The 72,089-nt window shown below is 46.7% G+C and overlaps 3 protein-coding genes across 4 annotated transcripts in view; all 3 read left to right on the top strand.

The window, feature by feature from the left end:
- LOC116358977 (pancreatic secretory granule membrane major glycoprotein GP2-like) overlaps positions 1 to 1,512 on the top strand; it is a 9,571-nt gene extending 8,059 nt beyond the window's left edge. The window contains exons 8-9 of the mRNA XM_031811511.1: positions 711 to 786; positions 914 to 1,512. Of these exons, the coding sequence (XP_031667371.1) occupies positions 711 to 786; positions 914 to 933 (96 nt within the window). The 3' untranslated portion in view covers positions 934 to 1,512. The remainder of the gene's footprint in view (positions 1 to 710; positions 787 to 913) is intronic.
- A 29,867-nt stretch (positions 1,513 to 31,379) lies between these two features.
- Positions 31,380 to 43,488, top strand: LOC116358911 (guanine nucleotide-binding protein G(I)/G(S)/G(O) subunit gamma-5-like). Of its 2 annotated transcripts, none has more exons than XM_031811273.1 (3): positions 31,380 to 31,731; positions 35,946 to 36,072; positions 41,690 to 43,488. In XM_031811273.1, the coding sequence occupies exons 1-2, from the start codon at positions 31,642 to 31,644 to the stop codon at positions 36,069 to 36,071; spliced, it is 216 nt and encodes a 71-aa protein (XP_031667133.1). In that variant the 5' UTR covers positions 31,380 to 31,641; the 3' UTR covers position 36,072; positions 41,690 to 43,488. The 2 variants fall into 2 exon arrangements, with proteins under 2 accessions (XP_031667133.1, XP_031667132.1); XM_031811272.1 differs by having other exon boundaries at positions 31,396 to 31,731; positions 41,687 to 43,488.
- A 1,050-nt stretch (positions 43,489 to 44,538) lies between these two features.
- LOC116358955 (histone-arginine methyltransferase CARM1-like) lies at positions 44,539 to 66,565 on the top strand. The gene is made up of 15 exons (XM_031811416.1): positions 44,539 to 44,696; positions 45,547 to 45,672; positions 45,805 to 45,911; positions 46,835 to 46,939; positions 47,051 to 47,161; positions 49,164 to 49,341; positions 51,013 to 51,103; positions 51,343 to 51,424; positions 53,859 to 53,944; positions 55,037 to 55,126; positions 58,021 to 58,158; positions 58,942 to 59,031; positions 61,249 to 61,346; positions 62,116 to 62,199; positions 64,239 to 66,565. Exons 1-15 carry the CDS (start codon positions 44,555 to 44,557, stop codon positions 64,376 to 64,378), a joined length of 1,668 nt encoding a protein of 555 aa, XP_031667276.1. The 5' UTR covers positions 44,539 to 44,554; the 3' UTR covers positions 64,379 to 66,565.
- Positions 66,566 to 72,089: the final 5,524 nt, after the last annotated feature.

Here is a 72,089-nt window from a genome sequence, read left to right as displayed (position 1 = left end):
CTCTCTGGTCTCACTCAGTCTGTGGTCTCTCTCTGGTCTCACTCAGTTTGTGGTCTCTCTCTGGTCTCACTCAGTCTGTGGTCTCTCTCTGGTCTCACTCAGTCTGTGGTCTCTCTCTGGTCTCACTCAGTCTGTGGTCTCTCTCTGGTCTCACTCAGTTTGTGGTCTCTGTCTAGTCTCACTCAGTTTGTGTGTGGTGGTTTCTGACTCTCCTGAGTCTCTCTGTCTCAGTGTCTGGTCTCTCTGACTCCTTCTCGTCTCTCTGTCTCAGTGTCTGGTCTCTCTGACTCCTTCTCGTCTTTCTGTCTCAGTGTATGGTCTCTCTGACTCCGTCCCGTCTCTCTGTCTCAGTGGCTGGTCTCTCTGACTCCATCCCGTCTCTCTGTCTCAGTGTCTGGTCTCTCTGACTCCTTCTCGTCTCTCTGTCTCAGTGTCTGGTCTCTCTGACTCCATCTCGTCTCTCTGTCTCAGTGTCTGGTCTCTCTGACTCTCTCTGGTCTCTCTGTCTCAGTATCTGATCTCTCTGACTCCATCTCGTCTCTCTGTCTAAGTGTCTGGTCTCTCTGACTCTCTCTCGTCTCTCTGTCTCAGTATCTGATCTCTCTGACTCCATCTCGTCTCTCTGTCTCGGTGTCTGGTCTCTCTGACTCTCTCTCGTCTCTCTGTCTCAGTATCTGATCTCTCTGACTCCTTCTCGTCTCTCTCCTCAGATGTGCACCAAAAGGAAATACCGCTCTGTCACCCCCTCTGTCCCCCTCGAACCCCTCACCATCGGACCAATCACCTGTGAGTACGACCTCTTATCAATCAAACGCAATAATAGATGTCAATCAAACAAATGATGTTGATGTCAGTGATGGACACTCAGGTAACTATGTAACTAAATAACAGTGTATTTGTTTTTGACTTTCAGGGTCCCAAAATGAAGATTGAACTTGTCCTGCTTCCTGTATCCTAAACAATCCAGTTATCTAAATGATTAATGTAAAGTTCATAAACCTATCTCACCTATACATCATTTATGTCCTAAACCAAGCCATTTAATATCTTACATACATCCAGTTATAAATAATGATCTTTTAAGGATATTTTTATATTTTTCTTACGACTAGGATAATTGGGGAAAACATTTCTATTTGAACCAACACAAATTAATTGTTGAACCTTTAACTAAGGCTTGAGTCCAGAAAGTGTATGTGCTGGTCACAAATGTTTGTAACGTGAAAATACATGGACATCTAGTTGAGATTATATCAACACAAACATCTCCCTTTTCTAGTTTAAACTGCAGCTGTAAAATCATTTCATCCTATTGCTCTAAAATGCTTTGTATGTTCAGTAATTTAATAGTGTTAATAAAATATAAATGATAAATATATGTATAAATGTATTAATGTGTGAATAATGTACTGGGCATGTAGTGTACTATTGCTATAGCTTAGTTCTTTCTCTGTGGGATCAGTCAAGACAATGATGAACCAGTAGGTGTCAGTATTACCCCTGAAACACTGGTAGAAGTCTGCATCATCACGACACAACAACAGCAGATTTACAAAAACTTTTTTATTAATTCAATAATTAACGGGCAAGTCCACCAATTTTCGACCTCATTTTCATTATCTCCAGAAAAATACCATTGTCTGCATATGTCAAAACTGCAAATCTCAACGTTTTGTAGGAAATAATATATAAAGTTCTACCTGATGACATCAAAAGTTTAAACATTTGCAAAAAAAAATAATGGATTTTCAAATACTATGAGATCATCCCCTCTGGCTAGAAAGATCACTGGGTTTTTTAAAGTTCAGATCCTACAATTTTTTAAGGACCTTTCTTCTTCTCTTTTTAACCACCGATCATAGAAACCTGCAGTTTGCACATTTTTATTTTACCTTTATTTAACCAGGTAGGCTAGTTGAGAACAAGTTCTCATTTACAACTGCGACCTGGCCAAGATAAAGCATAGCAGTGTGAACAGACAACAACACAGAGTTACACATGGAGTAAACAATATTTATTTTTTATTTTTTTATTTCACCTTTATTTAACCAGGTAGGCTAGTTGAGAACACCTTTATTTAACCAGGTAGGCTAGTTGAGAACAAGTTCTCATTTGCAACTGCGACCTGGCCAAGATAAAGCATAGCAGTGTGAGCAGACAACAAAGAGTTACACATGGAGTAAACAATTAACAAGTCAATAACACAGTAGAAAACAAAGGGGGAGTCTATATACAATGTGTGCAAAAGGCATGAGGAGGTAGGCGAATAATTACAATTTTGCAGATTAACACTGGAGTGATGAATGATCAGATGGTCATGTACAGGTAGAGATACTGGTGTGCAAAAGAGCAGAAAAGTAAATAAATAAAAACAGTATGGGGATGAGGTAGGTGAAAAAGGGTGGGCTATTTACCAATAGACTATGTACAGCTGCAGCGATCGGTTAGCTGCTCAGATAGCAATTCGTTCCAGTCACAGGCAGCAGAGTACTGGAACGAAAGGCGGCCAAATGAGGTGTTGGCTTTAGGGATGATCAGTGAGATACACCTGCTGGAGCGCGTGCTACGGATGGGTGTTGCCATCATGACCAGTGAGCTGAGATAAGGCGGAGCTTTACCTAGCATACAGTGGGGCCTGAAATGATTGACATCCTTGATAAAGATGAGCAATAATGACTGTTTAAAATAAATCATTCAAATACTGAGCTATATTTAATGCTAAAAAGAAAAGGGAAATTATATTTTTTTATACTAATACAATTGCTCAGAGAAAGAGATTTTGTTTAACAAGTAATCTTTTTTTTCTCTCAAAATGGTAGTGGTTAAAACTATTGACACCCCTAAAGATGATTATAAATAATGTAGTCAAAAGTTTAGTATTTTGTCCCATTCTCCCAAGACATGTTCAACTCCCCTGTTATTGTAATGGTGAGAGGTTAGCATGTCTTGGGGGTATGATATATAATGCTAACCTCCCCTGTTATTGTAATGGTGGGAGGTTAGCATGTCTTGGGGGTATGATATATAATGCTAACCTTCCCTGTTATTGTAATGGTGAGAGGTTAGCATGTCTTGGGGGTATGATATATAATGCTAACCTCCCCTGTTATTGTAATGGTGGGAGGTTAGCATGTCTTGGGGGTATGATATATAATGCTAACCTCCCCTGTTATTGTAATGGTGAGAGGTTAGCATGTCTTGGGGGTATGATATATAATGCTAACCTTCCCTGTTATTGTAATGGTGAGAGGTTAGCATGTCTTGGGGGTATGATATATAATGCTAACCTTCCCTGTTATTGTAATGGTGAGAGGTTAGCATGTCTTGGGGGTATGATATATAATGCTAACCTCCCCTGTTATTGTAATGGTGGGAGGTTAGCATGTCTTGGGTATGATCTTTGACCCGATGAAACTTTCTCACTCATCATTATTGACGATTCATATACGATTATCCTTAACCATCCTTAACCATCCACATTAAATGTAGAAGGGTTTAGAAACATATTATATTCTTATTGAGAATAAAAGTGACTCCAAAATGACAACACATTATTTACCATTAATTTCGATTGGGCACAAAATATTCTGAAACACAACCAAAACGAACTGCAAATGCATCCAACAAGTTTGTAGAATCACAACCTTGATGTAATCATTGCGTACTAGGAATATGGGACCAAATACTAAACTTTTGACTACTTTATTGATAAGAATTCTTTAAGGGTGCCACTAATTACCTTTTTGAGAGAAAAAGTATTATTATATATATTTGTATCTGATCAATTGTATTAATATAAAATAGTTTATACAACAGCATTGTTGAATATTAGTTTCTTATTGGCTAGAGGGGCATTCTAGAATGTACATTAAAAAAAATTTAAAAAGATATCGGGACATCTTGTAATCAAACTCGGCTCCACGTCGTCCCGCTGCGTCATCCATTATTCCGAGGTAATATACAGAACGTCTGCGTTAATTAATCCCTTACATCATTTCCCCCCAAATATAGCATACAATATTTCACATCGGTTACACCTGGCCCAGCATTCAAGCAACAATCTTGCTAGTATGTAATTTACCTCGATAGTATTAACATAGTCCAATGTGTTTCCGTGGCTGTTATGGTTGACATGTTTTTTTCAGCAGGGCTCTTAATAAAACACAAGACTGCGCTGTTCAATGCGGCTAGCAGTATGGCCGGTCAGTTTGAGGCTAATTATATGATATAATATAGCTGGGGTTCGAGGCTACCGATGTTAGCTAGCCAGTATCTGACTTAGTTCATGCTAACCACTGCTGATCCTGGTGCTAGATTAATGTTAGCTGAATTTTATAGCCAGTGTAGAGAAATGCTATTTCTTATGTAGGAGACCAAACTATTGTTAAGGGGGGGCTACCACTCAGAGTTGAGCCTGTGGGGTCCCCTACAGGATAGCTCCCGCATTACACTAATGGCCAAAACCAGCGCACACACACATGATCTCCGTTGTAGCTGAACGTTGAATACCCGAAGAGGATTCTACGATGACGGACAGACAACTGAGCCAATGGCGGAAGACTACAGACTACACCCCAGCTGAACCAATCCAAAGATCCGATCTTCCAGAATCAACCTACATTCTTTTCTATATAATAGTGGTGTACTGATTGTAACGGCCTCTTCTTCGTCTGCGCTTCCGTACGAACCAGCGGGAGAGCCGTAATTACGCTGTTCTAGATATCTTCACTCTGAATAAACTGTAGCTTGTCATACAATTTACCACCTTGTCTGAATCGATCCTTGACCGACTCGTCCGTCTACATATCCAATTACTAACAGAAATGGTAGCAGAGGATGGTTTACTAACGATCCAGTCGAAGTGAGTTGATTTGGGTGTGGAGAAGGCGAGTTGGGGAAAGGACGATTCATTAAATAAATAAGAAAGACGGGTGAAGACTTTCGGGGGAGGGCAACAATTCTGCTCAACTCGGAAAACTGATTTCAAGGTGCACCATAAAAAAATAAGGTAAGCAAAAGCCTGTTAAATCAAACTTTGCATATTGTCGAATAGTCTGTCCAAATTTTTATCAGTTTTTCCGAGTAAGTATGAATTCTTGTGTAAATTTATAATTTGCTGACGAGTCGAAATAACAGTGTATGTGAACATATGTAGTAACGAACCGGCGACGGCCGGTGTGATTTAAATCATTGATGAGATATCAGTCCGGTCAGCACAGTCTGCTAGCTTTCAATGATGAGTGATCACTGTTTTGTCTTTGATAGTTCCGATAGGGGTCGGGAATAGAGATCAGTAGGGGATAGCTAATTACTATTCTTCAAATCTGGCGCCGAGGGGGATAAATTGTAATTTTATCCTGTGGCCCGGTACGGCTCAGTCTGATAGAGATTCACCGATAGGGGTCGGACATGTGTGATAGTTCCGATAGGGGTCGGGAATAGAGATCAGTAGGGGATAGCTAATTACTATTCTTCAAATCTGGCGCCGAGGGGGATAAATTGTAATTTTATCCTGTGGCCCGGTACGGCTCAGTCTGATAGAGATTCACCGATAGGGGTCGGACATGTGTGATAGTTCCGATAGGGGTCGGGAATAGAGATCAGTAGGGGATAGCTAATTACTATTCTTCAAATCTGGCACCGAGGGGATAAATTGTAATTTTATCCCGTGACCCGGTACGGCTCAGTCTGATAGAGATTCACCGATAGGGGTCGGACATGTGTAATAATTCTGATAGGGGTCAGCTCGATAGGGATCAGGAATAGAGATCAGTAGGGGATAGCTAATTACTATTCTTCAAATCTGGCGCCGAGGGGGATAAATTGTAATTTTATCCTGTGGCCCGGTACGGCTCAGTCTGATAGAAATTCACTGATAAGGATCGGCTTTCAGGGGTCAGAGATATAACGTTTTGTTTTGTCTTGTTTTGTCTATTTGTAACTGTTTATGTTATGTTATGTTAAAATGCAATGTGGTTGTAATTGTTTCCATTAAGATTGTTGGTGGTTAGATAGAGGGAGAGAGAGAGAATTATAATAAGGGATATTGGATAAATCCGAAACTTCTATATTGTATGTACCTATGTTAATAGGTACATGTATAAATGTATAATCAGGAATGAAATGACTGATGTATAATTGAAATAATATCTGAATATAATATTTAAATATTGAGACTAAATAGTCGAATAGATCCCTTGGTTGTGCGCTCCATAATGCTATACAAACCCATGCGGTTTTTCTCAACCTGAATATACGAAGGAGAAGCTCTGAGATAAGGCAGAGCACGAGCAATAGTGTCTCTTCGAATACATCGTGGGTACTAATCAACGTCGGGCGAAGTATATGCTAACTATATTCAGATAGAAGGAGAGAATTTCGATTAAAACTACGATTAAATTCCGATTGAATTAAATAAAATTACGTTTAAAGCAAATTCACAATGGCGAACCCCAATACTCCAAAGCTGAGGTTTAATGAGTTCCTAGAACAAAACATTGAATATAGATCAGGGGGACAGGAACAATGGAAGCCTATAAAGAAAGTTTGGGAGGGATTGAAGTTAAAATGGACACAAGCAGGTTATCTAGGGGGGTGGCCGCCAACAGGGGCCCAGCTGAAAACAATGGAATGTGAGTTGAGAGGGACGTAGCAGGAGGCCAGAGACAAGGAAGTTGAAAGAAATAAAAGCCATGTATTTAAGAACCAAGGGACCAAACAGAGAATGAACAGAAGGCGGGGCCATTGCGTCTCCCACTGGTCTGCTTACTGGCGTAAATGAAGATTTGCAAGAATCAAATCCTGTGCATGAAACACGCTTGATATTCAGTCGGGGACTAATATCGATATGAATGAGGTCGGGGACAAAGCGAGTGTGGTACATGAGGTGTTTCAGTTGGAGCTGGAACCGGTGAGAATGTTGAAAAAGTCGCAGGCTTGCTGATGAGAGTTATATCATAGAATATTGAGGGGGGTGCATGACTGTTGGAAAGAGTGTTAAACTCTATTAACGCAAATTTCTTTTTGCGGATTTATATTATGAGGTTTGAACTATACTAATGTTGTAGAATTACATAATCAACATCTGAACATACTTACGTTAAACATTAATTGAGCCACTGAGTAATAGATAAGCTGTACACTAGGTACGGGGCGAAGGGTGTGGTCGATGTAAGACGGGAGTGGTGTTTTAACCAAATTATTTAGTTATTTTAATTCATTTACACAAGTACTTCCCGGGTATTGATTTTGGTTTGATTGTTCAGATAACATCATTGAAATTAAACAGGAGGTCAAGGTATACTAACATTAGAATCTGTTTTCATTATGGAGAACTATGAAAGGCCCGCAGAGTGGATTGCAGGCTGAGGTTTTTATGTTAAAGGGACAGTGCACATTTATCACAGTTGTGTGTGTCTGTCTAATGGCTGGGTATTTAAGAAGTATTTTTGGGAGAAAATTTGCAGAAACACGAATAAGACATGAAACATCGAGACAAATTATTTGAGTTTGAGGGGATTATCATAATTATTAGGTTTTGTTTTTGTAGTAAATGTTTGGGTTAAGGGGATTTCCATGTTCCCAGAGACATGATATTTTAAAGAGGCACGCTCACATATGGAACCTTTATGAGTTTTTTATTTTATGAGTTTTAATTACACAAGTAATTTTTATTTTATTTTAAGGATAAAGGGTTCTTTAATATGTCTAATATGGTATGGAACACGAATGTGGGGGGATGGTGTAACCCGTGACCGGATTTCATGGCTCTCTCGGGTGGTCTGATCAGCCACAAGGGGGTGCCATTTGAATAATACATTTGTGGTCATGGGTAATACTGTTTAAAAAAAAATAATAATAATAAATAATAGAATAAAGATTTTTTTGAAATAAATTTAAGGTAACTTAATTATAGTGGAGTTTACTTAACCTATATAAAGACTTTAGAAATTGCCACCATAGACATGTTTTTCTAAAAATCCATGAGTTTAGATAAAGCCAAACAGTGGGACATTTAGTTAAAATGTGGAAACATGGGAAAAGGATGAGCCCTCCCCCGCACTGCAGAAACCTTGACGGTTGGAGAGCAGAGAGGAGAAGTTTTAGAAGGGAGCCAGGACGAGCAAAGATAACGGAGTGTGTAGATAACAGTCACTGAGTGGAGACAAAAGGGAGAATTGGACATGTGAAAAATTAAAGGGGCGCTCCTACATGATAATGTCAGAACAGACGGATAATATACTAATCTTACCTAAGTCATTATTTAGAGTAGGTAAAGTTGTTACCTGGGCAGAGCCAGGTATCAAAAGGGGGATAGGTAAATTGTGGTCTAGGATAGGATGGGGCCTATTGGATAAGAAACTAATATTTAAAAAAAATGTAGTTAACAAATGGGCATAGAAGTTAAAGATAGAATCAGATCAAACATGAGAAACTGTTTGTTAACCAAGCCTGTATGTCCAGCATTTTATGCATTATAGGTGAACTGCAGGTGAAGTCACTCAATCCAGTCCCAGAGGCTTGTTGGGGGGACCATACCAAGGTCTCCTGGTGACAGCTAGCTGAAAGAGCTACCCGGATTCATATCGCACGGTGGGGAGGGTAAGACACACTGACACTATCGAACAATAAACAGTGTTCGAGAGGAGAACTGGAATTAACAGAATTCCGGGGGCCATCTCTCGAATGAAGAAAATCCTCCCTGTCCTGTCACCCCTGTTTTTGTTCATAGAAGTAAAGATGTGTCTGGCTCTTGCTAAGTGATGTGTTCTCGGGGAAAGGGTGGGGCTTCACATGGAAGCTGTTTGTCTGAGCGGTCTTATCGTGGGTGACATCCCAAATAACACAGCTCCGGATGAATCAGTACCTGAAGCCTCAGCTGGTTTGACCACCCTGGCTCACGGGTTGACAGAAAACACTGGGGTGGATACTTCTCTGATTAATTGGGTTTGATAGTATGTTTAGAAAACGGGGAAAATATTATGATCACTGTATTATGGGCTACATTCACCTGTGTGACTGTTTTAGTTTTATGGGGCTGTTGTCTATGAGGCCTTATTTCCAGGACTCTGGAGAAATCGATGGAAATAGATGGTGATGTACCAGCGGATTCCAGGTTCTGACCCGTGGAATGCTGAATGTATGTCTACAGAACAAGTGGACGAAAATTATAAATGAAATTATATTAAATTGGGAGGGTGTCCGTATGGGGATTACAGGATAACCGACTTGGGACAGTTCTGGGATTGGAAGAGAGGGTATCCTTATAGCATAGGGGATCCCACAAAGGTGGATAGGTTTTTCATGATAAGGGAAAACCTGGGAGCACTGTTGAACTTTGTAAAGGTGATGAAATCTTGCTAACCATCAAAACTATTAAGCTCTCTGATGCAGGCACTTACACCCTCGGACTACAAAGGACCGGGACAGACACGATGGGTGTGTTTTCTATTAAGGTGCTGCCAAAACCAGAGGTCCCAGATGAACCAGGGCCAGACACACTCCTCTACCACCCCTGGACCGAACCTGCCACCACTGTGTTAAAAATCCCATTCAGGTAATTAATGTTAGACTATTCAGCTATTGATCAATTAGGCACTGAGACTGGTGTTATTGGTAGGGACAATTTGTGGTTTTCTTATGAGGTACAGTTAAGACCCTGAAAAGAAAGGACTACATGAGTTACATGAAACATTGGTCATGATGGACCTGTTCTGGCTACACACCCATTTGCTATAGGAGAAGGAGAGGGGCAGTTGTGTATTCTGAGAGGTTTATACCTGGTTGAGGCCAATTCAACTCTCTGTTCCTCTTTGAGCCTTGTGTTTCCTACAGTACCTCCTCATCGGGCCCCTTGGGGTGTTGAGGCATATGGGGGTAATTACAGTTGCATCACGGGTACAGGTAATGGCATTGATTATGGGAGATTGCCTGAAGCTGATTGCAGTAGTAACATAACCATTAATTCCACTTGGCCAGTTACAGGCCTAAACCAAACTAGTGGTCTGGCTGATGTGTGGTGGATCTGTGGACCCAAAAGAGTCCTGAGACTCATTCTTAGAGGAGACTGGCAAGGTACGTGTGCTCTGACCAGTTTGATAATTCCACTGACCATTGTTGATGTTACTGCTGAACAGTTGTTGGGTTCTGTATCCAGGGGACCTGAAAACATTCCATCCCATGGGAGACATAGAAGTAGTGCTCCATGGACAGAGGATGTAGTTGACATACACACTAACCTGTTAGGAGTGCCGGTGGGGGTTCCTCATGAGCTTCAGGCCTTGGGCAGGAATGATGGATTATAGGTCCAGCCATAGTGGATGCAAGACAGACTGCATGGATTCATTACATCTACTATGATCAACAGCGTTTTGTTAATTACCCCCGTGATGCACTCACTGGTATGTCTGAACAGTTTGAGGCCACATCTAGGGTTGCCAGACAGAATAGACTTGCTTTGGATATGCTTCTTGCCAGTCAGGGGGGCGTATGCAAGATGTTCGGTGAACAATGTTGCACGTATATTCCTAATAACACCAGTCCAGATAGTAGTATATCTAAGGCCCTTAGTGGGCTTGATGCACTATCTGCTGAGATGAGGACCATGGCGGGGGTGGAGGAGTCTGGCCTGTTCTCTTGAGTGGGAGCCTGATTTTGGTAAGTACACTAGAATGGTGGTTACTGGATTTCTGACCCTTATTTTTGTTATTTGACGTGTTGTGCTTCTTGCATCATACCGTGTTTTAAGAAGTCTGTTACAGATGTGGTGAAGGCTTCAGGCATGATGATGCCTTTGCTTGATGCTCCAGTTGGAGATGCTGATACTGAAGCATGCTTTCAGGGGAGGATGAGACTGACTGAGGATGACCCATGGTATGCTGTGGGCGAGGTAGTAGAATAAATCTTACACCACCACAGTTCCTTGTTATACATCTTTATGATGGGTTTTCTTTCCAGTATGTTTGTTCTCCCTGTTGTGAAGGTTTTGAGTCCCTGGGTGGCATGAAGCCCAACTGGTGCAGGATAGGAGTAGCAGAGAGGACCAGATGGTTTATAATAATGCTTTGCTATGCTTTACTCTGTTTTCCATGACCAAAGTTTTATCCGGTATCTTACATGTCAATAAACAATAAAGTGTTATCCTGTTTTTGCTAAGTGACACCCTTGTGGGTGTCAAAAGGGGGACTTAAATTTCACACCATTTTTTTTTTTTGTTCTGTTTTTGAATGAGCTGTTCTCTTTTGACATGAAGGTATTTTAAACTCTGTGACTGTTATATGATTCATTGCTGAATTTGTGTTCACACCCTGGGGGGTGTGAAAAAGAGGGATTATTGGTTCCTGTGTTTTACATTATAGCCATTACCATATATATGATTGAATATTATCTGCTGTTGGCTTGTGTTGATGTATGCAAGTGTTATGCAACATAGCTGACTTGAAACATTGTTAAAAGTGTCAGGGCCAGGGGACTTTCTCATGCTGGAAAAATACAGAAGGGAGGGCACATTCAGAGCGTGGGGTTGCGAGAACAAGCGTTTTTTTTTGTTGTTAGATAACAGGAGCCAGGTGCGTGATAACGGTATGGAGCATGAGAGCCTGGCTGCAACTTCTCTTATGACATTCCAGAATCGCATTGCAGTAGATATGCTACTGGCGGAGAAAGGTGGAGCTTGTACTATGTTTGGTGAACAGTGTTGCACTTTCATCCCTAATAACACGGCCTCCGATGGTAGCTTGACCATGGCCCTAGAAGATGAGGAGGAGAGTGCCTATTAGATTTACATTATATCTGCTGTTGCCTTATGGGGATGTATGTATGTGTTATGCAAGTGGATCATTCCGCCTGACTTGCCTAGTTTAAGTCACATCTCTTTGGAGATGTGAAGAGAGGGAATCACAACTTTTTCCTGCGGGAAAAAAGTTGGCTTATGTAGACAAGCATTTACTTTTATTTTGAGCTGTTGTTCTCCGCTCTGTAAAATGAGGGTTGTAAGTTCCTAGGTGGCTGGTAGCCAACTTAGTACATAGTGGGATTGAATGGAGAACATGATGTAATACATATATATCTATTTCTGTTTAAAACTGTGCCTTATTTCATAGTCCCATTGGGAGAAGTTTCTCTTTGTGTCTGGATCCAGTTAGGTTGTGTCACGTCTCTGGTGAGACGTGAAGAGAGGGTTTTGTAGAGAAATGCTATTTCTTATGTAGGAGACCAAACTATTGTTAAGGGGGGGCTACCACTCAGAGTTGAGCCTGTGGGGTCCCCTACAGGATAGCTCCCGCATTACACTAATGGCCAAAACCAGCGCACACACACATGATCTCCGTTGTAGCTGAACGTTGAATACCCGAAGAGGATTCTACGATGACGGACAGACAACTGAGCCAATGGCGGAAGACTACAGACTACACCCCAGCTGAACCAATCCAAAGATCCGATCTTCCAGAATCAACCTACATTCTTTTCTATATAATAGTGGTGTACTGATTGTAACGGCCTCTTCTTCGTCTGCGCTTCCGTACGAACCAGCGGGAGAGCCGTAATTACGCTGTTCTAGATATCTTCACTCTGAATAAACTGTAGCTTGTCATACAATTTACCACCTTGTCTGAATCGATCCTTGACCGACTCGTCCGTCTACATATCCAATTACTAACACCAGTGATGAGAAACAGATCTTTCCACTGTAAACTAGCTGATAAACTTTGACTCAGTAACAACAACTTTCAAAGACAAAAGTTAGCGTGTATATTTAGCAGCTGTAGGTGTTCATTTGACGTGTTGCTGCTTACTTTACACGCGTAGCATTAAAAATATCACGTTTCGACCACGTGTTTTATGACCCACCAAACGGCGATCCATTTGAATGGCCCAAGTTGAATTTCACCCTGATTGAATTTCACTTAACGTTATTCGTTGAATAATGCACTTTATCTGAAAGCTTCATTTGTCCTTCCATGCCTGTGTTTGCTTATGTGTTGCAGCCAATACGGAAATGTGCTCGTTTTTTTTTTGCAGCCAATACGGAAATGTGCTCGTTTTTTTTTGCAGCCAATACGGAAATGTGCAAACCGAGTAGTTTAGTATTAAATCGTTTATTTAAATAATGAATGAAGTTGCTTTAGTCAATTCATCGTGGCTGTAAGGCTTCGGAGACTGGCTTGAGCCATATTGCACAGTAGCCCAAATGTAGATGTTGTTTTTGCGCACCCTTTCACGAGCGCATAGGTTCTCGATTATTCGCTCTTGCCGGCTGGTCCTTTTTAGTGGTGAGTGTGGTTCTGGAAATGTAGGCTGCACACAGCAACGATAATACTTGCTGATACATGAGCATTAAAGATTACATGACACATTACTTACATGTTTAAAGAGGTGAACTAAGACCGGGATAATTAAAGGCTCTGTTCTGGGGGTGTATTCACTAGGAAGTAAACGGGGAGGGACCTACCTGAATTTGTCCAATAGAAACTCTATTATTCATTGCTGAATGTTTTCCATTGTGAAACGTTTTGCAGCTGTTTGCACTAATTATTATCACCCCAAGTAAATGACCTGCTTGAATTTCTCACATTAAACCAAATAATACAAGTGGACATTATGGAGAGTCTGTGTAGTCACTGGTGGAACCAGGGCAGGGAGGGATAAGGGATTGAAGGTACAGGCCTAAACTTCACATGGCTACTCACATTGTTAAATAGAGAGTAAGAATAACCAGACTGTATGTACTTTAAAGTGGAACTGACAGTGTTTTAACTACTTTGCAGATATGAAACAGACCATCCTAATACCAGTCAAAAATATGAGATTCCTAGTTTATGCTTCAAAACCAACTTTACATAAATAGGTTTTAAAAATAGGTTATATTTGAGTATAAATTTCATGAAGTACAGTAAGGCATTGTTGGCAGAATAGATGGATGCAGTTCAATGCATGATTTGTATAATTCGCCATTACATTTCTTGGTAGTCCATACAAATATTGCTATCAGGTAAATTTTTTATTTTATTTTATTTCACCTTTATTTAACCAGGTAGGCTAGTTGAGAACAAGTTCTCATTTGCAACTGCGACCTGGCCAAGATAAAGCATAGCAGTGTGAGCATACAACAAAGAGTTACACATGGAGTAAACAATTAACAAGTCAATAACACAGTAGAAAACGAAGGGGGGGTCTATATACAATGTGTGCAAAAGGCATGAGGAGGTAGGCAAATAATTACAATTTTGCAGATTAACACTGGAGTGATAAAAGATCAGATGGTCATGTACAGGTAGAGATATTGGTGTGCAGAAGAGCAGAAAAGTAAATAAATAAAAACAGTACGGGGATGAGGTAGGTGAAAAGGGTGGGCTATTTACCAATAGACTATGTACAGCTGCAGCGATCGGTTAGCTGCTCAGATAGCTGATGTTTGAAGTTGGTGAGGGAGATGAAAGTCTCCAACTTCAGCGATTTTTGCAATTCGTTCCAGTCACAGGCAGCAGAGTACTGGAACGAAAGGCGGCCAAATGAGGTGTTGGCTTTAGGGATGATCAGTGAGATACACCTGCTGGAGCGCGTGCTACGGATGGGTGTTGCCATCGTGACCAGTGAGCTGAGATAAGGCGGAGCTTTACCTAGCATAGACTTGTAGATGACCTGGAGCCAGTGGGTCTGGCGACTAATATGTAGCGAGGGCCAGCCGACTAGAGCATACAAGTCGCAGTGGTGGGTAGTATAAGGTGCTTTAGTGACAAAACGGATGGCACTGTGATAGACTGCATCCAGTTTGCTGAGTAGAGTGTTGGAAGCCATTTTGTAGATGACATCGCCGAAGTCGAGGATCGGTAGGATAGTCAGTTTTACTAGGGTAAGCTTGGCGGCTTGAGTGAAGGAGGCTTTGTTGCGGAATAGAAAGCCGACTCTTGATTTGATTTTCGATTGGAGATGGAGATGTTTGATATGAGTCTGGAAGGAGAGTTTGCAGTCTAGCCAGACACCTAGGTACTTATAGACGTCCACATATTCTAGGTCGGAACCATCCAGGGTGGCCTGGTACATTGGGGAAGCACAGTGTTGTGAAGATTCTTACACAGGGACACTCCAAGTCAATCTTAACTGAATCATTGTTTATTGTCAGCGTGCTGGAGAGGTTCCAAACAACTCAATGCACAACAGTACACATGTCAATCAGGAGCTCTGCCTGGGGCAGTCCCAGCTGGTGTCTTATATACGGCTATACACAGACAAGTTATATTTGCGTGGTTTAGCATAATTCGTTCATCATTAGCGTTTTGTTTCAGTCATGTGACCGAACAATACTGGTTCATAACATGTGACATGCCAACACCTCACGATGATTCTTTCTAAGTTCAGACCTTGAAACTGAGATATCTTCTCAAAACAACGTCTGCACGTACTGCCAAATTGAAGCTACTGGTAAGCAAGGATTTATACAGTCAGCCACTTGCATGAACACAGAAATGGGTTATTTGAACAGCACATGAACAGAATACAGACATTAGTTAAGAGAAAAGGACATAGAGAAAGAGAAAAGGACATACACATAGCCTAGTGGTTAGAGCATTGGACTAGTAACCGGAAGGTTTCAAGTTCAAACCCCTGAGCTGACAAGGTACAAATCTGTCGTTCTGCCCCCGAACAGGCTGTTAACCCACTGTTCCTAGGTCGTCATTGAAAATAAGAATTTGTTCTTAACTGACTTGCCTAGTTAAAGAAAGGTAAAATAAATACATTAACTGTTTCAATTACTCAATATTTTGAACAAAAACTAAGGCTGTGAATGTCAATACAATCAAAGTAAAAAGGGAAATGATCATAAATCAGTCATAACCCTTCTAATAGGCTGGTGGCAACGTGCCAAACCAGGCCCGTGGGACGAATAGGACACACAAGTCAGTATACATACATGAGTCATAACCCTTCTAATAGGCTGGTGGCAACGTGCCAAACCAGGCCCGTGGGACGAATAGGACACACAAGTCAGTATACATACATGAGTCATAACCCTTCTAATAGGCTGGTGGCAACGTGCCAAACCAGGCCCGTGGGACGAATAGGACACACAAGTCAGTATACATACATGAGTCATAACCCTTCTAATAGGCTGGTGGCAACGTGCCAAACCAGGCCCGTGGGACGAATAGGACACACAAGTCAGTATACATACATGAGTCAACAGTTGAGTCATCTACTTTATGAAATTACAGCCTGATGCATCAGTGAATTCAACTTCAATGGCGCTGCTTTCCTGTGTCCCATTTGCAGCGCACTAAACCTGCAACAAAACGCCACACAAAGGAGAAACATATAGGCCTGTTACAGCAACATTACAGCTGTAGCCTCGGCCTGTTACAGCAACATTACAGCTGTAGCCTCGGCCTGTTACAGCAACATTACAGCTGTAGCCTCGGCCTGTTACAGCAACATTACAGCTGTAGCCTCGGCCTGTTACAGCAACATTACAGCTGTAGCCTCGGCCTGTTACAGCAACATTACAGCTGTAGCCTCGGCCTGTTACAGCAACATTACAGCTGTAGCCTCGGCCTGTTACAGCAACATTACAGCTGTAGCCTCGGCCTGTTACAGCAACATTACAGCTGTATCCTCGGCTGGCTACTCAACTACAATACATGTTGTGTTCACCGTACCGCAACATTAGAGCTGTAGCCTCGGCCGGCTACTCAACTACAATACATGTTGTGTTCACCGTACCGCAACATTAGAGCTGTAGCCTCGGCTGGCTACTCAACTACAATACATGTTGTGTTCACCGTACCGCAACATTAGAGCTGTAGCCTCGGCTGGCTACTCAACTACAATACATGTTGTGTTCACCAACATGGTCGCTTGTGATTCTACCACCGTCAATAAAGAACATGAGGTGTGGCAAGCTGAAACCGCACATCTCCAAGACACCTCGGGGGGCCTCCGTCATAAAATGTCAAGATATCTTCAAGCACGACGAAGAAGAAGAGCCCATCAGATGTGTGGTGACAAAAGGAGTAGCTGGCATTGGGAAAACTGTGGCAGTCCAGAAATTCATCCTGGACTGGGCAGATGGGATAGAGAATCAACATCTAGACCTTTTCATTTTAATTCTCCTTTCTTTACGGGATCTAAATTTGATTAAACATCGTCAATGCAGCCTTCATGGACTTCTTCAGGGGTTATACCCTGAACTTAAGGACATAGACATAAAGATGTATGATGACCATAAGATTTTGTTCATTATTGATGGCCTGGATGAGATCCAACTGCCACTGCAGTTTCAAAAAAACATTCCTATATCTGATGTGTTAGAGTCTGCTACCCTGGACGGTATACTTACAAACCTCATCACTGGCCGTCTTCTCCCTAATGCTCTCCTCTGGATAACCTCTCGTCCAGTAGCTGCCAATCGGATCCCTCCAGAGAGTCGTGATCGAGTGACCGAGATCAGAGGGTTCAGTGATTCACAAAAGGATGTGTACTTCACAAGGACAATCAGTGATCCATTGATGGCCAGCCGTATCATCTCGGGCCTTAAATCAACCCGGAGCCTCGACATCATGTGCCATGTACCGTTGTTCTGCTGGATAGCAGCAACTGTTTTTCAGCATATCCTGGGTAAAGTCGGCCTAAAGTCTAGCTCTTTACCTACAACCCTTACTGAATTGTACATCCATTACGTAGTGAACCAAACAATTGTCGGTTTTAAGATTCAACTCATAAAGGTGACAAAGAAAATACTTTGAAGCAAAACAAAGACGTCATTTTCAAATTGGGACAGCTAGCGTATCAGAACCTGTTCATTCACAAAGTGCAATACACAGAACAGGACATGAAGGACTGTGGTATTAGTGTCATGGATGCTGCTAAATACCCTGGCCTATGTACTGAAGTTGTACAATTAGAGCATGGACTGTATCCCAAGAAACTGTACTGTTTCATACACCTGAGTGTTCAGGAGTTCTTTGCTGCTCTGTACGCATATCATGAATTTGAAAACCGCAGGATTGACTCCGTGAAAAGCCTTCGTCAAAAAGAAGAATGGAAGCACTTCCATTGATCTGTTCTATTTTCTAAAAGGTGCCCTGGACAGGACATTAGATAGTAAAGACACCTGGACCTTTTCATACGTTTCCTTATTGGGGATCTCTCACGACTCCAGCCGAGACCTCCAACCGAGACCTCCAGCCGAGACCTCCAGCCGAGACCTCCAGCCGAGACCTCCAACCGAGACCTCCAGCCGAGACCTCCAGCCGAGACCTCCTCCAAGGACTTCTGGGAGAGACACCCAGCAGTTCAGAACACAACAAAAAGTTGATTGGATACATCAACGATGTTGAAAAGAAAGTCCCTCTCCCCAGAGAGATGCATCAACCTGATCCACTGTCTGCTTGAGCTGAAGGACCACACCATACTGCAGAATGACAACCAGGTATCGTCTTCCGACACGCCACTAACTCCCTTTCAGTGCAGAATGACAACCAGGTATCGTCTTCAGACACGCCGCTAACTCCCTTTCAGTGCTCTCTGTTGGCATTTACCTTCATGTCAGAGAAGCCTGAAGAGTTTGACTTCAGGAATAAACAAACATCGGAGGACAGTTTCTACAGACTGTCTCCTGCTTTGCAGTCTTGCACTACTGCACTGTAAGTATCACTGTGTATCACTGCATTAAGTGTGTATATCAAACATGTTTTAAGTTTGCATTGTGATGTTCACATTTAAAAGATTAAAACAGCAACTTTGAACTCTTTCACAGGCTCAACTGTTTCAACTTTGAACTCTTTCACAGGCTCAACTGTTTCAACTTTGAACTCTTTCACAGGCTCAACTGTTTCAACTTTGAACTCTTTCACAGGCTCAACTGTTTCAACTTTGAACTCTTTCACAGGCTCAACTGTTTCAACTTTGAACTCTTTCACAGGCTCAACTGTTTCAACTTTGAACTCTTTCACAGGCTCAACTGTTTCAACTTTGAACTCTTTCACAGACTCAACTGTTTCAACTTTGAACTCTTTCACAGGCTCAACTGTTTCAACTTTGAACTCTTTCACAGGCTCAACTGTTTCAACTTTGAACTCACTCTTTCACAGGCTCAACTGTTTCAACTTTGAACTCACTCTTTCACAGGCTCAACTGTTTCAACTTTGAACTCACTCTTTCACAGGCTCAACTGTTTCAACTTTGAACTCACTCTTTCACAGGCTCAACTGTTTCAACTTTGAACTCACTCTTTCACAGGCTCAACTGTTTCAACTTTGAACTCACTCTTTCACAGGCTCAACTGTTTCAACTTTGAACTCACTCTTTCACAGGCTCAACTGTTTCAACTTTGAACTCACTCTTTCACAGGCTCAACTGTTTCAACTTTGAACTCACTCTTTCACAGGCTCAACTGTTTCAACTTTGAACTCACTCTTTCACAGGCTCAACTGTTTCAACTTTGAACTCACTCTTTCACAGGCTCAACTGTTTCAACTTTGAACTCACTCTTTCACAGGCTCAACTGTTTCAACTTTGAACTCACTCTCACAGGCTCAACTGTTTCAACTTTGAATTCTTTCACAGGCTCAACTGTTTCAACTTTGAACTCTTTCACAGGCTCAACTGTTTCAACTTTGAACTCTTTCACAGGCTCAACTGTTTCAACTTTGAACTCTTTCACAGGCTCAACTGTTTCAACTTTGAACTCTTTCACAGGCTCAACTGTTGTCACATGACACCACTGCAATGTGCAACTGTGGCCTCAGTTCTCCCATCTCCAAATTCCTGTATTACAGTCCTGGATCTGGGCCACAACAACATGGGCAATGGAGAGGTGAAACGCCTTTGTGATGGGCTGTGGAACGCCAACTGCAAGGTGAAAACTCTGAACCTCAGTCACAACCATGTTGGTGAGCAAGGTGTTAAGGAACTCTGCAAAGTGCTGATTCGTCCCACCTCTGAACCTCAGCCACAACAATGTTGGTGAGCAAGGTGTTAAGGAACTCTGCAAAGTGCTGATTCGTCCCACCTCTGAACCTCAGCCACAACAATGTTGGTGAGCAAGGTGTTAAGGAACTCTGCAAAGTGCTGATTCGTCCCACCTCTGAACCTCAGCCACAACAATGTTGGTGAGCAAGGTGTTAAGGAACTTTGCAAAGTGCTGATTCGTCCCACCTTGATGCTTCTGACCTTGGACCTCAGCTGCAATGACCTTGGGGACGTGGGGTTGGAGTCCCTTGCTTTTACCCTCCACGAGCGTTGCACACTGCAGGAACTGAGGTATGTACAGCAGTGTCAAATTAGACAATGACACATTAAGGGTTTGCCTTAATCGCTGAACTCTGCTGACCTGTGGCTGCTATAGATGGTTCTTCAATGTTCCTAGTTTTAAAGGTGAAAATGTTTTTTATAATTATTTTCCCTATTCATTTACAGACTATCTGGCTGTTTGATCACATTGCCGGAGAGCGTGTCCTCTGTACTGGTCATAGCTTTGAGGTCCGACCCGTTCCAGATGAAAGATCTGGATCTGAGCTACAATCCCCTCGGAGACATTGAATTGGATTTCCCTTTTCAGCTGAAGCTGAAGTGAGTTAGATTGTGTAAAAGAATACCAATGTGCTTCTAAATCAAATATTCACGAGTAGATATAAACGTTGACAGATTAGAACAACAACAAGGATCTGTTAATGGATTATCTTTAGCTATGACCCTTGTTGCATCCTAGTGTCAATATAATTTGGGGTAAAATCTCGTTCTGCCCCTGAACAAGCAGTTAACCCACTGTTCTTAGGCTGTCATTGTAAATAAGAATTTGTTCTTAACTGACTTTACTAGTAAAATAAATAGAAAATATACTGCATTGCCTGAGTAGTGTGAGCAGTTCCAGGTTTTCATTCCTCCCTCTTTATGTTGTGTCTTTCAGCCTGGAGCACCGAGGAGAGAGCAGGAATAAACCAGGTCTGCAGAAATGTGAGTAAATATCCATCTATCATTCTCACCTTTGTGAACACAGTAATTCACAGTGGCCTCTGTAGAATATCTGACATCTAGCGGTACTATGTACCGATTCATGTGTCAAGTGTGACAGCAAAGCTTGTGTTGCAGGTTGTCATGTCAAATTCTTCCCAGTGTGAGAGAGTTCCCAGTCGTTCTGATTGTGTTTCTAGCCTACCTGGTTAAGTATAAATGTGAAATAAAACAAATTGACATGTTGTCAAATTGATCCCAGCGTGAAAATGTTCCCAGTTCAATAACTGCAGACTGTGAGAAATTATACAGCATGACGTCACGATCAGATCGATTGCGAACTATTTCACACTGTGAGAAATTATACAGCATGACGTCACGATCAGATCGATTGGGAACTATTTCACACTGTGAGAAATTGTACAGCATGACGTCACGATCAGATCGATTGGGAACTATTTCACACTGTGAGAAATTGTACAGCATGACGTCACGATCAGATCGATTGGGAACTATTTCACACTGTGAGAAATTGTACAGCATGACGTCACGATCAGATCGATTGGGAACTATTTCCCACTGGGAAAATGTTTACTTGACACAATATAATGAAACCTTCTAATTCTAATCTGAACACATTTCAGATGCATGTGAACTCACACTAGACCCCAGCACAGCGAACGGTTTCCTCGTTCTGTCTGAGGGGGACAGGAAGGTGACGTGCCAGAGGAAGGATCAGCAGTATCCCATCACCCAAGACAGGTTTGATAAATGCAACCAGGTGCTGTGCAAGGAGAGCCTCGACAAGCGGCATTACCTGGAGGTGGAGTGTCTACACAGCGGTCACATAGGCAGGGCATTACCTGGAGGTGGAGTGTCTACACAGCGGTCACATAGGCAGGGCATTACCTGGAGGTGGAGTGTCTACACAGCGGTCACATAGGCAGGGCATTACCTGGAGGTGGAGTGTCTACACAGTGTTCACATAGGCAGGGCATTACCTGGAGGTGGAGTGTCTACACAGCGGTCACATAGGCAGGGCATTACCTGGAGGTGGAGTGTCTACACAGCGGTCACATAGGCAGGGCATTACCTGGAGGTGGAGTGTCTACACAGCGGTCACATAGGCAGGGCATTACCTGGAGGTGGAGTGTCTACACAGAGTTCACATAGGCAGGGCATTACCTGGAGGTGGAGTGTCTACACAGAGTTCACATAAGCAGGGCATTACCTGGAGGTGGAGTGTCTACACAGCGGTCACATAGGCAGGGCATTACCTGGAGGTGGAGTGTCTACACAGCGGTCACATAGGCAGGGCATTACCTGGAGGTGGAGTGTCTACACAGAGTTCACATAAGCAGGGCATTACCTGGAGGTGGAGTGTCTACACAGAGTTCACATAAGCAGGGCATTACCTGGAGGTGGAGTGTCTACACAGTGTTCACATAGGCAGGGCATTACCTGGAGGTGGAGTGTCTACACAGCGGTCACATAGGCAGGGCATTACCTGGAGATGGAGTGTCTGCACAGTGTTCACATAGGCAGGGCATTACCTGGAGGTGGAGTGTCTACACAGCGGTCACATAGGCAGGGCATTACCTGGAGGTGGAGTGTCTACACAGTGTTCACATAGGCAGGGCATTACCTGGAGGTGGAGTGTCTACACAGCGGTCACATAGGCAGGGCATTACCTGGAGGTGCAGTGTCTACACAGCGGTCACATAGGCAGGGCATTACCTGGAGGTGGAGTGTCTACACAGAGTTCACATAGGCAGGGCATTACCTGGAGGTGGAGTGTCTACACAGCGGTCACATAGGCAGGGCATTACCTGGAGGTGGAGTGTCTACACAGAGTTCACATAGGCAGGGCATTACCTGGAGGTGGAGTGTCTACACAGAGTTCACATAAGCAGGGCATTACCTGGAGGTGGAGTGTCTACACAGCGGTCACATAGGCAGGGCATTACCTGGAGGTGGAGTGTCTACACAGCGGTCACATAGGCAGGGCATTACCTGGAGGTGGAGTGTCTACACAGAGTTCACATAAGCAGGGCATTACCTGGAGGTGGAGTGTCTACACAGAGTTCACATAAGCAGGGCATTACCTGGAGGTGGAGTGTCTACACAGTGTTCACATAGGCAGGGCATTACCTGGAGGTGGAGTGTCTACACAGCGGTCACATAGGCAGGGCATTACCTGGAGGTGGAGTGTCTGCACAGTGTTCACATAGGCAGGGCATTACCTGGAGGTGGAGTGTCTACACAGCGGTCACATAGGCAGGGCATTACCTGGAGGTGGAGTGTCTACACAGTGTTCACATAGGCAGGGCATTACCTGGAGGTGGAGTGTCTACACAGCGGTCACATAGGCAGGGCATTACCTGGAGGTGCAGTGTCTACACAGCGGTCACATAGGCAGGGCATTACCTGGAGGTGGAGTGTCTACACAGAGTTCACATAGGCAGGGCATTACCTGGAGGTGGAGTGTCTACACAGTGTTCACATAGGCAGGGCATTACCTGGAGGTGGAGTGTCTACACAGCGGTCACATAGGCAGGGCATTACCTGGAGGTGGAGTGTCTACACAGAGTTCACATAGGCAGGGCATTACCTGGAGGTGGAGTGTCTACACAGCGGTCACATAGGCAGGGCATTACCTGGAGGTGGAGTGTCTACACAGAGTTCACATAGGCAGGGCATTACCTGGAGGTGGAGTGTCTACACAGCGGTCACATAGGCAGGGCCTACAAGGGAATCGACAGGAAAGGAACCGGTGACAGCGTAACACTAGGATGCAATGCCAATTCTTGGACTTTGTACGCCTCGAAGTATAAGGGCCATACACAGCACAAAGACATGCTACACAGGTTACAGCTCCCCCAAATCAAAGCACATGTGCCCTACAGAGTAGGAGTGTTTCTGGATTGGCCGGCCGGCACGTTGTCCTTTTACATGATCAACCAATTGGGCGCACTGACCCATCTGTATACATTCCACACCACATTCACTGAGCCTCTTTATCTTGGGTTTGGACTGAACTCTCCGACCATCTCTTATAGTCACAGCCTACGACAGTGGACTGAACTCTCCGACCATCTCTTATAGTCACAGCCTACGACAGTGGACTGAACTCTCCGACCATCTCTTATAGTCGCAGACATGTTTTACTGTGTCACATGGTGGAGTGGGAGAGGGGTTTAACAGTGGACTGCTGTGTCACATGGTGGAGTGGGAGAGGGGTTTAGACAGTGGACTGCTGTGTCACATGGTGGAGTGGGAGGGGGGTTTAGACAGTGGACTGCTGTGTCACATGGTGGAGTGGGAGAGGGGTTTAGACAGTGGACTGCTGTGTCACATGGTGGAGTGGGAGAGGGGTTTAGACAGTGGACTGCTGTGTCACATGGTGGAGTGGGAGAGGGGTTTAGACAGTGGACTGCTGTGTCACATGGTGGAGTGGGAGAGGGGTTTAGACAGTGGACTGCTGTGTCACATGGTGGAGTGGGAGAGGGGTTTAGACAGTGGACTGCTGTGTCACATGGTGGAGTGGGAGAGGGGTTTAGACAGTGGACTGCTGTGTCACATGGTGGAGTGGGAGAGGGGTTTAGACAGTGGACTGCTGTGTCACGTGGTGGAGTGGGAGAGGGGTTTAGACAGTGGACTGCTGTGTCACGTGGTGGAGTGGGAGAGGGGTTTAGACAGTGGACTGCTGTGTCACATGGTGGAGTGGGAGAGGGGTTTAGACAGTGGACTGCTCTGTCACATGGTGGAGTGGGAGAGGGGTTTAGACAGTGGACTGCTGTGTCACATGGTAGATTGGGAGAGGGGTTTAGACAGTGGACTGCTGTGTCACATGGTGGAGTGGGAGAGGGGTTTAGACAGTGGACTGCTGTGTCACATGGTGGAGTGGGAGAGGGGTTTAGACAGTGGACTGCTGTGTCACATGGTGGAGTGGGAGAGGGGTTTAGACAGTGGACTGCTGTGTCACATGGTGGAGTGGGAGAGGGGTTTAGACAGTGGACTGCTGTGTCACATGGTGGAGTGGGAGAGGGGTTTAGACAGGGGACTGCTGTGTCACATGGTGGAGTGGGAGAGGGGTTTAGACAGGGGACTGCTGTGTCACATGGTGGAGTGGGAGAGGGGTTTAGACAGGGGACTGATGTGTCACATGGTGGAGTGGGAGAGGGGTTTAGACAGGGGACTGCTGTGTCACATGGTGGAGTGGGAGAGGGGTTTAGACAGTGGACGGCTGTGTCACATGGTGGAGTGGGAGAGGGGTTTAGACAGTGGACGGCTGTGTCACATGGTGGAGTGGGAGAGGGGTTTAGACAGTGGACGGCTGTGTCACATGGTGGAGTGGGAGAGGGGTTTAGACAGTGGACTGCTGTGTCACATGGTGGAGTGGGAGAGGGGTTTAGACAGTGGACTGCTGTGTCACATGGTGGAGTGGGAGAGGGGTTTAGACAGTGGACTGCTGTGTCACATGGTGGAGTGGGAGAGGGGTTTAGACAGTGGACTGCTGTGTCACATGGTGGAGTGGGAGAGGGGTTTAGACAGTGGACTGCTGTGTCACATGGTGGAGTGGGAGAGGGGTTTAGACAGTGGACTGCTGTGTCACATGGTGGAGTGGGAGAGGGGTTTAGACAGTGGACTGCTGTGCCACATGGTGGAGTGGGAGAGGGGTTTAGACAGTGGACTGCTGTGTCACATGGTGGAGTGGGAGATGGGTTTAGACAGTGGACTGCTGTGTCACATGGTGGAGTGGGAGAGGGGTTTAGACAGGGGACTGTTGTGTCACATGGTGGAGTGGGAGAGGGGTTTAGACAGTGGACTGCTGTGTCACATGGTGGAGTGGGAGAGGGGTTTAGACAGGGGACTGATGTGTCACATGGTGGAGTGGGAGAGGGGTTTAGACAGGGGACTGCTGTGTCACATGGTGGAGTGGGAGAGGGGTTTAGACAGTGGACGGCTGTGTCACATGGTGGAGTGGGAGAGGGGTTTAGACAGTGGACGGCTGTGTCACATGGTGGAGTGGGAGAGGGGTTTAGACAGTGGACGGCTGTGTCACATGGTGGAGTGGGAGAGGGGTTTAGACAGTGGACTGCTGTGTCACATGGTGGAGTGGGAGAGGGGTTTAGACAGTGGACTGCTGTGTCACATGGTGGAGTGGGAGAGGGGTTTAGACAGTGGACTGCTGTGTCACATGGTGGAGTGGGAGAGGGGTTTAGACAGTGGACTGCTGTGTCACATGGTGGAGTGGGAGATGGGTTTAGACAGTGGACTGCTGTGTCACATGGTGGAGTGGGAGAGGGGTTTAGACAGTGGACTGCTGTGTCACATGGTGGAGTGGGAGAGGGGTTTAGACAGTGGACTGCTGTGTCACATGGTGGAGTGGGAGAGGGGTTTAGACAGTGGACTGCTGTGTCACATGGTGGAGTGGGAGAGGGGTTTAGACAGTGGACTGCTGTGTCACATGGTGGAGTGGGAGAGGGGTTTAGACAGTGGACTGCTGTGTCACATGGTGGAGTGGGAGAGGGGTTTATACAGTGGACTGCTGTGTCACATGGTGGAGTGGGAGATGGGTTTAGACAGTGGACTGCTGTGTCACATGGTGGAGTGGGAGAGGGGTTTAGACAGGGGACTGTTGTGTCACATGGTGGAGTGGGAGAGGGGTTTAGACAGTGGACTGCTGTGTCACATGGTGGAGTGGGAGAGGGGTTTAGACAGGGGACTGCTGTGTCACATGGTGGAGTGGGAGAGGGGTTTAGACAGGGGACTGCTGTGTCACATGGTGGAGTGGGAGAGGGGTTTAGACAGGGGACTGCTGTGTCACATGGTGGAGTGGGAGAGGGTTTAGACAGTGGACTGCTGTGTCACATGGTGGAGTGGGAGAGGGGTTTAGACAGTGGACTGCTGTGTCACATGGTGGAGTGGGAGAGGGGTTTAGACAGTGGACTGCTGTGTCACATGGTGGAGTGGGAGAGGGGTTTAGACAGTGGTGTAAAGTACTTCAGTAAAAATACTTGAAAGTACTAAAGTAGTTTTTTGGGGGGTATCTGTACTTTACTATTTATAGTTTTGACTTGGACTACTTTTACTTCACTACATTCCTAAAGAAAATATTGTACTTTTTACTCCGTACATTTTCCCTGACACCGAAAAGTAGTCATTACACTTTGAATGCTTAGCAGGACAGGAAAATGGTCCAATTCACACACTTATCAAGAGAGCATCCCTACTGCCTCTGATTTGGTGGACTCACTAAACAGAGAACATCCCTACTGCCTCTGATCTGGTTGACTCACTAAACAGAGAACATCCCTACTGCCTCTGATCTGGTTGACTCACTAAACACAGAACATCCCTACTGCCTCTGATCTGGTGGACTCACTAAACAGAGAACATCCCTACTGCCTCTGATCTGGTTGACTCACTAAGCGCATGCTTGGTTGGTAAATGATGTCTGAACATGCCCCTGACTATGCTTGGTTGGTAAATGATGTCTGAACATGCCCCTGACTATGCTTGGTTGGTAAATGATGTCTGAACATGCCCCTGACTATGCTTGGTTGGTAAATGATGTCTGAACATGCCCCTGACTATGCTTGGTTGGTAAATGATGTCTGAACATGCCCCTGACTATGCTTGGTTGGTAAATGATGTCTGAACATGCCCCTGACTATGCTTGGTTGGTAAATGATGTCTGAACATGCCCCTGACTATGCTTGGTTGGTAAATGATGTCTGAACATGCCCCTGACTATGCTTGGTTGGTAAATGATGTCTGAACATGCCCCTGACTATGCTTGGTTGGTAAATGATGTCTGAACATGCCCCTGACTATGCTTGGTTGGTAAATGATGTCTGAACATGCCCCTGACTATGCTTGGTTGGTAAATGATTGACATGCCCCTGACTATGCTTGGGTAATGATGTCTGAACATGCCCCTGACTATGCTTGGTTGGTAAATGATGTCTGAACATGCCCCTGACTATGCTTGGTTGGTAAATGATGTCTGAACATGCCCCTGACTATGCTTGGTTGGTAAATGATGTCTGAACATGCCCCTGACTATGCTTGGTTGGTAAATGATGTCTGAACATGCCCCTGACTATGCTTGGTTGGTAAATGATGTCTGAACATGCCCCTGACTATGCTTGGTTGGTAAATGATGTCTGAACATGCCCCTGACTATGCTTGGTTGGTAAATGATGTCTGAACATGCCCCTGACTATGCTTGGTTGGTAAATGATGTCTGAACATGCCCCTGACTATGCTTGGTTGGTAAATGATGTCTGAACATGCCCCTGACTATGCTTGGTTGGTAAATGATGTCTGAACATGCCCCTGACTATGCTTGGTTGGTAAATGATGTCTGAACATGCCCCTGACTATGCTTGGTTGGTAAATGATGTCTGAACATGCCCCTGACTATGCTTGGTTGGTAAATGATGTCTGAACATGCCCCTGACTATGCTTGGTTGGTAAATGATGTCTGAACATGCCCCTGACTATGCTTGGTTGGTAAATGATGTCTGAACATGCCCCTGACTATGCTTGGTTGGTAAATGATGTCTGAACATGCCCCTGACTATGCTTGGTTGGTAAATGATGTCTGAACATGCCCCTGACTATGCTTGGTTGGTAAATGATGTCTGAACATGTCCCTGACTATGCTTGGTTGGTAATGATGTCTGAACATGCCCCTGACTATGCTTGGTTGGTAAATGATGTCTGAACATGCCCCTGACTATGCTTGGTTGGTAAATGATGTCTGAACATGCCCCTGACTATGCTTGGTTGGTAAATGATGTCTGAACATGCCCCTGACTATGCTTGGTTGGTAAATGATGTCTGAACATGCCCTGACTATGCTTGGTTGGTAAATGATGTCTGAACATGCCCCTGACTATGCTTGGTTGGTAAATGATGTCTGAACATGCCCCTGACTATGCTTGGTTGGTAAATGATGTCTGAACATGCCCCTGACTATGCTTGGTTGGTAAATGATGTCTGAACATGCCCCTGACTATGCTTGGTTGGTAAATGATGTCTGAACATGCCCCTGACTATGCTTGGTTGGTAAATGATGTCTGAACATGCCCCTGACTATGCTTGGTTGGTAAATGATGTCTGAACATGCCCCTGACTATGCTTGGTTGGTAAATGATGTCTGAACATGCCCCTGACTATGCTTGGTTGGTAAATGATGTCTGAACATGCCCCTGACTATGCTTGGTTGGTAAATGATGTCTGAACATGCCCCTGACTATGCTTGGTTGGTAAATGATGTCTGAACATGCCCCTGACTATGCTTGGTTGGTAAATGATGTCTGAACATGCCCCTGACTATGCGTCAGTTTAAATCAACTAGAAAATGCTGCAGCCTGGTTTGCTTTATAAGGAATTTGAAAAGATTTATACTTTAACTTTTGATACTTAAGTATATTTTAGAAATTACATTTACTTTTGTTACTCAAGTAATATTTTACTGGCTGACTTTAAATTATACTTGAGTCATTTTCTATTAAGGTATCTCTCTTCTACAACACTTGGGTTAAGACTGTATTCTCTTGTATCAATCGGAGCAGATCCCTTGGCTTTAATGTCATGGTAGGGGTCACAAGGGTTACTGCCAAAGTAAGCTACCTTGGTGGGAAGTTAGATAGTCACCCATCTGTACCACATCCATACTGTAATGCAATTGTTTTATGCATTAAAGAAAAAAACATCAGTGTCGCTGCACAGTCATTGCATGGGCCTCGTTCAGTCTCCAGATAGAAATGCCAGTAATAGAGCCGACGCGATTCATTGTTTTACATGCCATAGCGACATGTTTGTTCTACATAACATTATTTCTATCTGAATGTTCCAGAGCGTTGTGTCCTGCTGAACACTCCCCTTGTCTAGGCCGCGTGTGTTTATTGCACAGATCACGTCTACAATACAAAACAGATTCAAGTGTAGACTGCAAAGTTTAGCATAGCTAAATTAAGTCACACCCATTGATGCTCGTCATAGGTCCGTGGCCGTTTCTTTCGCATTGGGGACAACAGCTGTTGACGACTAGCAATAGCTAGGTTTCCATCCAATTGATGACGTATTTTTATGCGAATATTCTCAAATCCGCATTTTCCCAACAGACAGGTGTTTTCATTCAAATTGACTTGTTGCAGAAAAGACTGCGTGATGACGTAGTGCACTAAATACCGTTTGCTGTTAAATTCCCAATGTACCAAATAAAATAAAGATAAATCACTTATCAAAAAGCAATCACTTTTGCATTGGAACACACACAATAGTACTCATCAATCCACGGGCTTAATGAAGTCATCTGTTTATACACCCGACTTCGCCATAGGCCAGGCACAAGCGAGGTTCCAAATCGAATGCGATCAACTCTCAGCTGGTGTAAAACGGGCGAGATTAATCGAACCTACTCACTGTAGTGAAGCCTAACCTGCTACATTAGTTATCCTAACCTGCTACATTAGTTATCCTAACCTGCTACATTAGTTATCCTAACCTGCTACATTAGTTATCCTAACCTGCTACATTAGTTAGCCTAACCTGCTACATTAGTTATCCTAACCTGCTACATTAGTTATCCTAACCTGCTACATTAGTTATCCTAACCTGCTACATTAGTTATCCTAACCTGCTACATTAGTTATCCTAACCTGCTACATTAGTTATCCTAACCTGCTACATTAGTTATCCTAACCTGCTACATTAGTTATCCTAACCTGCTACATTAGTTATCCTAACCTGCTACATTAGTTATCCTAACCTGCTACATTAGTTATCCTAACCTGCTATGTAAACAAAGTATTTGTGTCGAGAAACGGCCAGTCTCATTATCATCGGAATTGACCAAAGACAAGCACCAATGGGCGTTTCCTGATGTCAAGAAACGATCACATGAAGAAACAACCCGAATTGCGTTCTGCAATTACACCATATTAGAGACTGCGTAGACTACAAAGTGGTTACCTGCACACAATAATATTATGGATAGTCATTAATAAAATTGTTCGTTTTAAAACGTTTACATGTTTTGCTAGAATAACGATTTCCCTAATAAACCAGTTTATATGGCCACATCTGAAATCAGGCTACTGATGGGCCTTTTGATAAATGCAGAAAATAGCCAATCAAAATAAACGCTCTACCACAGTGACCATACTATCTTTGCGAAGACTATTTGATTCTGAGTTAGGACATAATGACAAAGTTTGTATGTGAAAATTGTTTATAAAATAAATACTTTCAGTTTTTCCGAACTCATCTCATTCGCGCCTAGAGCGAAACTTGCGCTACCGGGTGCTACGGCGATTATGCTGTTTACGTGTCCTAATGTTTTGTTTTTTTACTCCGAAACCCAGGTGTTTTAATCAATTTATGCTTAATTCGATCATGACCTTACGCCGATTTACGATAAGAAGAGCAAGGTGTTTACATGACTATTGCCATACTCGGCCTTCACCCATAATCAGTTTTAACATCAAATAGTTAAGTGTGAATGTAAACGTGGTTGGTGATCGATTGACCGAAAACCAATTAGAATGTCGTTGAGGAAACATTGTGTCGAGTGGGCGGGGAGAGAACGACAGACGGACTGCTTTCACAAACTCTGACACTTTCTCTCACAGTCGCCCTAGTAAGGATTAACCTACTTTCACTCTTCTGACCCTCGACATGTCAAACAACAACGCCAGCAGCAACTTGGTCGTCGCTCAGAGAGTAGTGAAACAGCTGCGGTTGGAGGCCAGTGTCCGTAGGATCAAGGTAAACGGGATCGTAGCAGCAACACTAACACGGAAGAGCTGTTAACGACACTCCTGTCGCTGGGACAAGCGTAGCCGCTTGGAGTAGGCTAGTGGCGTGAAACAAAGTAGCAAAACACGAAGTTACAATGATGCAAATGTTGCTTTATGAAGTTGTCATGTTAGGTATAATACAGTTGTACATGTTGCTACCTTGTATCAATGTTGTCATGTTACAAATGTCTATTGAACAGTAGTCTACATCGTCGCCTCCTGTCAGTAGGCTAGTATTGTTGACAGCCAAAATAATAACGTCGATCAAATAGGAAAGTAATTCATAATTCAATCAACTTTTGCCTGCTATCGAGACAGTCTTAGGTCCATGGTCCTGCATCGGTGGCCTAGTGAAATAGATTGAAAGTCGGGTCTGAGTGTTGGCCTATCTTGGATGAGTCAGTTCACTGACATTCCCACGGGTTAGTAATATTCCGAAGCCATTTTTTCTTTCTCTAAGTAAACTTGCCATATAACTGCCTCTCTCTACTGTAGCTAGGCTACTTCTAGCTCCCGAAAACCCTTTTCCGCATGTAGGGTTTTCAGCCATTACATTCGCCCACATTTGGCTCTGTGTATGTAAACTACAATTCTGAAGCTGTGTTTTTAAGGTCAATAATCATCGCTTTCGGGAACCTATGCTAATATGCCCCTTGTCTTGTCTCAGAATATTTTAAATGATAACATATACAGTTACTGTAGCCATAGACAGTGGGTGGGGAGGGGCTATGTCTACAGTAGGTGTGTCTTTGTTTATTTGAAAGAGTATTTCTATCTGACATTAGACTAGGCGCATAGGTTGCGAAAGCCGTTTCAGGAAATCGATGATTGACGTTTATCTTATTGTAGCCATAGGGGGCGGCATTTCTCCCCGCTCTGCTGACCAGTATTTCCTCAGCCCATACACGAGTAGCCTAAAAGGCCTAGTGCACTAATTTGATGGGGGGGGGGGGGATATGAATGATCAGTTAAACGATTTATCAGGGGGTGCTGCAGCACCCTCAGGACCACTCCCCTTGGCTATGTGCATTTCACACTATGTTGAGGTTAAATCGGAGTAATTCTTGAATGGATGTCAACCCCAATACTTGTTCACGTCACCAATCAACTGCATTAGTTTAACGACTGACTACCACCAATGATTTCTGTAAACTAGTTATGCTACCAGTTTATACGAATGGGAGTTAGCATTTAGCAGTCACTTCTTCTAAACCTGAAAAGGAACAACTTCTAAATGTTATGCAGTGAAAACAGCCAAATATATCTAAATCAGATTTTAGTAACCACAGCGTGGGCCTCTTACAATACATCAATCATGACGGATTTGACAAATATCCACTTTATTTCAGATTTGTTGTCTGTGCACCAATCCAGCATCCTATCCCCCACTGCATTCCAATGACCTCTTTAGCACATCTATCACCATTACCTCCCCGATCTCTTTCCAGGAGTTCAATCCCGCCCCCACACCGTCAACCAATCATGTCAATGTGGAGCTAAGCGGAGCCCTTCGCATTGTTACAAAATGAGGCACGCGTTACGCACAGGTGTTTGGAGCAGCTAGATAGGCCGCCACCGGTGCTAATTAGCTATGTCTTCCGCAAACAAGCGCAGTAACATGGACATATGGCCATGTAGGAACACGAACCGTAACTCTATTATGGTCTCTAATCATTTACATGTTGTTTTGAAAATTTATTTATCGCTGAAATGAGTTGTTTTTATTTAACCTTTATTTAACCAGGCAAGTCAGTTAAGAACAAATGATTATTTACAATGCCAGCCTATTCAAGACGATGCTGGGCCAATTGCGCGCCGCCCTATGGGACTCCCAATGACGGCCAAATGTGATACAGCCTGGAATCGAACCAGGGACTGTAGTGACGGCTCTTGATGCGTTCCTTATGTTTCCAAAACGGTACCACAAGCGATGTGTTTTCGTGTTTATAGCAAGCATCAGGGCTCCTAACAAAGATCCCCTGGTCAGAAGACACTTATCGTCACACTTATCGTCAATAAGCACTGAAGTAGTTAGCATCTATGAATGGGGAAGGCTACTTCCTGTACAGGGCATGAAGTACCCTCTTCTTTGCATTGGAAATCCAGCTGTCGCCTAACGGTCGTTTAGTCACTAGAAAATGTATTCAAAACCTCTGTGTTGACATCTGTTACTATGGAAATGAGGCTGTGTAGTAACACCAGTGGTACAAGGTTTAAATGTCACATGCACAAGAACAGTGAAATGCCTTATTTGTAAACTCAAAACCCGACAACGCAATAATCAATAACAATGTATTGCTAGAGAAAAACCACGTGCAATAAGAAATATGAAGTACAGGATGTAGGTCAGCATTCTATATACAGGAAATATATTCCAATACCATATTTACATGTGCAGGGATACTGGAGGGGTGGAGGTAGATATGTATAGGGGTAAGGGGATACTGGAGGGTGGAGGTAGATATGTATAGGGGTAAGGGGACAGGGATACTGGATATAAGATACACAGAGTAGCTGTGAGTGTGTGTTGGAGTGACAGTGTGTAGGGCTCTGTGAGTGTGTGTTGGAGTGACAGTTTGTAGGGCTCTGTGAGTGTGTGTTGGAGTGACAGTGTGTAGGGCCCTGTGAGTGTGTGTTGGAGTGACAGTGTGTAGGGCCCTGTGTGTGTGTGTGTGTTGGAGTGACAGTGTGTGTTGGAGTGACAGTGTGTTTGCATAGAGACAGATGGGTCTTTATTGACCTTTTATTTCAAAGGTCAACTCTTATCTATGTATCAGTCGTATTGCTCTGGGATAGAAGCTGTTCAAGAGCCTGTTGGTGTCAGACTTGATGCACCGGTACCTGTTGCTGTGTGGAAAATAGTCTGGCTTGGGTGGTTGGTGTCTTGGCCTTCTTTTCCCACCACCTGATAGAGGTCCTGGATGGCAGGGAGCTCAGCCCCGGTGATGTACTGGGCCGTCAACACAACCCTCTGTAGCGCCATGCGATCCAGGGCGGTGCTGTTGCCATACCAAGCAGTGATGCAGCACACAACCCTCTGTAGCGCCATGCGATCCAGGGCGGTGCTGTTGCCATACCAAGCAGTGACGCAGCACACAACCCTCTGTAGCGCCATGCGATCCAGGGCGGTGCTGTTGCCATACCAAGCAGTGACGCAGCCAGTCAATATGCAGTACGGAGACCATGTTTCCTCCATGTCAGCTCTCCACTCTCTACACCTGTCATGTGTTAGTAGCATACAGGCCCGGGTTCCCAGATTAAACCTGCTCCTTGGTATGTGTCTGGGGGAACCGGTCCATAGAAACTATCCTGTAGCTTCACTCCAACCCTGTTCCTGGAGAGAAACTCTCCTGTAGGTTTTCACTCCAACCCTGTTCCTGGAGAGAAACCCTCCTGTAGCTTCACTCCAACCCTGTTCCTGGAGAGAAACTCTCCTGTAGCTTCACTCCAACCCTGTTCCTGGAGAGAAACCCTCCTGTAGCTTCACTCCAACCCTGTTCCTGGAGAGAAACCCTCCTGTAGCTTCACTCCAACCCTGTTCCTGGAGAGAAACTCTCATGAAGCTACAGGAGGGTTTCTCTCCAGGAACGGGGTTGGAGTGAAGTTACAGGAGGGTTTCTCCAGGAACGGGGTTGGAGTGAAGCTACAGGAGGGTTTCTCTCCAGGAACGGGGTTGGAGTGAAGCTACAGGAGGGTTTCTCTCCAGGAACGGGGTTGGAGGGAAGCTACAGGAGGGTTTCTCTCCAGGAACGGGGTTGGAGGGAAGCTACAGGAGGGTTTCTCTCCAGGAACAGGGTTGGAGGGAAGCTACAGGAGGGGTTTCTCTCCAGGAACAGGGTTGGAGGGAAGCTACAGGAGGGGTTTCTCTCCAGGAACAGGGTTGGAGGGAAGCTACAGGAGGGTTTCTCTCCAGGAACAGGGTTGGAGTGAACCTACAGGAGGGTTTCTCTCCAGGAACGGGGTTGGAGAGCCGTGGTATATAGTATCTAGGGGCAGTTTGCCGGACACAGATTCAGCCTGGTCCTCGACAAATAACAGCTTTTAATAGACATTCTCCATTGAGATCACTGTCTAGTTCAGGACTAGGTTTAATCTGTGTCTGGGAAGCCGCCCCATAATACATCAGTCCCAGTCATATCTTTTTGTATTCTGTAATGAATCATTATTATAATTAACCCCCAGGTGTCTCAGGCTGCAGTGGACCTGAAGAACTACTGTCTGCAGAACGCTCACCAGGACCCTCTCCTGATGGGGGTCCCCTCCAGTGACAACCCCTTCAGACCCCCCAAGTCCTGCAGCCTGTTCTGAGGTAGCCTAGAACACCTTTGTCCTCTCTCCTCCTCTTCCTCCTCTTCTCGGCAGGTCGCCTCGAGGTTAGAGCATTGGACCAGTAACCAAAAGGTCACTGGTACGGACACCGGAGCCGACAAGGTGAAAAATCTGCCTCTGTACCCTTGAGCAAGGCACTTAACCCGAATTACTCCAGGGGTGCTGTACAATGGTGACCCCACAGGAGGAGTTGGGATATGCAAGAAACACATTTACATTACACACTTGTGTAACAGGACAAATATAAGCCCCCCCCCCCCAAAAAAAAAAATATTATTACCTCTCTCTGCCAAGTCCTGCAGCCTGGTCTGAGGTAACCTAGTACACAGTCTCCTATCCTCTTCTCCTTCTCTCTGCCAAGTCCTGCAGCCTGGTCTGAGGTAACCTAGTACACAGTCTCCTATCCTCTTCTCCTTCTCTCTACCAAGTCCTGCAGCCTGGTCTGAGGTAACCTAGTACACAGTTTCCTATCCTCTTCTCCTCTCTACCAAGTCCTGCAGCCTGGTCTGAGGTAACCTAGTACACAGTCTCCTATCCTCTTCTCCTCTCTGCCAAGTCCTGCAGCCTGGTCTGAGGTAACCTAGTACACAGTTTCCTATCCTCTTCTCCTCTCTACCAAGTCCTGCAGCCTGGTCTGAGGTAACCTAGTACACAGTCTCCTATCCTCTTCTCCTCTCTACCAAGTCCTGCAGCCTGGTCTGAGGTAACCTAGTACACAGTCTCCTATCCTCTTCTCCTCTCTACCAAGTCCTGCAGCCTGGTCTGAGGTAACCTAGTACACAGTTTCCTATCCTCTTCTCCTCTCTACCAAGTCCTGCAGCCTGGTCTGAGGTAACCTAGTACACAGTCTCCTATCCTCTTCTCCTCTCTACCAAGTCCTGCAGCCTGGTCTGAGGTAACCTAGTACACAGTTTCCTATCCTCTTCTCCTCTCTACCAAGTCCTGCAGCCTGGTCTGAGGTAACCTAGTACACAGTCTCCTATCCTCTTCTCCTCTCTGCCAAGTCCTGCAGCCTGGTCTGAGGTAACCTAGTACACAGTTTCCTATCCTCTTCTCCTCTCTACCAAGTCCTGCAGCCTGGTCTGAGGTAACCTAGTACACAGTCTCCTATCCTCTTCTCCTCTCTACCAAGTCCTGCAGCCTGGTCTGAGGTAACCTAGTACACAGTCTCCTATCCTCTTCTCTCTACCAAGTCCTGCAGCCTGGTCTGAGGTAACCTAGTACACAGTCTCCTATCCTCTTCTCCTCTCTACCAAGTCCTGCAGCCTGGTCTGAGGTAACCTAGTACACAGTTTCCTATCCTCTTCTCCTCTCTACCAAGTCCTGCAGCCTGGTCTGAGGTAACCTAGTACACAGTCCTATCCTCTTCTCCTCCTTCTCTCTACCAAGTCCTGCAGCCTGGTCTGAGGTAACCTAGTACACAGTCTCCTATCCTCTTCTCCTCTCTACCAAGTCCTGCAGCCTGGTCTGAGGTAACCTAGTACACAGTCTCCTATCCTCTTCTCCTCTCTACCAAGTCCTGCAGCCTGGTCTGAGGTAACCTAGTACACAGTTTCCTATCCTCTTCTCCTCTCTACCAAGTCCTGCAGCCTGGTCTGAGGTAACCTAGTACACAGTCTCCTATCCTATTCTCCTTCTCTCTGCCAAGTCCTGCAGTCTGGTCTGAGGTAACCTAGTACACAGTCTCCTATCCTCTTCTCCTCTCTACCAAGTCCTGCAGCCTGGTCTGAGGTAACCTAGTACATAGTCTCCTATCCTCTTCTCCTCTCTACCAAGTCCTGCAGCCTGGTCTGAGGTAACCTAGTACACAGTCTCCTATCCTATTCTCCTCTCTACCAAGTCCTGCAGCCTGGTCTGAGGTAACCTAGTACACAGTCTCCTATCCTCTTCTCCTCTCTACCAAGTCCTGCAGCCTGGTCTGAGGTAACCTAGTACACAGTCTCCTATCCTCTTCTCCTCTCTACCAAGTCCTGCAGCCTGGTCTGAGGTAACCTAGTACACAGTCTCCTATCCTCTTCTCCTTCTCTCTGCCAAGTCCTGCAGTCTGGTCTGAGGTAACCTAGTACACAGTCTCCTATCCTCTTCTCCTTCTCTCTGCCAAGTCCTGCAGCCTGGTCTGAGGTAACCTAGTACACAGTCTCCTATCCTCTTCTCCTTCTCTCTGCCAAGTCCTGCAGTCTGGTCTGAGGTAACCTAGTACACAGTCTCCTATCCTCTTCTCCTTCTCTCTGCCAAGTCCTGCAGTCTGGTCTGAGGTAACCTAGTACACAGTCTCCTATCCTCTTCTCCTTCTCTCTGCCAAGTCCTGCAGTCTGGTCTGAGGTAACCTATTACACAGTCTCCTATCCTCTTCTCCTTCTCTCTGCCAAGTCCTGCAGTCTGGTCTGAGGTAACCTAGTACACAGTCTCCTATCCTCTTCTCCTCTCTACCAAGTCCTGCAGCCTGGTCTGAGGTAACCTAGTACACAGTCTCCTATCCTCTTCTCCTCTCTACCAAGTCCTGCAGCCTGGTCTGAGGTAACCTAGTACACAGTCTCCTATCCTATTCTCCTTCTCTCTGCCAAGTCCTGCAGTCTGGTCTGAGGTAACCTAGTACACAGTCCTATCCTCTTCTCCTCCTTCTCTCTGCCAAGTCCTGCAGTCTGGTCTGAGGTAACCCAGTACACAGTCTCCCATCCTCTTCTCCTTCTCTCTGCCAAGTCCTCCAGTCTGGTCTGAGGTAACCTAGTACACAGTCTCCTATCCTCTTCCTTCTCACCCCTCTAATTCCTGCCTGGTCTGAGGTAGTCTAGGATACCTTCATCCACTCTCCTCCTCTTCTCCTTCTCTCTCCAGAGTCTCTCTGCAGCCTGTTCTAAGGATATACACCTTCATCTCCTCTTATCCCTCCCTCTTTCTTCTCCACTCTCACCTGTTCCAGTCTCCTCCTCCTCCTCCTCTTTTCCACTCTCTCACCTGTTCCAGTCTCCTCCTCCTCCTCTCTTCTCCACTCTCACCTGTTCCAGTCTCCCCCTCCTCCTCTCTTTTCCACTCTCTCACCTGTTCCAGTCTCCTCCTCCTCCTCTCTTCTCCACTCTCTCACCTGTTCCAGTCTCCTCCTCCTCCTCTCTTCTCCACTCTCTCACCTGTTCCAGTCTCCTCCTCCTCCTCTCTTCTCCACTCTCTCACCTGTTCCAGTCTCCTCCTCCTCCTCTCTTCTCCACTCTCTCACCTGTTCCAGTCTCCTCCTCCTCCTCTCTTCTCCACTCTCTCACCTGTTCCAGTCTCCTCCTCCTCCTCTCTTCTCCACTCTCTCACCTGTTCCAGTCTCCTCCTCCTCCTCTCTTCTCCACTCTCTCACCTGTTCCAGTCTCCTCCTCCTCCTCTCTTCTCCACTCTCTCACCTGTTCCAGTCTCCTCCTCCTCCTCTCTTCTCCACTCTCTCACCTGTTCCAGTCTCCTCCTCCTCCTCTCTTCTCCACTCTCTCACCTGTTCCAGTCTCCTCCTCCTCCTCTCTTCTCCACTCTCTCACCTGTTCCAGTCTCCTCCTCCTCCTCTCTTCTTCACTCTCTCACCTGTTCCAGTCTCCTCCTCCTCCTCCTCTCTTCTCCACTCTCTCACCTGTTCCAGTCTCCTCCTCCTCCTCCTCTCTTCTCCACTCTCTCACCTGTTCCAGTCTCCTCCTCCTCCTCCTCTCTTCTCCACTCTCTCACCTGTTCCAGTCTCCTCCTCCTCCTCCTCTCTTCTCCACTCTCTCACCTGTTCCAGTCTCCTCCTCCTCCTCCTCTCTTCTCCACTCTCTCACCTGTTCCAGTCTCCTCCTCCTCCTCCTCTCTTCTCCACTCTCTCACCTGTTCCAGTCTCCTCCTCCTCCTCCTCTCTTCTCCACTCTCTCACCTGTTCCAGTCTCCTCCTCTCTTCTCCACTCTCTCACCTGTTCCAGTCTCCTCCTCTCTTCTCCACTCTCTCACCTGTTCCAGTCTCCTCCTCTCTTCTCCACTCTCTCACCTGTTCCAGTCTCCTCCTCCTCCTCCTCTCTTCTCCACTCTCTCACCTGTTCCAGTCTCCTCCTCCTCCTCCTCTCTTCTCCACTCTCTCACCTGTTCCAGTCTCCTCCTCCTCCTCTCTTCTCCACTCTCTCACCTGTTCCAGTCTCCTCCTCCTCCTCCTCTCTTCTCCACTCTCTCACCTGTTCCAGTCTCCTCCTCCTCCTCTCTTCTCCACTCTCTCACCTGTTCCAGTCTCCTCCTCCTCCTCCTCTCTGCTCCACTCTCTCACCTGTTCCAGTCTCCTCCTCCTCCTCCTCTCTTCTCCACTCTCTCACCTGTTCCAGTCTCCTCCTCCTCCTCCTCTCTTCTCCACTCTCTCACCTGTTCCAGTCTCCTCCTCCTCCTCCTCTCTTCTCCACTCTCTCACCTGTTCCAGTCTCCTCCTCCTCCTCCTCTCTTCTCCACTCTCTCACCTGTTCCAGTCTCCTCCTCCTCCTCTCTTCTCCACACTCTCACCTGTTCCAGTCTCCTCCTCCTCCTCTCTTCTCCACACTCTCACCTGTTCCAGTCTCCTCCTCCTCCTCTCTTCTCCACTCTCACCTGTTCCAGTCTCCTCCTCTCTTCTCCACTCTCACCTGTTCGTCTCCTCCTCCTCTCTTCTCCACTCTCTCACCTGTTCCAGTCTCCTCCTCCTCCTCTCTTCTCCACTCTCTCACCTGTTCCAGTCTCCTCCTCCACTCTTCTCCACTCCCTCACCTGTTGCAGTCTCCTCCTCCTCTCTTCTCCACTCTCTCACCTGTTCCAGTCTCCTCCTCCTCTCTTCTCCACTCTCACCTGTTCCAGTCTCCTCCTCCTCCTCTCTTCTCCACACTCTCACCTGTTCCAGTCTCCTCCTCCTCCTCTCTTCTCCACACTCTCACCTGTTCCAGTCTCCTCCTCTCTTCTCCACTCTCACCTGTTCCAGTCTCCTCCTCTCTTCTCCACTCTCACCTGTTCGTCTCCTCCTCCTCTCTTCTCCACTCTCTCACCTGTTCGTCTCCTCCTCCTCTCTTCTCCACTCTCTCACCTGTTCGTCTCCTCCTCCTCTCTTCTCCACTCTCTCACCTGTTCGTCTCCTCCTCCTCTCTTCTCCACTCTCTCACCTGTTCGTCTCCTCCTCCTCTCTTCTCCACTCTCTCACCTGTTCGTCTCCTCCTCCTCTCTTCTCCACTCTCTCACCTGTTCCAGTCTCCTCCTCCTCTCTTCTCCACTCTCTCACCTGTTCCAGTCGTCTCCTCCTCCTCTCTTCTCCACTCTCTCACCTGTTCCAGTCTCCTCCTCCTCCTCTCTTCTCCAGTCTCTCACCTGTTGCAGTCTCCTGTCTGGGTTTTGGAGGAGATAGATGCTGGTGAATTGGCAATATGTCAGATGCTCCTAATTATAATAATTATGTGTGTGGTTGATAGTATTTTGTTTATTTACCATCTCTCTCTCTCTCTTTGTCTCTCTCTCTCTGTGTCTGTCTGTCTCTCTCTCTCTGTCTTTGTCTCTCCCTTCCCCCCCACCTCCTCTGTCTGTGTCTCTCCCCCCCACCCCCTCTGTCTGTGTCTCTCCCCCCCACCCCCTCTGTCTCTCTCTCTCTGCAGCAGCAGTCAGTGTATGGAGGAGGACTTGTTGCTGTTTGTCCTATGAGGGACCCTTCCTCTTCTCTCTCTACTGCTGGTCCATTTGTGTGTTGCAGCTATCCCAATGTTAACCTCTAGCCTGATCCCAGATCTGGCATGCCAAGGCTCGACAATGACCAAAGATATTGGCAAGACCGCACAAACAGATCTGGGACCAGGCTAGACAGTCCATGTATTAAGATAAAGCCTAGTAGTGCCATTATACATGTATGTTCAGGATGTTGATGTGATATCCTATTTGTTATGATGATCATGATGATGACATTGTATTAGTGTTCCCCAGTTTTCCAGAAATTCCTGTTGTAAGATTCCTGGAATCGGGAGGGAATAAGCAGAAAACCCAGGAATCTTCTACTGGAATTTCTGGAAAAATCTGTCAAGTTTTAGAAAGTTACTGTAGTTCTCCAACCCTACATTGTATCTATGCACTGTACTTTCCACCAGTATGATATCAGCCTCTGACAGGCAGGCAGCCAGTGAATGTGCCTATGAGGTTGTCTCCCAAATAGCACCCTATTCCCTATATAGTGCACTACTTTAGACCAGAGCCCTATAGTGCAGTATATAGAGAATAGGGTGTTATTAAGGATGTAACTTGTGTCCGATGACATGTACAGCACAATAAGGAAGTGACCAACCGTTGAATGTTTTAACCAGGGTACGTATTGATATTTAGCCTACAGTTCTAGCCGATTGGCCTACATCCTGTCTTGTCACCTTCTATTGCTTGTGTTCCATGTGCAGTATACTTCCTGGTACAAACTACCACATGGTACAGGTTGACATTCTCAACCCAGGGATCCAGAACCATAGAATTAGAATCTAGAATTCATGCGGAACACTAACCACATCTCCCCAGTTGTACTCTATACAAGAGACTGGCAGTTACATGTTTCTTTTAAACTTTCGTCAACCTATTTTATTTAAGATTTTATGAAATAATCAGGCTTTTTATCGAAGGGTTCGTTCATTCGGTTGTGATGATACTGATGTGATCTTAAATGTTACATTGTTGTGCCCTCCTGTACCTTTTTTTAGGAAGACACTCCTGTCCTTGGCCTTTTTCCCTGGAAATACTCATGTCCTTCTCACGTTTTCCACTAGCCTACATTCAGTCACAGATAACACTATAGCATGGTTTTCCACTAGCCTACATTCAGTCACAGATAACACTATAGCATGGTTTTACACTAGCCTACATTGTCACAGATAACACTATAGCATGGTTTTCCACTAGCCTACATTCAGTCACAGATAACACTATAGCATGGTTTTACACTAGCCTACATTCAGTCACAGATAACACTATAGCATGGTTTTCCACTAGGCTACATTCAGTCACAGATAACACTATAGGAAATGGGAACGTATTTAACTAAGACAAACACTCATTTCCATATGCCACAGCTGGTGCTTCAGCTTGTTTCAGGTTACTGATTAGCCACATCACCATGACTGCCATTTTTATGATTCCATCAGCCTACATCGCAGTTTGTTTTTATCGTTGAACTGTGAGCGTGGAACTGTCTAGCCTCGCTACCGGCCTTGAATGAGGAGTTTTAATTTGATACCTGGTATACTGTCGATCCTCTGTGCCTGAGCTTTGTAGCTGTGTTATACTGTCCATCCTCTGTGCCTTAACTTTGAAACTGTGTTATACTCTCGATCCTCTGTGCCTTAACTTTGTAACTGTGTTATACTGTCGATCCTCTGTGCCTGAACTTTGTAACTGTTTCCAACCTAGTAAATCACATTTACCACTATGTTTGTGTGACTACTTTATGTATGTGGGTGGTTCTTTGGATAGATTGTTGATGCCTAAACATTTTTGAAAGGCATACTTCCAATGTGCCAACAAAGCAACAAAACCAACTTCAGTTTCTTAGCAGCAGGCCAGCATTCCGGAGTCGCCTCTTCACTGTTGACGTTGAGACTGGTGTTTTGTGGGTGCTATTTAATGAAGCTGCCAGTTGAGGACTTGTGAGGCGTCTGTTTCTCAAACTAGACAGTCTAATGTACTTGTCCTCTTGCTCAGTTGTGTACCGGGGCCTCCCACTCCTCTTTCTATTCTGGTTAGGGCCAGTTTGTGCTGTTCTGTGAAGGGAGTAGTACACAGCGTTGTATGAGATCTTCAGTTTCTTGACAATTTCTCATATGGAATAGCCTTCATTTCTCAGAACAAGAATAGACTGGGTTTCAGAAGAAAGTTATTTGTTTCTGGCCATTTTGAGCCTGTAATCGAACCCACAAATGCTGATGCTCCAGATACTCAACTAGTCTAAAGAAGGCCAGTTTTATTGCTTCTTTAGTCAGCACAACTGTTTTCAGCTGTGCTAACAAAATTGCAAAAGTGTTTTCTAATGATCAATTAGCCTTTTAAAATGATCAACTTGGATTAGCTAACACAACGTGCTATTGGAACACAGGAGTGATGGTTGCTGATAATGGGCCTCTGTACGCCTGTGTTGATATTCCATAAATCTGCCGTTTCCAGCTGCAATTGTCATTTACAACATGTAACAATGTCTACACTGTATTTCTGATCAATTCATGTTATTTTAATGGGGGAAAAAAAGCTTTTCTTTCAAGAACATTGCTAAGTGACCGCAAACCTTTTAATGGAGATATATATATATATATATATACACACACACATTATTGGACTACCCTATATCCACCAGGTTTGAGAAACAAGGACAGATAGCCTAGGTATTTCACAAGATGCAGCTTCTGTTATGCCCCGACTGACTGTGGGTGGCAGTAGCGAGCAGCACGGTAGTTTGCTTGATCGTGAAGTCTGAGCCGACGAAGCAAAGTCAAGTAGCAAAGATGGCGGTATCGGTGTTTCCCTGTGTGCGGTTGCGGTCCATCGGGGACGCGAACGGAGAGATCCAGCGACACTCCGAGCAACAGCCCTTGAGGTTGGAGGTTAAAAGCACCCCAGACACGGCTCTCCTAAATCTCTCCAATAGTAAGTAGCTGCTATAACCAGCTCCCGGGGTATTGATTATCCGCTAGTTAGCTAGCGCTTCCTGCCTTGTGGCAGCCCGAGAACCCTTCACGATGCTACGAAGAATCAATCAGTAAAGCGGCGGCTAACTGACTTTAGCATCTTGCTAACCAGGTAGCATTTCACTGTGATGGGCCGGTGCGTTGGGATAGCACAAGTTCACCCAAAATGTGGTTTTCCAAAGTGAACTAATGTTGATGTTGTAGAAATTGTGTGGTTATTACCAGAATATTGATACATTACGTATAAAATAGCATCTTTATTAACGTTATGAGATGGCTAGGTAACTAGCATGCTAAGTTTGAGGCTTGGTGTGCCTATACATCTTGGTGGCTTTGTCCTGTAGCTTCACATCATTCATTGTAGAGTAACGTCAGTTAGCCTGGAAACCCGACGTTGAATCTCATTGAATTTGATGTTGGGCGATAATTGAATCGTTGTTGATCAGGAAAGTTAACTCTCTCGACCTCTGCAAACCAGAATGTTGAATAAAAACATATATTTTAACTTACTTTACCCGTGCGGTTGGTCCATTACGTGTAGGAATGAGACAATACAAAAAAGTGTCATTAAATCAACTTTTCAAAGTACTAGTGTGTTAAAATGTCTCAACTGAAGCAAGATGAAAAGAGAAGCATGTGTGCTTGCCAAGCTCCTGCACCTGTTTACATGCTTCTGCGGATGCTTCAGGTGAAGCACTGATAGACATTTTAACTCCTTACCAGTGCTTTGAAAAGTTGGTTTAATTCTACTTTGGAAATATTGTGTGTGTGTGGCTTTATCTTACCTGTGTCTGGTGGTTTGTCAACAGGCGATGAGACATCAGTCTTCAAGTGTTCGTTGTCCAGGGAAACAGAATGCAGTCGTGTGGGGAAACAGTCATTCATCATCACACTGGGCTGCAACAGTGTCCTGCTACAGTTCTCCACACCTGCAGGTAGGCTGTGTGAATGTTTTACAAAAGTTGTGCAGTGATTGCCTCATCGGTGGTGATGTAAAGTCTGTTTCTAAGTGTGTGTGTGTGTGTGTGTGTGTGTGTGTGTGTGTGTGTGTTGGGGTGTGTATGTAGAGTTTACTTCCTTCTATAACATTCTGAAGAGTTGCCGGGGCCACAATGCAGAACACTCCGTCTTCAGTGACAGGACAGAAGAGTCCTCTGCCGTGCAATACTTTCAGGTGGGACACACACACCTACACACACACTGGCAAGGCATTTCCTGCAGTTCCATCTAATCCAACTGTCACACGGTGGTGTAGTGGAGGGGTAACTCAAGTAGACACAGTTTAAACACCTTTTGCTGAAAAATGCATTGAAAGAACAGGAAGCGCTGGTTTTTCCACCGTGACCAGCGAGCAGTTTACCCACCAATGTTTTTTATCACCACACACACACAGAGACACACAGAGACACACAGAGACACACAGAGACACACAGAGACACACAGAGACACACAGAGACACACAGAGAGACACACACAGAGACACACAGAGACACACAGAGAGACACACAGAGAGACACACAGAGAGACACACAGAGAGACACACAGAGAGACACACACACACAGACAGAGAGACACACACACAGAGAGACACACACACAGAGAGACACACACACACAGAGAGACACACACACACAGAGAGACACACACACACAGAGAGACACACACACGCACAGAGACACACACACGCACAGAGACACACACACACACGCACAGAGACACACACACACAGAGACACACACACACACAGAGACACACACACACACACAGAGACACACACACACACACACAGAGACACACACACACACACACAGAGACACACACACACACACACAGAGACACACACACACACACAGAGACACACACACACACACAGAGAGACACACACAGAGAGACACACACACACACACACAGAGACACACACACACACAGAGAGACACACACACACACACACATAGAGAGACACAGACACACAGAGAGACACACACACACACACAGCGTTATCAAGTCTAAAAGACATTGGAGAGAACTGCTGAACTTTGACTGATTGGCCTCTGAATGACCTTTGCCTTCTGCCCTTTGACCCTCCTCTCCCTCCAGTTCTATGGCTATCTCTCTCAGCAGCAGAACATGATGCAGGACTATGTTCGGACCGGAACCTACCAACGTGCCATCCTTCAGAACCACGGTGACTTTAAGGACAAGGTACCACACACAAACACAGACACACAGTGACTGATTTATGTGTGCTGCCAATCCAATGATCTGTGATCTCTCTCTCTCTCTCCCCCTCTTCCTCCCTCCCCTTCTCTCTAGGTGGTGTTAGATGTGGGCTGTGGTTCAGGTATTCTGTCGTTCTTTGCGGCGCAGGCCGGAGCCAGGAAGGTCTACGCTGTGGAGGCTAGCACCATGGCCCAGCACGCAGAGGTAACACACACTGACCACCACCTACCACACTGACCACCACCTACCACACTGACCACCACCTACCACACTGACCACCACCTACCACACTGACCACCACCTACCACACTGACCACCACCTACCACACTGACCACCACCTACCACACTGACCACCACCTGACCACCACCTACCACACTGACCACCACCTACCACACTGACCACCACCTACCACACTGACCACCACCTACCACACTGACCACCACCTACCACACTGACCACCACCTACCACACTGACCACCTACCACACTGACCACCTACCACACTGACCACCTGCCACACTGACCACCTGCCACACTGACCACCCGCCACACTGACCACCCGCCACACTGACCACCCGCCACACTGACCACCACCCACACTGACCACCTGCCACAATGACCACCTACCACAACGACCACCGCCCACACTGACCACCACCACACTGACCACCTACCACACTGACCACCACCACACTGACCACCACCACACTGACCACCTACCACACTGACCACCTACCACACTGACCACCTACCACACTGACCACCTGCCACACTGACCACCCGCCACACTGACCACCCGCCACACTGACCACCCGCCACACTGACCACCCCCCACACTGACCACCTGCCACACTGACCACCTACCACAATGACCACCTACCACAATGACCACCGCCCACACTGACCACCACCACACTGACCACCACCACACTGACCACCACCACACTGACCATCTACCACACGGACCACCACCACACTGACCACCTACCACACTGACCACCACCACACTGACCACCACCACACTGACCACCACCACACTGACCACCACCACACTGACCACCACCACACTGACCACCACCACACTGACCACCACCACACTGCCACCTACCACACTGACCACCTACCACACTGACCACCTACCACACTGACCACCTACCACACTGACCACCACCTACCACACTGACCACCACCTACCACACTGACCACCACCTACCACACTGACCACCACCTACCACACTGACCACCACCTACCACACTGACCACCACCTACCACACTGACCACCACCTACCACACTGACCACCACCTACCACACTGACCACCACCTACCACACTGACCACCACCTACCACACTGACCACCACCTACCACACTGACCACCACCTACCACACTGACCACCACCTACCACACTGACCACCACCTACCACACTGACCACCACCTACCACACTGACCACCACCTACCACACTGACCACCACCTACCACACTGACCACCACCTACCACACTGACCACCACCCACCACACTGACCACACCCACCACACTGACCACCTACCACACTGACCACCTACCACACTGACCACCTACCACACTGACCACCTACCACACTGACCACCACCTACCACACTGACCACCACCTACCACACTGACCACCACCTACCACACTGACCACCACCTACCACACTGACCACCACCTACCACACTGACCACCTACCACACTGACCACCTACCACACTGACCACCACCTACCACACTGACCACCACCTACCACACTGACCACCACCTACCACACTGACCACCACCCACCACACTGACCACCACCACACTGACCACCACCACCACACTGACCATCACCACACTGACCACCACCTACCACACTTACCACCACCTACCACACTTACCACCACCTACCACACTGACCATCACCACACTGACCACCACCACCACACTGACCACCACCACCACACTGACCACCACCACCACACTGACCACCACCACCACACTGACCACGACCACCACACTGACCACCACCACACTGACCACCACCACACTGACAGTATGAGTGTGGGTTAGTTTATTTTGCTGTGAAATATTATTGTGGTGATTCTTAGTGATGAAGTTGTTGTTAATTAGACTACACTACGCGTGGTCGAGGAGGCCTCTATCTCACATACACACTCTAATCCCGTGTGTGTGTGTGTGTGTGTAGGTGCTGGTAAACTCCAACGGAATGGGGGATCGTGTGGTGGTGATAGCAGGGAAGGTGGAGGAGATCTCTCTACCAGAGCAGGTGGACATCATCATCTCTGAACCCATGGGATACATGCTCTTCAACGAGAGAATGCTGGAGAGTTACCTACACGCCAAGAAGTTCCTCAAACCCAACGGTGAGGAGGGAGGGGGGGAGGGATGGGAGGGGGGGAGGGATGGAAGGAGGGAGGGGGGTGGAGGGATGGATGGAAGGAGGGAGGGGGGTGGAGGGATGGATGGAAGGAAGGAGGGAGGGAGGGGGGTGGAGGGAGGGATGGATGGAAGGAGAGGGAGGGAGGGAGGGAGTTAAAGAGAATGCTGGAGAGTTACCTACACGCCAAGAAGTTCCTCAAACCCAACGGTGAGGAGGGGTGGATGGAGGGAGAGAGAGAGATGGAGGGAGGGAGGGAGGGGTGGAGGGAGGGAGGGGTGGATGGATGGACGGACGGAGGGCGGGAGGAAGTTAGAGAGAATGCTGGGAGCTTCCTACATGCTGGGGAGCTTCCTACATGCCAAGAAGTTGTTAAAGCTGAGAGAGAGAGGGAGGAGGAGGTGATGGACGAGAGAGGTTGGGAGGGATAGCGGACGTGATGGATGAGGGAGGGATAGCGGACGTGATGGATGAGGGAGGGATAGAATACGTGATGGATGAGGGAGGGATAGAATACGTGATGGATGAGGGAGGGATAGAGGACGTGATGGATGGGAGGTGATCGATGAGGGAGGGGGTGATGGACGAGAGAGGTTGGGAGGGATAGCGGACGTGATGGATGAGGGAGGGATAACGGATGTGATGGATGAGGGAGGGATAGAATACGTGATGGATGAGGGAGGGATAGAGGGACGTGATGGATGGGAGGTGATCGATGAGGGAGGGAGTGATGGACGAGAGAGGTTGGGAGGGATAGCGGACGTGATGGATGAGGGAGGGATAACGGATGTGATGGATGAGGGAGGGATGGAATACGTGATGGATGAGGGAGGGATAGAGGACGTGATGGATGGGAGGTGATCGATGAGGGAGGGAGTGATGGACGAGAGAGGTTGGGAGGGATAGCGGACGTGATGGATGAGGGAGGGATAGAGGACGTGATGGATGAGGGAGGGAGGATGAGGGAGGAATGGAGGAAGTGGTGGATGACAGAGGGAGGGAGAGGAAGTGATGGAGGGGATGAGAGAGGGAGGGATACAGGAAGTGATGGAGGGGATGAGAGAAGGGATACAGGAAGTGATGGATGAGAGAAGGAGGGATACAGCCCGATGGAGAACAGGAGATATGGAAGTAAAGAAATGGCGGGATGAGGAAATGGAATGTAAACAGGTGTATAGAGGTGTTGCCGACAGCCCTAACCCTCTCTCCTCTCCTAGGTAACATGTTCCCCACTCTAGGTGACGTCCACCTGGCTCCCTTCACAGACCAACAGTAAACAGGTGTATAGAGGTGTTGCCGACAGCCCTAACCCTCTCTCCTCTCCTAGGTAACATGTTCCCCACTCTAGGTGACGTCCACCTGGCTCCCTTCACAGACCAACAGTAAACAGGTGTATAGAGGTGTTGCCGATAGCCCTAACCCTCTCTCCTCTCCTAGGTAACATGTTCCCCACTCTAGGTGACGTCCACCTGGCTCCCTTCACAGACCAACAGTAAACAGGTGTATAGAGGTGTTGCCGACAGCCCTAACCCTCTCTCCTCTCCTAGGTAACATGTTCCCCACTCTAGGTGACGTCCACCTGGCTCCCTTCACAGACCAACAGTAAACAGGTGTATAGAGGTGTTGCCGATAGCCCTAACCCTCTCTCCTCTCCTAGGTAACATGTTCCCCACTCTAGGTGACGTCCACCTGGCTCCCTTCACAGATGAGCAGTTATACATGGAACAGTTCACCAAGGCCAACTTCTGGTGAATATCCTTTCACTTTACTTTTTACCTTCATTCAAGCTATAGTCTAACTCTTACTTATGCAACTTCTGGTGAATCTCCTCTCACTTTACTTACTATATTATTAAAGCTGCGGGGGGGGGGGGGGGGGGGGGGGGGGGGGGGTTCACCAGACCTTAGTCACAACTATACAAAAATATTGAATTGTCACTACGTCAACTAACTAAAGCCACTTCCCACGGTCTCTCTCTGTTTGTCAGGTATCAGCCATCGTTCCATGGTGTTGATCTGTCATCGCTGAGAGAAGCTGCAGTAGACGAGTATTTCAGACAGCCCATTGTGGTGAGACTCTCCCCCCTCCCACCCCACCCCACCACCTGGTTCTCATCCTCAGTTCTCTCTCCTCTCCTCTCTCTCTATTCTAGTAGGTTCTCTCTCCCCTTCTCTCTCTCTCTCTTCTGTTAGGTTCTCCCTCCCTTCCTCTCTCTCTCTCTTCTGTTAGGTTCTCCCTCCCTTCCTCTCTCTCTCTCTCCTGTTAGGTTCTCCCTCCCTTCCTCTCTCTCTCTCTTCTGTTAGGTTCTCCCTCCCCTCCTCTCTCTCTCTTCTGTTAGGTTCTCCCTCCCTTCCTCTCTCTCTCTTCTGTTAGGTTCTCCCTCCCTCCTCTCGCTCTCTCTTCTGTTAGGTTCTCCCTCCCTTCCTCTCGCTCTCTCTTCTGTTAGGTTCTCCCTCCCTTCCTCTCGCTCTCCTCTTCTGTTAGGTTCTCCCTCCCTTCCTCTCGCTCTCTCTTCTGTTAGGTTCTCCCTCCCTTCCTCTCGCTCTCTCTTCTGTTAGGTTCTCCCTCCCTTCCTCTCGCTCTCTCTTCTGTTAGGTTCTCCCTCCCTTCCTCTCGCTCTCTCTTCTGTTAGGTTCTCCCTCCCTTCCTCTCGCTCTCTCTTCTGTTAGGTTCTCCCTCCCTTCCTCTTGCTCTCTCTTCTGTTAGGTTCTCCCTCCCTTCCTCTCGCTCTCTCTTCTGTTAGGTTCTCCCTCCCTTCCTCTCGCTCTCTCTTCTGTTGGGTTCTCCCTCCCCTCCTCTCTCTCTCTTCTATTAAAAACTATATACATACAGTTGAAGTCAGAAGTTTACATACACCTTAGCCAAATACATTTTCACAACACCTGACATTTAATCCTAGTAAAAATTCCCTGTCTTAGGTCAGTTAGGATCACCACTTTATTTTAAGAATGTGAAATGTTAGAATAATAGTAGAGAATTATTTATTTCAGCTTTTATTTCTTTCATCACATTCCCAGTGGGTCAGAAGTTTACATACACTCAATTAGTATTTGGTAGCATTGCCTTTAAATTGTTTAACTTGGGTCAAACATTTCGGCCCATTCCTCCTGACAAAAGCTGGTGTAACTGAGTCAGGTTTGTAGACCTCCTTGCTCGCACACACTTTTTCAGTTCTGCCCACAAATGTTCTGTAGGATTGAAATCAGGGCTTTGTGATGGCCACTCTAATACCTTGACTTGGTTGTCCTTAAGCCATTTTGCCACAACTTTGGAAGTATGCTTGGGGTCATTGTCCATTTGGAAGACCCATTTGCGACCAAGTTTTAACTTCCTGGCTGATCTCTTGAGATGTTGCTTCAATATATCCACGTAACTTCCATCCTCATGATGCCATCTATTTTGTGAAGTACACCAGTCTCTCCTGCAGCAAAGCACCCCCACTACATGATGCTGCCACCCCCATGCTTCATGTTGGGATGGTGTTCTTCGGCTTGCAAGCCTCCCCCTTTTTCCTCCAAACATAACGATGGTCATTATGGCCAAACAGTTATATTTTTGTTTCATCAGACCAGAGGACATTTCTCCAAAAAGTACGATCTTTGTCCCCATGTGCAGTTGCAAACCGTAGTCTGGCTTTTTTATGGCGGTTTTGGAGCAGTGACTCCTTCCTTGTTGAGCGGCCTTTCAGGTTATGTCGATATAGGACTCGTTTTACTGTGGATATAGATACTTTTGTACCTGTTTCCTCCAGCATCTTCACAGGGTCCTTTGCTGTTGTTCTGGGATTGATTTGCACTTTTCGCACCAAAGTACTTTCATCTCTAGGAGACAGAACGCGTCTCCTTCCTGAGCGGTATGATGGCCGCGTGGTCCCATAATGTTTATACCTGCGTACTATTGTTTGTACAGATGAACCTGGTACCTTCAGGTGTTTGGAAATTGTTCCCAAGGATGAACCAGACTTGTGGAGGTCTACATATTGTTTTCTGAGGTCTTGGCTGATTTCTTTTGATTTTCCCCTGATGTCAAGCAAAGAGGCACTGAGTTTGAAGGTAGGCCCTGAAATACATCCACAGGTACACCTCGAATTGACTCAAATGATGTCAATTAACCTATCAGAAGCTTCTAAAGACATGACATAATTTTCTGGAATTTTCCAAGCTGTTTAAAGGCACAGTCAACTTAGTGTTTGTAAAGTTCTGACCCACTGGAATTGTGATACAGTGAATTATAAGTGAAATAATCTGTCTGTAAACAATTGTTGGGAAAATTACTTGTCTCATGCACAAAGTATATGTCCTCATCGACTTCCCAAAACTATAGTTTATTAAACAAGAAATTTGCAGAGTGGTCGAAAAACTAGTTTTAATGACTCCAACCTAAGTGTATGTAAACTTCCGACTTCAACTGTATATCTCTATCAATCTAATACAGAAATGTAATGATCTGTCTCTCTCTGTCTCTCTGTCTGTCTCTCTGTCTCTGTCTGTCTCTCTCTCTCAGGACACCTTTGATATCCGTATCCTCATGTCCAAGTCTGTCAAATACACTGTCAACTTCCTGGACGCGAAAGAGGGGGATCTGCACAGGTGAGTCCATCGCCTCCTCTCTCCGTCTGGGGCAGGTATTTGGAGAGCTCTCCTCCTGGGGCCTGTCGTATTTAGAGAGCTCTCCTCCTGGGGCCTGTAGTATTTAGAGAGCTCTCCTCCTGGGGCCTGTAGTATGTAGAGAGCTCTCCTTCTGGGGCCTGTAGTATTTAGAGAGATCTCCTTCTGGGGCCTGTAGTATTTAGAGAGATCTCCTTCTGGGGCCTGTAGTATTTAGAGAGATCTCCTTCTGGGGCCTGTAGTATTTAGAGAGATCTCCTTCTGGGGCCTGTAGTATTTAGAGAGATCTCCTTCTGGGGCCTGTAGTATTTAGAGAGATCTCCTTCTGGGGCCTGTAGTATTTAGAGAGATCTCCTTCTGGGGCCTGTAGTATTTAGAGAGATCTCCTTCTGGGGCCTGTAGTATTTAGAGAGATCTCCTTCTGGGGCCTGTAGTATTTAGAGAGATCTCCTTCTTCAGAAAGAGACTTTGAGTAGGAATGCTGATCCAGGATCAATTTAGCCTATTTTTAGATGATAATGAATGGACAGGGGTGCTGATCCTAGATCAGCACTCTGAGACTGGTTATGAATCCAGGGCCTGATGTTGTGTTTAGTCTGAGGGTTGTGGTGACTGAGGTTACTGCTGAGAGTTTAGTCCACTTAAACTTCTCTCATCTCTCTCCCCTCTCTTCTCTCTCTCTCTTCTCTCTCTCCCCTCTCTTCTCTCTCTCCCTCCTCTCTTCTCTCTTCTCTCTCTCCCTTCTCTCTCTCCCCTCTCTTCTCTCTCTCCCTCCTCTCTTCTCTCTTCTCTCTCTCCCTCCTCTCTTCTCTCTTCTCTCTCTCCCTTCTCTCTCTCCCCTCTCTTCTCTCTCTCCCCTCTCTCTCTCTCTCTCCCCTCTCTTCTCTCTCTCCCTCCTCTCTTCTCTCTCTCCCCTTCTCTCTCTCCCTCCTCTCTTCTCTCTCTCCCTTCTCTCTTCTCTCTCTCCCTTCTCTCTCTCCCCTCTCTTCTCTCTCTCCCTTCTCTCTTCTCTCTCTTCTCTCTCTCCCTTCTCTCCCCTCTCTCCCCCCCTCTCTCTCCTCTCCTCTCTCTCAGGATGGAGATTCCCTTTAAGTTCCACATGATGACGTCAGGTCTGGTCCATGGTCTGGCCTTCTGGTTTGACGTGGCTTTCATCGGCTCAGCGTGAGTCCCCTGTGTGTGTTGTGTAAACTCTTGTCAGTCTTGATTGACCTGCTTTCCTTCATCTTTTGTGTGTGTGTGTCCATCTGTGTGTGTGTCCATCTGTGTGTGTGTCCATCTGTGTGTGTGTGTGTGTGTGTGTGTGTGTGTGTGTGTGTGTGTGTCCATCTGTGTGTGTGTGTGTGTGGATCCATCTGAATGTGTGTGGGTCCATCTGAATGTGTGTGGGTCCATCTACAGTGGGGGCAAAAAAGTATTTAGTCAGCCACCAATTGTGCAAGTTCTCCCACTTAAAAAGATGAGGCCTGTAATTTTCATCATAGGTACACTTCAACTATGACAGACAAAATGAGAGGAAAAAAATCCAGAAAAATCACATTGTAGGATTTTTTATGAATTGATTTGCAAATTATGGTGGAAAGTAAGTATTTGGTCACCTACAAACAAGCAAGATTCCTCTTATTTAAGAGGCTCCTCTGTCCTCCACTCGTTACCTGTATTAATGGCACCTGTTTGAACTTGTTATCAGTATAAAAGACACCTGTCCACAACCTCAAACAGTCACACTCCAAACTCCACTATGGCCAAGACCAAAGAGCTGTCAAAGGACACCAAAGGACACTCCCTTTTTTGCCCCACTGTAACTGTCTGTGTGTGTTTATCTAACTGTGTGTGGGTCCATCTAACTGTGTGTGGGTCCATCTAACTGTGTGTGGGTCCATCTAACTGTGTGTGTTTATCTAACTGTGTGTGTGTGGGTCCATCTAACTGTGTGTGGGTCCATCTAACTGTGTGTGGGTCCATCTAACTGTGTGTGTTTAACTGTGTGTGTGTGGGTCCATCTAACTGTGTGTGTGTGGGTCCATCTAACTGTGTGTGTGTGGGTCCATCTAACTGTGTGTGTGTGGGTCCATCTAACTGTGTGTGTGTGGGTCCATCTAACTGTGTGTGTTTATCTAACTGTGTGTGTGTGGGTCCATCTAACTGTGTGTGTGTGGGTCCATCTAACTGTGTGTGTTTATCTAACTGTGTGTGTTTATCTAACTGTGTGGGTCCATCTAACTGTGTGGGTCCATCTAACTGTGTGGGTCCATCTAACTGTGTGGGTCCATCTAACTGTGTGGGTCCATCTAACTGTGTGGGTCCATCTAACTGTGTGGGTCCATCTAACTGTGTGGGTCCATCTAACTGTGTGGGTCCATCTAACTGTGTGGGTCCATCTAACTGTGTGTGTGTGGGTCCATCTAACTGTGTGGGTCCATCTAACTGTGTGGGTCCATCTAACGGTGTGTGTGTGGGTCCATCTAACTGTGTGTGTGTGGGTCCATCTAACTGTGTGTGTGTGGGTCCATCTAACTGTGTGTGTGTGGGTCCATCTAACTGTGTGTGTGTGGGTCCATCTAACTGTGTGTGTGTGGGTCCATCTAACTGTGTGTGTGTGGGTCCATCTAACTGTGTGTGTGTGGGTCCATCTAACTGTGTGTGTGTGGGTCCATCTAACTGTGTGTGTGGGGGTCCATCTAACTGTGTGTGTGGGGGTCCATCTAACTGTGTGTGTTTATCTAACTGTGTGTGTTTATCTAACTGTGTGTGTTTATCTAACTGTGTGGGTCCATCTAACTGTGTGGGTCATCTAACTGTGTGTGTGGGTCCATCTAACTGTGTGTGTGGGTCCATCTAACTGTGTGTGTGTGGGTCCATCTAACTGTGTGTGTGTGGGTCCATCTAACTGTGTGTGTGTGGGTCCATCTAACTGTGTGTGTGTGGGTCCATCTAACTGTGTGTGTGGGTCCATCTAACTGTGTGTGTGTGGGTCCATCTAACTGTGTGTGTGTGGGTCCATCTAACTGTGTGTGTGTGGGTCCATCTAACTGTGTGTGTGGGGGTCCATCTAACTGTGTGTGTGGGGGTCCATCTAACTGTGTGTGTGGGGGTCCATCTAACTGTGTGTGTGGGGGTCCATCTAACTGTGTGTGTGGGGGTCCATCTAACTGTGTGTGTGGGGGTCCATCTAACTGTGTGTGTGGGGGTCCATCTAACTGTGTGTGTGGGGGTCCATCTAACTGTGTGTGTGGGGGTCCATCTAACTGTGTGTGTGGGGGTCCATCTAACTGTGTGTGTGGGGGTCCATCTAACTGTGTGTGTGGGGGTCCATCTAACTGTGTGTGTGTGGGTCCATCTAACTGTGTGTGTGTGGGTCCATCTAACTGTGTGTGTGTGGGTCCATCTGTGTGTTTATCTAACTGTGTGTGTGTGGGTCCATCTAACTGTGTGTGTGTGGGTCCATCTAACTGTGTGTGTGTGTGGGTCCATCTAACTGTGTGTGTGTGTGGGTCCATCTAACTGTGTGTGTGTGTGGGTCCATCTAACTGTGTGTGTGTGTGGGTCCATCTAACTGTGTGTGTGTGTGGGTCCATCTAACTGTGTGTGTGTGTGGGTCCATCTAACTGTGTGTGTGTGTGGGTCCATCTAACTGTGTGTGTGGGTCCATCTAACTGTGTGTGTGTGGGTCCATCTAACTGTGTGTGTGTGTGTGTGTGTGGGTCCATCTAACTGTGTGTGTGTGGGTCCATCTAACTGTGTGTGTGTGTGTGGGTCCATCTAACTGTGTGGGTCCATCTAACTGTGTGGGTCCATCTAACTGTGTGTGTGTGTGGGTCCATCTAACTGTGTGTGTGTGTGTGTGTGGGTCCATCTAACTGTGTGTGTGTGTGGGTCCATCTAACTGTGTGTGTGTGTGGGTCCATCTAACTGTGTGTGTGTGTGGGTCCATCTAACTGTGTGTGTGTGTGGGTCCATCTAACTGTGTGTGTGTGTGGGTCCATCTAACTGTGTGGGTCCATCTAACTGTGTGTGTGTGGGTCCATCTAACTGTGTGTTTATCTAACTGTGTCCAGGGTAACAGTGTGGCTCTCCACCTCTCCTACGGAGCCTCTGACCCACTGGTACCAGGTCCGCTGTCTGCTCCAGTCCCCTCTCTTCACCAAGGCAGGAGACACCCTGTCTGGCACTGCAACACTCATCGCTAACAAGAGGTGAGACACACACACACACCTCCGGGTAACTTTACCACACAAACACACACACACACCCCCGGGTAACTTTACCACTCACACACCTAAACAGGTCACACACACTCACACACCTAAACAGGTCACACACACACACACACACACCTAAACAGGTCTCACACACACACACACACCTAAACAGGTCTCACACACACACACACACCTAAACAGGTCTCACACACACACACACACACCTAAACAGGTCACACACACACACCTAAACAGGTCACACACACACACACAACCTAAACAGGTCACACACACACACACACACCTAAACAGGTCACACACACACACACACACACCTAAACAGGTCACACACACACACCTAAACAGGTCACACACACACACCTAAACAGGTCACACACACACACACCTAAACAGGTCACACACACACACACACCTAAACAGGTCACACACACACACACCTAAACAGGTCACACACACACACACCTAAACAGGTCACACACACACACACCTAAACAGGTCACACACACACACACCTAAACAGGTCACACACACACACACACACCTAAACAGGTCACACACACATACACACCTAAACAGGTCACACACACACACACCCCCGGGTAACTTTACCACTCACACACCTAAACAGGTCACACCCACCTGCACACCTAAACAGGTCACACCCACCTTCACACCTAAACAGGTGACTACCACACTGAACACACACACACCTGCCAAGGTACCCCCTTAAAGGATTCATCTGACCTGTGCTCCCAGACAGAGCTATGACATCAGTATGGTGGCCCAGGTGGACCAGACCGGAAGCAAGTCTAGCAACCTGCTGGATCTCAAGAACCCCTTCTTCAGGTCAGAGGCACTCTCTATCCCTCTTCTCTCCTCTCTCTCTCTCTACCCCTCTTCTCTCCTCTCTCTCTCTACTCCTCTCTCTCTCTACCCCTCTTCTCTCCTCTCTCTCTATCCCTCTTCTCTCCTCTCTCTCTCTCTATCCCTCTTCTCTCCTCTCTCTCTCTCTATCCCTCTTCTCTTCTCTCCTCTCTCTCTATCCCTCTTCTCTCTTCTCTCCTCTCTCTCTCTATCCCTCTTCTCTCCTCTCTCTCTCTATCCCTCTTCTCTCCTCTCTCTCTCTATCCCTCTTCTCTCCTCTCTCTCTCTATCCCTCTTCTCTCCTCTCTCTCTCTATCCCTCTTCTCTCCTCTCTCTCTCTATCCCTCTTCTCTCCTCTCTCTCTCTATCCCTCTTCTCTCCTCTCTCTCTCTCTATCCCTCTTCTCTCCTCTCTCTCTCTCTACCCCTCTTCTCTCCTCTCTCTCTCTCTACCCCTCTTCTCTCCTCTCTCTCTCTCTACCCCCTCTTCTCTCCTCTCTCTCTCTACCCCTCTTCTCTCTCCTCTCTCTCTCTACCCCTCTTCTCTCTCCTCTCTCTCTCTCTACCCCTCTTCTCTCCTCTCTCTCTCTCTACCCCTCTTCTCTCCTCTCTCTCTCCACCCCTCTTCTCTCCTCTCTCTCTCTCCACCCCTCTTCTCTCCTCTCTCTCTCCCTACCCCTCTTCTCTCCTCTCTCTCTCCCTACCCCTCTTCTCTCCTCTCTCTCTCTATCCCTCTTCTCTCCTCTCTCTCTCTATCCCTCTTCTCTCCTCTCTCTCTCTATCCCTCTTCTCTCCTCTCTCTCTCTACCCTCTTCTCTCCTCTCTCTCTCTACCCCTCTTCTCTCCTCTCTCTCTCTACCCCTCTTCTCTCCTCTCTCTCTCTACCCCTCTTCTCTCCTCTCTCTCTCTACCCCTCTTCTCTCCTCTCTCTCTCTACCCCTCTTCTCTCCTCTCTCTCTCTACCCCTCTTCTCTCCTCTCTCTCTCTCTCTACCCCTCTTCTCTCCTCTCTCTCTCTCTCTACCCCTCTTCTCTCCTCTCTCTCTCTCTACCCCTCTTCTCTCCTCTCTCTCTCTCTCTCTACCCCTCTTCTCTCCTCTCTCTCTCTCTCTCTACCCTCTTCTCTCCTCTCTCTCTCTCTCTCTACCCCTCTTCTCTCCTCTCTCTCTCTCTCTCTACCCTCTTCTCTCCTCTCTCTCTCTCTATCCCTCTTCTCTCTTCTCTCCTCTCTCTCTCTCTATCCCTCTTCTCTCTTCTCTCCTCTCTCTCTCTCTATCCCTCTTCTCTCTTCTCTCCTCTCTCTCTCTCTATCCCTCTTCTCTCTTCTCTCCTCTCTCTCTATCCCTCTTCTCTCTTCTCTCCTCTCTCTCTCTATCCCTCTTCTCTCCTCTCTCTCTCTACCCCTCTTCTCTCCTCTCTCTCTCTCTACCCCTCTTCTCTCCTCTCTCTCCCTACCCCTCTTCTCTCCTCTCTCTCCCTACCCTCTTCTCTCCTCTCTCTCCCTACCCCTCTTCTCTCCTCTCTCTCTCCCTACCCCTCTTCTCTCCTCTCTCTCTCCCTACCCCTCTTCTCTCCTCTCTCTCTCTATCCCTCTTCTCTCCTCTCTCTCTCTATCCCTCTTCTCTCCTCTCTCTCTCTATCCCTCTTCTCTCCTCTCTCTCTCTACCCCTCTTCTCTCCTCTCTCTCTCTACCCCTCTCTCTCTCTACCCCTCTTCTCTCCTCTCTCTCTCTACCCCTCTTCTCTCCTCTCTCTCTCTACCCTCTCCTCTCCTCTCTCTCTCTACCCCTCTCCTCTCTCTCTCTACCCCTCTTCTCTCCTCTCTCTCTCTACCCCTCTTCTCTCCTCTCTCTCTCTACCCCTCTTCTCTCCTCTCTCTCCTCTCTCTCTCTCTCTCTCTACCCCTCTTCTCTCCTCTCTCTCTTTCTGTCATTTCTTCAGGTCAGCACAGCATGGACATTCTACCATTTCCTTGTTTTCTCTTTCCTTTTACAATTCTTCTTCCTCCCTCTCTCTCTCCTTCCTTCTCTTTCCCTTTCTATCCCTTCTGTTGTTCCTAAAGCTGTAGTTTATCTGCTATCTATCTTCCTCTTTATCATGATCTCAAACCTCTTTCCCTGCTAGACACGTTAAAGTCCTCTGTATGTGACCTACTGTCCCTGAGCTTGCCTACCTCTGATTGGTTGATTGTGTGTTCCGCAGGTACACAGGCAGCACGTCAGCCCCGCCCCCAGGCTCTCACTACTCCTCCCCCTCAGAGAACATGTGGAGCAATGGAGGAGTCTACAACATGAACCAGGGTACGTACGCACACACACACACACGGCATTAATCAGGTACTACACACATATAGATCTATACACACACACGGCATTAATCAGGTACTACACACACCACACACATATAGATCTATACACACACACACACAGCATTAATCAGGTACTACACACACCACACACATATAGATCTATACACACACACACACGGCATTAATCAGGTACTACACACACCACACATATAGATCTATACACACACACACATGGCATTAATAAGGTACTACACACACGGCATTAATCAGGTACTACACACACCACACACATATAGATCTATACACACACACACACACGGCATTAATCAGGTACTCCACACATATAGATCTATACACACACACACACATGGCATTAATAAGGTACTATACACACACACACACACACACACAGCATTAATCAGGTACTACACACACCATACACATATAGATCTATACACACACACACACGGCATTAATCAGGTACCACACACATATAGATCTATACACACACACGGCATTAATCAGGTACTACACACACCACACACATATAGATCTATACACACACACGGCATTAATCAGGTACTACACACATATAGATCTATACAGACGCAGACACACACACACACACATGGCATTAATAAGGTACTACACACACACACACAGCATTAATCAGGTACTACACACATATAGATCTATACACACACAGACAGGTGAATACAGAAGTGTCTTTGCTGTTGTTAATGTGTCTCTCTGTCTATCAGGAGGGATGCCTGCCGTGTATGACCTCAGTACGGTCATCGGTGGCGGGGGCTCCACCGTGTCTCACAACAATCTCATCCCTCTTGGTACGCTGTGTGTGTGTGACTGACCAATCCCTACCCTCCTTTCTGTTCTGTATAGCCCTCAAATTCAAATCTGAATCTCCAAGCCAGTTTCACTGCTTTTTAAAAATGAATCCCTTCTAATCAGGGACTGATTTCCACCTGGGAGACCAGGTGGGTGTAATGAATAATCAGGTAGAAAACCCAGCAGTAGTCTAGACGTTCCAGAGACTGATTTCCACCTGGGAGACCAGGTGGGTGTAATGAATAATCAGGTAGAAACCCAGCAGTAGTCTAGACGTTACAACATACTGGAAATGTTCCCCACGTTTTCCAGAAATTCCAGTTAGAATATTCCTGGAAGTCCGTTATTCGTCCTACCAGGATTTGTGGAAAGGTTGTTAAAGTCAGTGGGATGTTGAAACCCTGACTGTGTGTAATGTCAGGTGGAAAGGTTGTTAAAGTCAGTGGGATGTTGAAACCCTGACTGTGTGTAATGTCAGGTGGAAAGGTTGTTAAAGTCAGTGGGATGTTGAAACCCTGACTGTGTGTAATGTCAGGTGGAAAGGTTGTTAAAGTCAGTGGGATGTTGAAACCCTGACTGTGTGTAATGTCAGGTGTGTGTATCTATATGTTGGCCTCCAGCTGTATCTGGAGCTGACCTTCTGTATACTCGCTGTGTTTTCTTGTTCCAAATCAAATGTGCCATTTTGTAAATTATCCCCTCTCTGTGTGTGTGTGTGTGCGCGCGCGCTTGCACGTGTGTGTGTGTGTGTGTGTGTGTGGACAGTGAACACAGGGGTAGTGAACCATACATCTTCTAGAGTTGGGTCTATCATGAGTACAGGCGTGGGCCAGGGTGAGTGAGTGTGTCGCCATGGTTACAGAGCTACAGCTGTTTACTGTTGCTAATGTTGTAGTCTTGTCCACAGTTCAGTTAGTGTATGGTCTCACATTTAGTTGTTTTAATGTTGTAGTCTTGTCCACAGGTCAGTTAGTGTATGGTCTCACATTTAGTTGTTTTAATGTTGTAGTCTTGTCCACAGGTCAGTTAGTGTATGGTCTCACATTTAGTTGTTTTAATGTTGTAGTCTTGTCCACAGGTCAGTTAGTGTATGGTCTCACATTTAGTTGTTTTAATGTTGTAGTCTTGTCCACAGGTCAGTTAGTGTATGGTCTCACATTTAGTTGTTTTAATGTTGTAGTCTTGTCCACAGGTCAGTTAGTGTATGGTCTCACATTTAGTTGTTTTAATGTTGTAGTCTTGTCCACAGGTCAGTTAGTGTATGGTCTCACATTTAGTTGTTTTAATGTTGTAGTCTTGTCCACAGGTCAGTTAGTGTATGGTCTCACATTTAGTTGTTTTAATGTTGTAGTCTTGTCCACAGGTCAGTTAGTGTATGGTCTCACATTTAGTTGTTTTAATGTTGTAGTCTTGTCCACAGGTCAGTTAGTGTATGGTCTCACATTTAGTTGTTCTAATGTTGTAGTCTTGTCCACAGGTCAGTTAGTGTATGGTCTCACATTTAGTTGTTTTAATGTTGTAGTCTTGTCCACAGGTCAGTTAGTGTATGGTCTCACATTTAGTTGTTCTAATGTTGTAGTCTTGTCCACAGGTCAGTTAGTGTATGGTCTCACATTTAGTTGTTTTAATGTTGTAGTCTTGTCCACAGGTCAGTTAGTGTATGGTCTCACATTTAGTTGTTTTAATGTTGTAGTCTTGTCCACAGGTCAGTTAGTGTATGGTCTCACATTTAGTTGTTTTAATGTTGTAGTCTTGTCCACAGGTCAGTTAGTGTATGGTCTCACATTTAGTTGTTTTAATGTTGTAGTCTTGTCCACAGGTCAGTTAGTGTATGGTCTCACATTTAGTTGTTTTAATGTTGTAGTCTTGTCCACAGTTCAGTTAGTGTATGGTCTCACATTTAGTTGTTTTAATGTTTGGTTTATTTGAGATATAAAGTGCTTCCTAGTCCAGCACTAGGTTTTATCTGGGTCTGGGAAACTGCCCCGAGCTGCTCTTTGAAGACCACAATTCACTTCCTGTTTTCTCTCTTCCTCAGGAGTGACAACTGGACAATCGGGGCCCGGCAACAGTCCTCAATACCCAATCAACAACAGCCAGTTCACCATGGGCGGGCCTTCCATCTCCATGTCGTCTCCCATGGCGATGCCTAGCAACACTATGCACTACGGGAGCTAAGACCTGCCAACCGTCCGTAGCTCCCCCACCCCCCTCTTCTCTCCCTCCCTCCCTCCTCCCTCCCACACCCCCCCTCCTGGAAGGAAACCAAACTGGACTGATAATATGGACGTGCCTCTCCTCCGTTCTCTGGTTCCTGATGTCTCCGGCCCAGTCCAGAAACAACTACACACTGAAAGGGTTGGATAGGTTTAGGGCTGTCAAATGTCCAGGTTCTCCATTCTGGTTGGAGGATTTCTGATGTCCTACTTGTTCTGTCTGGACTGCAACCGTTGATGGTCTAAGTAATGTTGCCTCAACACATCCCCTTGATCTCAACACATCCCCTTGATCTCAACACATCCCCTTGATCTCAACACATCCCCTTGATCTCAACACATCCCCTTGATCTCAACACATCCCCTTGATCTCAACACATCCCCTTGATCTCAACACATCCCCTTGATCTCAACACATCCCCTTGATCTCAACACATCCCCTTGATCTCAACACATCCCCTTGATCTCAACACATCCCCTTGATCTCAACACATCCCCTTGATCTCAACACATTCTGAGGCAGAGTGAAAGGTGTGTGCTTGTAACCATTCTGTTTTATGTATTCACAACCCACATAGAAACATTTAGGATCTTATGTACTTACTGTGGTTATGGGGGTTTAGAAACGTACACACACAGTTGTATTATACACACACACACAGTTGTATTATACACACACACACAGTTGTATTATATACACACACAGTTGTATTATACATATACACACACACACACAGTTGTATTATACATACACACACACACACACACACACACACACACACACACACACACACACAGTTGTATTATACATACACACACACACACACACACACACACACACAGTTGTATTATACACACAGACAGTTGTATTATACACACAGACAGTTGTATTATACACACAGAGCCTCCTGCAGGACAGAAAGGACTTTGAGCTTCTGTGAAGTTTTATCAGTCACTCCCATCTTCCCCAGCCCGTCGCTTGTGACCCAACGTCCCGATCAATAAATTCCTGAATCCTAACCTTTCACCCAAGGTTACCTTATTCAACCGACCAATCAAAGCAAACAGTCTGAGTGTCTGACCAAACCGGCAGCTGCGAGGGAGAGAGGGTGATCCAGGTTTTAGCCAATCGGGACAGGAGATTGTCTCTGTAGGGCGGGGTTTGTAGCCGCTGTAGACTAGCCAGGGGTTCTGTTCTGTAGGGTGGGGTCTGTAGACTAGCCAGGGGTTTTATTCTGTAGGGTGCGGTCTGTAGACTAGCCAGTGGTTCTGTAGGGTGGAGTCTGTAGCCGCTGTAGACTAGCCAGGGGGTCTGTTCTGTAGGGTGGGGTCTGTAGCCGCTGTAGACTAGCCAGGGGGTCTGTTCTGTAGGGTGGGGTCTGTAGACTAGCCAGGGGGTCTGTTCTGTAGGGTGGGGTCTGTAGCCGCTGTAGACTAGCCAGGGGGTCTGTAGCCGCTGTAGACTAGCCAGGGATTCTGATCTGTAGGGTGGGGTCTGTAGACTAGCTAGGGGCTTTGTTATGTAGTGTGGGGTCTGTAGACTAGCCAGTGGTTCTGTAGGGTGGGGTCTGTAGACTAGCCAGGGGTTCTGTAGGGTGGGGTCTGTAGACTAGCCAGGGGTTCTGTAGGGTGGGGTCTGTAGACTAGCCAGGAGTTCTGTAGGGTGGGGTCTGTAGACTAGCCAGGGGTTCTGTAGGGTGGGGTCTGTAGACTAGCCAGGAGTTCTGTAGGGTGGGGTCTGTAGACTAGCCAGGGGTTCTGTAGGGTGGGGTCTGTAGACTAGCCAGGGGTTCTGTAGGGTGGGGTCTGTAGACTAGCCAGGGGTTCTGTAGGGTGGGGTCTGTAGACTAGCCAGGGGAGTCCTGGCACCTTACTGAATATGTCCCCTGTTGTTTAGGGTGTAATGTTTTCGCTGTTTAACAAGTGTTTATCGGGACCTGTGAGAGACGTCATGCAACCTCCTAGGAAATCCCAAATGGCTCCATATTCCCCAGTGGACTCCTTTGATTAAGGTCCCTTGGGGCTCTGGTCTACAGATGTATGCTATATAGGGTGCCATTTGGGACACTGACAGTCTCCTTGCAGACACATCATGTAGAGTGTTGGTCCCATGTTTCATCAGCTGAAATAAAAGATCCCAGCCATTTTCCATACGCACAAACATTATTTCAAATTTTGTGCACAAATTTGTTTACATCCCTGTTAGTGAGCATTTCTCATTTGCTAATCTACCTGACAGTTAAGTAATATCGAGAAGCTGATTAAACAGCATGATTGTTACACAGGTGCACCTTGTGCTGGGGGCAATTTAAAAGGCAGCTCAAAAATATGCTGTTTTTTTCACACAACACAATGCCACAGATGTCTCAAGTTGATGGAGCGTGCAATTGACATGCTGACTGCAGGAATGTTCACCAAAGCTGTTGCCAGATAATGTAATGTTAATTTCTCTACCGTAATCCACATCCAACATCATTTTATAGAATTTGGCAGTACGTCTAACCGGCCTCACTACCACAGACCACGTGTGACCACTCCAGCCCAGGACCTCCACATCTGGCTTCACTACCACAGACCAGTGTAACTACACCAGCCCAGGACCTCCACATCTGGCTTCTTCACCTGCGGGATCGTCTGCGGAGGAGGGGTGGTGCTGAGGAGTATTTCTGTCTGTAATAAAGCCATTTTGTGGGGTGAAACTCATTCTGATTTGCTTGGCCTGACTCCCAAGTGTGGGCCTATACCTCACCCATTGCCTAGTCATGTGAAATCCATAGATTAGGGCCTAATTTCTTTATTTCAATTGACTGATTTCCTTCTATGAACTGTAACTCAGGAAAATCTTTGAAATTATGTCATGTTGTGTTTATATAATTGCATTCCAACCTGAAGATCAGGATTGGTTGGTTGGTTGATTGGTTGATTGGTTGGTTGGTTGATTGGTTGATTCGGGTGTAGTAACGAGCTGGAGGAGAAGTGTGACACTAATCAGGCCCCAGAGGACTGGAGATACCCATCCCTGAGATAAAGACTCAGCCCCCTACATCTTCTGTTAGGGAGATACCTATCCCTGAGATAAAGACTCAGCCCCCTACATCTTCTGTTAGGGAGATACCCATCCCTGAGATAAAGACTCAGCCCCCTACATCTTCTGTTAGGGAGATACCCATCCCTGAGATAAAGACTCAGCCCCCTACATCTTCTGTTTGGGAGATACCCATCCCTGAGATAAATACTCAGCCCCCTACATCTTCTGTTTGGGAGATACCCATCCCTGAGATAAAGACTCAGCCCCCTACATCTTCTGTTAGGGAGATACCCATCCCTGAGATAAAGACTCAGCCCCCTACATCTTCTTCTGTTAGGGAGATACCCATCCCTGAGATAAAGACTCAGCCCCCTACATCTTCTTCTGTTAGGGAGATACCCATCCCTGAGATAAAGACTCAGCCCCCTACATCTTCTTCTGTTTGGGAGTTACCCATCCATGAGATATAGACTCTTACATCTTCTGTTTGGGAGATACCCATCCCTGAGATATAGACTCAGTCCCCCCCTACATCTTCTGTTTGGGAGTTACCCATCCCTGAGATAAAGACTCTTACATCTTATGTTTGGGAGATACCCATCCCTGAGATAAAGACTCAGCCCCCTACATCTTCTGTTTGGGAGTTACCCATCCCTGAGATAAAGACTTACATCTTCTGTTTGGGAGATACCCATCCCTGAGATAAAGACTCTTACATCTTCTGTTTGGGAGATACCCATCCCTGAGATAAAGACTCTTACATCTTCTGTTTGGGAGATACCCATCCCTGAGATAAAGACTCTTACATCTTCTGTTTGGGAGAAACCCATCCCTGAGATAAAGACTCAGTCCCCCCCTACACCCTCTGTTTGGGAGATACCCATCCCTGAGATAAAGACTCTATCTTCTGTTTGGGAGATACCCATCCCTGAGATAAAGACTCTATCTTCTGTTTGGGAGATACCCATCCCTGAGATAAAGACTCTTACATCTTCTGTTTGGGAGATACCCATCCCTGAGATAAAGACTCTTACATCTTCTGTTTGGGAGATACCCATCCCTGAGATAAAGAGACAGTCCCCCCCTACATCCTCTGTTTGGGAGATACCCATCCCTGAGATAAAGACTCAGTCCCCCCCTACATCCTCTGTTTGGGAGATACCCATCCCTGAGATAAAGACTCAGTCCCCCCCTACATCCTCTGTTTGGGAGATACCCATCCCTGAGATAAAGACTCAGTCCCCCCTACATCCTCTGTTTGGGAGATACCCATCCCTGAGATAAAGACTCAGTCCCCCCTACATCTTCTGTTTGGGAGTTACCCATCCCTGAGATAAAGACTCAGTCCCCCCCATACATCCTCTGTTTGGGAGATACCCATCCCTGAGATAAAGACTCAGTCCCCCCTACATCTTCTGTTTGGGAGATACCCATCCCTGAGATAAAGACTCAGTCCCCCCCTACATCTTCTGTTTGGGAGATACCCATCCCTGAGATAAAGACTCAGTCCCCCCCTACATCTTCTGTTTGGGAGATACCCATCCCTGAGATAAAGACTCAGTCCCCCCCTACATCTTCTGTTTGGGAGATACCCATCCCTGAGATAAAGACTCAGTCCCCCCCTACATCCTCTGTTTGGGAGATACCCATCCCTGAGATAAAGACTCAGTCCCCCCCTACATCTTCTGTTAGGGAGATACCCATCCCTGAGATAAAGACTCAGCCCCCTACATCTTCTGTTTGGGAGTTACCCATCCCTGAGATAAAGACTTACATCTTCTGTTTGGGAGTTACCCATCCCTGAGATAAAGACTCTTATATCTTCTGTTTGGGAGATACCCATCCCTGAGATAAAGACTCTTACATCTTCTGTTTGGGAGATACCCATCCCTGAGATAAAGACTCTTACATCTTCTGTTTGGGAGATACCCATCCCTGAGATAAAGACTCTTATATCTTCTGTTTGGGAGATACCCATCCCTGAGATAAAGACTCTTACATCTTCTGTTTGGGAGAAACCCATCCCTGAGATAAAGACTCAGTCCCCCCCTACACCCTCTGTTTGGGAGATACCCATCCCTGAGATAAAGAGACAGTCCCCCCCCTACATCTTCTGTTTGGGAGATACCCATCCCTGAGATAAAGACTCAGTCCCCCCTACATCTTCTGTTTGGGAGATACCCATCCCTGAGATAAAGACTCAGTCCCCCCCTACATCCTCTGTTTGGGAGATACCCATCCCTGAGATAAAGACTCAGTCCCCCCTACATCTTCTGTTAGGGAGATACCCATCCCTGAGATAAAGACTCAGTCCCCCCTACATCTTCTGTTTGGGAGATACCCATCCCTGAGATAAAGACTCAGTCCCCCCCTACATCTTCTGTTAGGGAGATACCCATCCCTGAGATAAAGACTCTTACATCCTCTGTTTGGTCAAACGGTCTAAAATGTTAATGGTTTTGTTTTCATCTCTTTGTTTTCTTCCTTTTCCCCATAAATAAAAAGTTCAAACAGAAATGCCCTCCAAAGAGGCAACACTATGTGGGTGGTTCCCCTCTAATCAGGGACTGAGTTAGACCTGGGACACCCTGTGGGTGGTTCCCCTCTAATCAGGGACTGAGTTAGACCTGGGACACCCTGTGGGTGGTTCCCCTCTAATCAGGGACTGAGTTAGACCTGGGACACCATGTGGGTGGTTCCCCTCTAATCAGGGACTGAGTTAGACCTGGGACACCCTGTGGGTGGTTCCCCTCTAATCAGGGACTGAGTTAGACCTGGGACACCCTGTGGGTGGTTCCCCTCTAATCAGGGACTGAGTTAGACCTGGGACACCATGTGGGTGGTTCCCCTCTAATCAGGGACTTACTTAGCCCTGGGACACCATGTGGGTGGTTCCCCTCTAATCAGGGAGTGAGTTAGATCTGGGACAACATGTGGGTGGTTCCCCTCTAATCATGGACTGAGTTAGACCTGGGACACCATGTGGGTAGTTCCCCTCTAATCAGGGACTGAGTTAGACCTGGGACACCATGTGGGTGGTTCCCCTCTAATCAGGGACTTACTTAGCCCTGGGACACCATGTGGGTGGTTACCCTCTAATCAGGGAGTGAGTTAGATCTGGGACAACATGTGGGTGGTTCCCCTCTAATCATGGACTGAGTTAGACCTGGGACACCAAGTGGGTGGTTCCCCTCTAATCAGGAACTGAGTTAGACCTGGGACACCATGTGGGTGGTTCCCCTATAATCAGGGACTGAGTTAGACCTGGGACACCATGTGGGTGGTTCCCCTCTAATCAGGGACTGAGTTAGACCTGGGACACCCTGTGGGTGGTTCCCCTCTAATCAGGGACTGAGTTAGACCTGGGACACCATGTGGGTGGTTCCCCTCTAATCAGGGACTGAGTTAGCTCTGGGACACCATGTGGGTGGTTCCCCTCTAATCAGGGACTGAGTTAGACCTGGGACATCATGTGGGTGGTTCCCCTCTAATCGGGGACTTAGTTAGCCCTGGGACACCATGTGGGTGGTTCCCCTCTAATCGGGGAGTGAGTTAGCCCTGGGACACCATGTGGGTGGTTCCCCTATAATCAGGGACTGAGTTAGACCTGGGACACCATGTGGGTGGTTCCCCTCTAATCAGGGACGGAGTTAGATCTGGGACACCATGTGGGTGGTTCCCCTCTAATCAGGGACTGAGTTAGACCTTGGACACCATGTGGGTGGTTCCCCTCTAATCAGGGACTGAGTTAGATCTGGGACACCATGTGGGTGGTTCCCCTCTAATCAGGGATTGAGTTAGACCTGGGACACCATGTGGGTGGTTCCCCTCTAATCAGGGACTGAGTTAGACCTGGGACACCATGTGGGTGGTTCCCCTCTAATCAGGGACTGAGTTAGATCTGGGACACCATGTGGGTGGTTCCCCTCTAATCAGGGACTGAGTTAGACCTGGGACACCAAGTGGGTGGTTCCCCTCTAATCAGGGACTGAGTTAGACCTGGGACACCATGTGGGTGGTTCCCCTCTAATCGGGGACTTAGTTAGCCCTGGGACACCATGTGGGTGGTTCCCCTCTAATCGGGGACTGAGTTAGACCTGGGACACCATGTGGGTGGTTCCCCTCTAATCGGGGACTGAGTTAGACCTGGGACACCATGTGGGTGGTTCCCCTCTAATCAGGGACTGAGTTAGACCTGGGACACCATGTGGGTGGTTTCCCTCTAATCAGGGACTGAGTTAGACCTGGGACACCATGTGGGTGGTTCCCCTCTAATCAGGGACTGAGTTAGATCTGGGACACCATGTGGGTGGTTCCCTTCTAATCAGGGACTGAGTTAGACCTGGGACACCATGTGGGTGGTTCCCCTCTAATCTGGGACTGAGTTAGACCTTGGACACCATGTGGGTGGTTCCTCTCTAATCGGGGACTGAGTTAGATCTGGGACACCATGTGGGTGGTTCCCCTCTAATCAGGGACTGAGTTAGACCTGGGACACCATGTGGGTGGTTCCCCTCTAATCGGGGACTGAGTTAGACCTGGGACACCATGTGGGTGGTTCCCCTCTAATCAGGGACTGAGTTAGACCTGGGACACCATGTGGGTGGTTCCCCTCTAATCAGGGACTGAGTTAGACCTGGGACAC

The sequence above is a fragment of the Oncorhynchus kisutch genome, unplaced genomic scaffold (assembly GCF_002021735.2).
Source record: "Oncorhynchus kisutch isolate 150728-3 unplaced genomic scaffold, Okis_V2 Okis01b-Okis20b_hom, whole genome shotgun sequence".
NCBI classification, from domain to species: domain Eukaryota; kingdom Metazoa; phylum Chordata; class Actinopteri; order Salmoniformes; family Salmonidae; genus Oncorhynchus; species Oncorhynchus kisutch.
This window is presented reverse-complemented; position numbering and strand designations above follow the sequence as displayed.

Bases quoted from the DNA above. Each gene is read 5' to 3' on its own strand.
- LOC116358911 (XM_031811273.1), top strand. From the start codon at position 31,642: ATGTCAAACAACAACGCCAGCAGCAACTTGGTCGTCGCTCAGAGAGTA. The intron at 31,732-35,945 runs GTAAACGGGATC...ATTAACCCCCAG, and splicing joins CCAGTGTCCGTAGGATCAAG to GTGTCTCAGGCTGCAGTGGA.
- LOC116358955 (XM_031811416.1), top strand. From the start codon at position 44,555: ATGGCGGTATCGGTGTTTCCCTGTGTGCGGTTGCGGTCCATCGGGGAC. The intron at 49,342-51,012 runs GTGAGGAGGGAG...CTCCTCTCCTAG, and splicing joins GAAGTTCCTCAAACCCAACG to GTAACATGTTCCCCACTCTA. The intron at 62,200-64,238 runs GTACGCTGTGTG...TCTCTTCCTCAG, and splicing joins CAACAATCTCATCCCTCTTG to GAGTGACAACTGGACAATCG.